The sequence below is a fragment of the Bubalus bubalis genome, chromosome 11 (assembly GCF_019923935.1).
Source record: "Bubalus bubalis isolate 160015118507 breed Murrah chromosome 11, NDDB_SH_1, whole genome shotgun sequence".
Lineage (NCBI taxonomy): Eukaryota > Metazoa > Chordata > Mammalia > Artiodactyla > Bovidae > Bubalus > Bubalus bubalis.
The window spans coordinates 79,234,570-79,306,658 of record NC_059167.1 but is presented as its reverse complement, the minus strand read 5'-3'; the positions used below and the strand labels follow the sequence as shown (position 1 = coordinate 79,306,658).

Below are 72,089 nucleotides of genomic sequence, written 5' to 3'. Positions count from 1 at the left end.
TCTGGAAGGAAAGTAGAAAACCCCTTAATGGAAAAAGTTTCCTCAGCGCCAAGACAGGACGTGGTTAGAGCCCCATCTGCAGTTTGAGTCCTGGGAACAGGTTCCCTCTGTGCACTGTGCCTCACAGCACAGAGGTAGGTGGTCGAGTCACTGTGCTGAGAAGCTGCAATGTATAAAGCACTGTGTCTTGATGATTTATCCAACGAGACTGTAATTCTTCCACTGGCTTGCTCTTTCTGATTCGCCTGAACTGACAGTAGAGGTGTGAGCCCTTTCCCGGGATCCTGCCGGAACCACTGAAGGAAGAACAGAGCGCTGTCAGTGTAACGGCAGTTGAGAACCACGCTGTCTGCCTCTCGCACGTTCAGAGCTTCAGGACTCTGACTCACGTCCTGTTTACTGCTCACCCCTGTTCAGAAAGAGAAAACAGAGACAGGCTGGTTAGTAGCGGATTATTCTTTGGAAACTAATTTTAAATTTACTTTTTTGCTCTCCACAGGAACTCCCAGAAACCATGCAGGTACAACTCCCAGACTTTCTGTCTTCCCTGGGGAGGAATATCCGGGAGTTGCCCATTTCCAAATCCCTCTAACTCACAGTCTAGTTGTAACCAAAGGATGAGCAGGCTCAGGGATTTGTCCATTCCTTCTGTTATGAGAACTGAATTCTTGTGTCTGTAAAATGTTCAAGGACTCACAGGATAAAAGATCTACTTTGCTGCCTCTTGTGTTCAAAACTTTCTACAGGAAACACAGTGTCAGCCCAGCCAATCAGAGCAAGTCACACAGGCATGGAGGAGGCCGGTGCCAGAAGTCCATCTGCCAAGAGTGGGAGGTTGCAATGGAAACACCATCATCTCAGGACCAAGCCCAGCCTTGCCAGAGAAATGCTTATCTCTTTCCCTCCTCCTAGGGAAAACAATTCTTAACATAGCAGATGTGTAGAATGTGGCTAAGTATGTACCTAGAGGGGCTTCTCTGATGGCTCAAACAGTAAAGAATCTGCCTGCAATGCAGGAGACGGAAGTTCGATCCCTGGGTGGGGAATATCCCCTGGAGAAAGGAATGACAACCCACTCCAGTATTCTTGCCTGGAAAATTCCATGGACAAAGGAGCCTGGTGGGCTACAGTGCATGGGGTTGCAAAGACTCAGACACTAATGGGTAACCAATACACACAGGTACCTAGAGAGAAATGTAAGCGTAGGTACGGGGAGGGAGGAGGGAGGAGGGAGGAGGGAGGAGGGCGGAGGGCGGAGGGCGGAGGGAGGAGGGAGGAGGGAGGAGGGAGGAGGGAGGAGGGAGGAGGGAGGGGGGTTCGGGATGGGGAACAAGTGTATACCTGTGGCGGATTCATGTTGATGTATGGCAAAACCAATACAATATTGTAAAGTAATTAACCTCCAATTAAAATAAATAAATTTATATTTTAAAAAAGAAAAAAATTACACAGTAAAAAAAAAAAATTTGCAATTTGAAGTAGAAAAAAAAGAAAAGAAGAAATCGTAGGTTTTACTGCACAGTTGCAGCTGAACTCTTCAGATTCCTGTAACTGCTCCCTCCTCTTGCCACTTCAGTTCTTAAGAATTGTTTTCTTTAATTCACACTTTCTTGAAAATCCCTTTCTATCATTTCTCAGCCATCAAGTTGCAAAAAGAGTTAAGAATCATAATATTCACATTCAATGCGTGTGATAAATCAGGAAATGGGCACTTTCACATCCTATAACTGAAGCACAATAAACTGTGGAAAATTCTGAAAGAGATGCAATACCAGACCACCTGACCTGCCTCTTGAGAAACCTGTATGCAGGTCAGGAAGCAACAGTTAGAACTGGACATGGAACAACAGACTGGTTCCAAATAGGAAAAGGAGTACATCAAGGCTGCATATTGTCACCCTGCTTATTTAACTTATGTACAGAGTATATCATGAGAAACACTGGGCTAGAGGAAGCACAAGCTGGAATCAAGATTGCAGGGAGAAATCTCAATAACCTCAGATATGCAGATGACACCATCCTTATGGCAGAAAGTGGAGAAGAGCTAAAGAGTCTCTTGATGAAAGTGAAAGAATAGAGTGAAAAAGTTGGCTTAAAGCTCAACATTCAGAAAATGAAGATCATGGCATCTGGTCCCATCATTTCATGCGAAATAGATGGGGGAACAGTGGAAGCAGTGTCAGACTTTATTTTGGGGGTCTCCAAAATCACTGCAGATGGTGACTGCAGCCATGAAATTAAAAGACGCTTACTCCTTGGAAGGAAAGTTATGACCAACCTAGACAGCATATTAAAAAGCAGAGACATTGCCAACAAAGGTCCATCTAGTCAAGGCTATGGTTTTTCCTTTAGTCATGTATGGATGTGAGTGTTGGACTATAAAGAAAGCTGAATGCAGAAGAACTGATGCTTTTGAACTGTGGTGTTGGTGAAGACCCTTGAGAGTCCCTTGGACTGTGAGGAGATCCAACCAGTCCATCCTAAGGGAGATCAGTCCTGGGTGTTCATTGGAGGGACTGGTGTTGAAACTGAAACTCCAATACTTTGGCCACCTGATGCAAAGAGCTGACTCATTTGAAAAGACCCTGATGCTGGGAAAGATCGAGGGCAGGAAGAGAAGGGGACAACAGAGGATGAGATGGTTGGATGGCATCACCAACACAATGGACATGCGTTTGGGTGGACTCTGGTAATGGACAGGGAGCCCTGGCATACTGCGGTTCATGGGGTTGCAAAGAGTTGGACGTGACTGAGCAACTGAACTGAACTGAACTGAAGTATAAGCTAAATAAGATTCATAGGTGCTATTTACATATCATTGGCCAGAAATTTCACTTGTCTGAGAATTTTTTAACAAATAGCCTAATAAATACATGAAATTGCATATTGTATGCAGCAAGGATATTTAAATATCCTTCAATACAAATATTCAATATGTTATGATAGATCTGTATTATCCTGTACAGTTGTCAAAAGAGTAAGTAGACTTATTTCTGACTTGCAAAGATTTTCTGGACTTTTTCAAGCTGGTTATTTACATTTTAAATTAATTCTTGTTGGAGTATAGCTGATTTACAATGTTATGTTACTTTCTGCTGTATAGCAGAAATACTTTCAAACTGTTTAACTCTGGAGTTTTTTGTTTGTTTGTTTTTTTTTTAATTCTCATTTTATGTTGCCTGCAGCATTTATCTCAGAAATCCCTTCATCTTTAAACATGTTTAAGGCTCAGTTTCCTTACCTGAGGATAGATTAATATTACTTTGTGGGTTTTAGATTACAGAAGGAGTATCTAAAGTGCTGAGCAATGGACTTGGCATATGGTAGTGGTTCAATAAATGATAATAAAGACTCTGATGTTGAAGATGAGAATGACAAAAAGACAGGTAGAAATAAGAATCTCATGATAATTTTCTGATCTATTCCACTGAAGACATTGGGCAGACTATAAAGCTATAAACCCAAAACATTAAAACTGAACAAAACCAGATGGTATGGATGAGAATACCTGTGTCTCTCTCCTTGAATCAGGAAGCTTCCACTTCTTATTCCCTTCTTTGTAAACCTCCCCTCTTCTTCTACCCACAAAGGAGGAGTGAGGAGGGCTGATTCTGTCATTCAGAGTCCATTTATGAGTAGGAGATTGAAAAAAAAGTGAAAATGCTAGTCGCTCATTCATGTCAACTCTTTGCAACCCCATGGCCAGCATCCTGCCAGGTTCCTCTGTCCATGGAATTCTCCAAACAAGCATACTAGAGTGAGTAGCCAATCCCTTCTCCAGGGGATCTTCTTGACCCAGGGATTGAACCCGTGTCTCCTGTACTGCAGGATTCTTTACCATATGAGCCACCAGAGAAGCCCAGGAGATCAGTTCTCAGTCTAACTTAAAATATAGGACTCCAGAGTCCACTTATTCTGCTTATAGCTCCTGCATTTTGAAGTCATTGCCTACCTGTGATAATGCATTTCTATAGAGGGCTAATTTAGTGCCCTGGGAATGGCTGCCTCTTCTTTCTATTTCAGCCCAGATGCCTGAGAAGTAACTCAAGAGAAGTAACTCTTGGCCAATTTGAGGTATGTCCTATCTTTCCACCTCATCCTTATAGGAATTCTGAGCTTGCTATTCTGAATTTGGAAGAAAGTAAGAAACTCTACTTAGGCATGAACCTCAGACCCACCTTTCCTAGATGTAATCAGAGGAGCAGTGATGTTAGGTCCTGGAGGAAATTAGGTCCAGGGGTCAGCTAAAAGTCCTTCTTCACTTTCTGTTTGTATTAAGCCTATATATACAGCATCTTCAGGAATCTTCCCAGTGGTGAGCAGGGCAGGATTTGGCCATTCTTAGGTCCCTGACAATATCCCCATAGGATACTAAATCCCCATTTCAAATGGAAATATTTTAGTTGAATAATAATGAATATATGACATATCAAAACATGTAAGATGCAGCAAAAGCAGTACAGAAAGTCCCTGACTTATGGTTTTCCAACTTTACAATGGTACAAAAATAATATGGATTCAGTAGAAACTGCACTTCTAATTTTGAACTTTGATCTTTTCATGGGCTAGTATGATGCTGTCTTTTAATGCTGAACATCAGCAGCAACTTGCAGCTCCCAGTCAGTGACTCGATCGCAAAGGTAAACAACCAATACACAACCATTCTGAACCTAGACAGCCACTCAGCTTTTCATCTTCAGCACAGTGCCAAATAAATTATACATGGTAGTCAGCATCAAATTATAAGATAGGCTTTCTATTAGATAATTTTGCCCAACTGTTGGCTAATATAAGTGTTCTGAACATGGGCTGAGTTATGATGTTCAGAGTTCAGGTGTATTAAATGAACTTTTGACTAAAGATATTATCAGCTTATGATCAGTTTTTAGCACATAACACCATTGTAAGTCAAGGAATACTTGTAATTAGAGACAAATTTATGAATTTAAATTATATTTGTCAGGAAAGAAGAAATGTTGAGAATTAATAGGCAAAGTTGCAACTCAAAGAACTAGAAAAAGTAGCAAGTTAAAATAAAAGAAAGTAAAGGTAGCAAATAATAAAACATAAGCAGAAAATAACACAGTTTATCAACCATCATAAGAGAAAAATAAATATATAAAGAACCCTTTATCTGTTAAACTAACTGAATCCATAATTTAAGGATTATTAAGTTTCTCCCATAAGGCTATGCTTACATGGCCTCACTATAGTGAACTTTCTGAAAATTATTTCTAAATTAATTATAAATTAAAAACCCTACACACATTCGTCTATAGGTAGAAAAGAAGCCATAAATTGCAAGTTACCTAACGACTCATTACAATCTTGATACCAAAATCTGACATTAACATGGAAAAGAAAAAGTTGAATACTAGTATCATTCAGGAAAATGGGGGGAAAGTGCTCAATAAAATAATAGCAAATCAATGTTTCATTTTGTAAAAAGGACAAAACAACATTCCAAAGAGCACTTAACTCTAGAAATGAAAGTTGGTTTCACATTTAAAAATCAATGTAGATAAATAAAGAATATTTATCAAAAACTCTATAATTAATAGTCACAGTGAAATAGTGAATGCTTTACCTCTGAGTTTGAGAATAAGAATTCTAGTCAACATTTTATAGGTGATCTTAGCCAGTTAAGTAGGACTTGCTACATCATTTGTGGGGTGCAGTTAAAATGAAAATGCAGAAAGCCAAGTGGGCTGGGGAGTCATCTCGTAGGACCACTGCCCAGACCCCAGACCTACTGAAGAGCTTTCAGTCAGTGAACACACAGAGGTGCTGGGTGAGTGGTCCCTGGAGAGGACACGGAAGCTCTACAGTTCCACTCACAAACCTGACCCTACACGCCTCTGCCATCTGGATACTCACCTGTATCCTTTATCATAGCCTTTGATAATAAACAGGTGAAAGTAAGTGGAATATTTCTCCTCGTTCTGTGAGTCACTCTAGTGAATTAATTGAGCCCAGGGTTTTGTTTTGTTTTGTCTTATCTTGTTTTGGGAATCTTCTATCTACAGTCTTTTGTTCAGAAGCACAGTTGATCCCTTGGGCTTGTGACTGTCATGCTTTTTTCAAGTAGAAAGTGTCAGAACTGACTAGAATGACAGGATACTCGGGTGGGATTGCAGAGAATTGCTTGGTGTGGGAAAAGCACATTTGTTGACCAGAAATGTTTTGTGCCGAGTAGTAAAGGACTCATAGGAAAGAAGGACATAATATGGCAGAACTGGGTTTTTCCCTACACAAGAAGGAAAAAAATCTGTTTGTTTGTTTGTTTTCCTCACACACAGCTTTTTTCACAATAGCACAAAACTGTAATCAATCCAAACAACCCAAATATCTACTTCTGGGAGGATGGATAATTAAATTGTTAGATATTCATATAGAGGAACTCTACACATCAATTAAAAAAAGAACAAATAAGACATAAACAAAGTGACACTAATGAATTGCAAAGATATTATTTTGAGTGAAGAAAACCAGATATAATATATACTCTGCATGTAGATATTAACAAGTGTAAAATTTCATTGAGTTCTAAGCTTCAGTTTTGTACACTCTATTATATGTGTTGTACCTCAGTTACAGAGAGAGAGGAGAAAGCCAAGCATCATTCTGAATGTTGAGATAAATGTCAGTGTCATCACCTGAGAATAAAAAGTGGTTCCTCTGGGGAGGCAAAAATAGACTATGTGGAAGAGTGAGAAAAAAAGACAGTGCTATTTGATTTTGTAAATAATTGAGAGTGTTATTTTGATTAAAAAAAGAAATTTTATTTTTAAAAAGGATGAGAAAGTGAGAATCTCAGATGAGACGAGGTTGAAAAATAATCATTGGCTTTATCACCACCAAAGCCACTGGTTTAAGTGACAGCTTCTCTCGGACTAATGCTTACAGAAGTCAGGGTCAAGGAGGGGAGGACTGGACTTGAAGAAATGGAGACAGTAAGTCTATACAGTCAACTAATTTGGTTGTTAAGGAGACTAGAAATGTAGTAATAGGGCTGGTGGAGATATGACCTTCGAGAATGTATTAAAATGGGAAAGATTCTCTTACAGACATGTGGCCAGATTATTATAAGAGAATGCCAAAACATTTATTTCAGGGAAGAAGGTACATTCCTGTGGCATCTTTTCAAGGGGCCCAAGACTGGAAACCAAGACTCCATACCACCACTCTCCCTTTCGAATCTACACGAGGGAAGCTCTGGGCTGTTTAAAAGAGCAGACTGATCCATGGACACACAGGGGGGACTGTCTAGGATCCTGGACAGAATGCCCAGTAATCTCTGCTGTCTGGCTGCGTCACAAGAGTTCGTTCTCCACAGGACCATTTGGGAAGAGGCTCTGGGTGCTCAGGAGGAAGGAAAACAGCAAAGACACCCTTATTCTAGAGCTCCAGCTTCAGGGTTTGGGTACAGTCTGCAGGTGCCTGGGGAGCATTGTGTTTCCACAGTGCAGAGGTAAGTGGCTGAGTCTTTGGGTTTGGGGGCTTCGATGTGCAGAGAACTTCCCTTCTTTAACAAGGTGGCTCTCAGTCTTTCTTTCTGCTTCTCATCCCCAACTGAGTGAAGAAGGAAGAGGAGTTCCGGGCCCTTTCCGGGATCTTGTCTGTACCACTGTAGCCCTTTAAAACTGCTGGCAGTGTAGCTGCAGTTGAGAATGAGACCATTCCCCTCCTGGATTCTCAGGGTCTGAGGACTCTGCTCCACTTGGTCTTCACCACTCAACCCTGTTCAGGAAAACAAAATCAGAAACAATACAAAGCTTTCAGTTCAGCAGTACTTAAAAATTCCAACACAAGCCTGGGATGAGCAGTGTCTAAACTCCTCTCTCTCTCCTCCCCATCTTTGGGAAAATGTGCCCATAGGGTCTCATCTCTTAACCTGCAACTTATATCCAAGCTGAAGCCACAAGACTATGAATGCACATTCCAGCATGTTCTCCATCCTGCCATCTCACTCTTGATGCAACCTTAATGATTCCAAATCTTCTCCCCTGAGGAGCTGCTCCTGTGTCTTAGTTCTCTAATGCACAGGAGAGCCTTTCTGTTCCAGGCTCAGCCAATCACGAGCAAATCCTCTAGTAGCTGTCATGCTTTTGACTTTTAAGGCACTGGAAAAATGAAAGGAATGGAATCACTGCCACTTGGTGGTCACAAACACAAACATCTCACAGGACCAACTATGCCACCCACAAAGACAAATATTGAGGGAAGGACATCTTTTATGTTGGTGACCACAGTACATAGGAGGTCTAATGCAGTAATCAGAAAAGCCTTCTCTGCCTGCAATTTTAATCATGTCATTGTTCCTTGAATGTACTTTAAAGCTAAACTGCTACCAAGGGTTATAGGAGTTGAGCCCAAGCATCAGTGTAATGGGGCTTACCAGGTGGCACTACTGGTAAAGAACCCATCTGCCAGTGCAAGAGATGCAAGAGACATGGGTCCAATCCCTGGGTCGGGAAGGTCCCCTGGAGGAGGGCATGGCAGTCCACTTCCATATTCTTGCCTGGAGAATCCCATGGACAGAGGAGCTTGGCAGGCTACAGTCAATGGGGTCACACAGAGTCGGACACGACTGAAGGGACTCAGTAGCAGTGGCATTGGTGTAATGGATTGTGTTTCCCTCTACAGTACACAAGAATCTCAGCAGGTGAGACCTTAAAAAGACTAGAGTGCTGAGAGAAGCAGAGGGATAGAATAGTTGTGCATCTGACTGGAAACCTCTTTGACAGATAATTGGGAATATAAGTTAAGAAATCCATTTCTTCAAATAATTTTATGCCTGGCTTCAGGGACCAAGCATAACTAAAACTCAGGGTCAAGAACTCGATAGATCTTAGGAGGACAGAACAGGCGACCATGGCAGAGGGAAAGAAGAGGTCTCCAATGTAAACATCAGACAGGTCAGAAAGTCACAGGGCAGAGTGGGTAGCAGAAGATAAGTACAGCAAAACTAGCATTGCTTAATGTGCCTGGTTCTATGACACCCCATTAGATTTTGTCACTGAACGTGTGTCTATGCTGTGGAGTTGACCACCATTTATAGGAGCTTCTTAAGACTTGTCTGAATGGCACGCTCTGCCCCAACCCCATTAGCTTCAATGCGGAAAAAGAGCATCAGCTCTCAGCTGCACTGTTTTGATGTCACCTTATCCTTTACCCACTCAGTGACAAGAAAGAATAAGCAGCACAGAAGTTCTTACACTAACAGTGTTTGGAGTTTGTTGTTCTTGGACTTTTTATTTGAAAATTTGGTAATTTCTCAGTAATTTAAAAGTCACTGAACTAACATATCCATTTTAGCATCCTTTGATTTAATTCATTTTAACCACACTTAGCAAGCTCTCTTACAATCATATTTAGAAGGCAGCTTTTCTTTGCTTCTGAATGTGTATCTCAGAAAGAAGATGAGAAGGATAACTGCAAGATAAATGCGGGAGCTCTTTGTAGAACAGACACTAAATGAATCCAGGAGCTGGATGAGGGATGTGTAATGAAGCTCAAGAGATGATTTACAGTTGCAAACTTTATGAAAATTGCATGTCATTTTTAAAATACTTTTAATTTGAAATCACTATAGATTCATGGAAGTTTCCAAAAATGTACAAGGAGGCTCTGTGTACTCTTTACCCGGTCTCCTCCATGGTATCTACACCAAGACGTTAACATTAGTAAAATCCACAGGTTTCAATTTTTAGATTTCCCCAGTTTTGCATGTAGTTGTGTGTGTGTGTGTGTGTGTGTAGCTCTATTCAATTTTACACATCTACAGATTCATGTATTCATGTATATCACATGTATAGGTTCATCACCACAATCAAGATGCACAACTGTTTCATCATAACAAGGTTTCCCTAGGCCATGCACACCTTTGTAGCCACACTGACCCCCTTCCCTAATCATTCACCCCAGACAATCACTAATCTGTTCTTCATCCATACAATTTTGTTGTTTAGTAATGTGGTAGAGTGGCCTCCCTGGTGGCTCAATGGTAAAAGAATCTGCCTGCCAAGGCGGGAAATGCAGGCTTACTCCTTGGGTCAGGAAGAGCCTCTGGAGAAGGAAATGGCAACCCACTCCAGTGTACTTGCCTAGGAAATCTCTTGGAGAGAGGAGCCTGGCGGGAGTCCATGGGATTGCAAAGAGTCAGGCATGACTTATCGACTAACCACCACCAATGCCCTAGAAATGGAACTATATAGAAGTAACCAATGAGATTTTTTTTCACTTAGCATAAGTAGTAAAATCATGAGATCTAACCAAGTTACTGTATGTGTCCAACTTGTTGGTCTTCTTATTTCTGAATAGTATTCCATGGTATAGATGCGCCACAGTTTGCTTAGCCGGTAACCCCTGAGGGACACTGGGTTTTTTCCACATTTCAGCTGCTGTGAATAAAGCTGTTATGAATATTCAGGCGTGAGTTTTTATGTGAATAAAATCTTTTATTTATTTAGAATAAGTGTCCAAATGTGTGATTGCATGTTTAGTTTCATGAGAAACTGCCAAGCTATTTTCCAGAATGCCCGTATCATTTTATATCTTCATCAGCAATTTGTGAATGATTGAGTTTTTCCCACATGTTTGCCAGAATTTAGTGTTATCACTATTTTTTATTTTAGCCCCACTGAGATTTGTGTAGTGATATTTCACTGTGGCTTTAATATGCATTTCTCTGATGGCTAATATTGTTGGACATCTTTCAGGTGCTGATTTGCAATCTGCATATCCCCTCTTTGGTGATACACCTGTTCGAATCCATTGCCTGTTTTCTTCCCTCATAGCTCGGTTGGTAAAGAATACACCTGCAATACGGGAGACCTAGGTTCGATCCCTGGGTTGGGAAGATCTACTGGAGAAGGGAAAGGCTACCCACTCCAGTATTCTGGCCTGGAGAATTCCATGGACTGTGTAGTCCAAGGGGTCGCAAAGAGTCAGACACGACTGAGCGACTTTCACTTTCACCCCCAGTTCTGTAACTTATCTTTTCATATTTTAACAGGGTCTTTTACAGAGGAAAGGTTTTTAATTTTGATTCAGTTTGGTGTGTGCATGTGTGTGTGAGTGTATCATGCTTTCAGTGTCAAATCTAAGATTTACTTAGCTGCAAGCCTGAAGTTTTTATCTTATGTTATTTTTTAAGAGTTGCACAGCTTTATATGTTAAATTTAAGCCCATGATCCATTTTGAGTTAACTTTTATAATGTATATATTGTTTAATATTTTTAAAGGGGCTGTGTCATCATCTTTGTTTCAGCCTTTACCTATTTGCTGTTATCAAGTAACTAGTTCAAAGCAACATAACCAAAATGTGGACTGAAGACTTCTCATAGGAGAGTGGAAAAAAATTTGTTCTTTGAGCCTGTGACTTTCCCTTTTTATACTTACTGTGATTTCTCTACCTAAAGAGTAAAGTTAAAACTGTAGTAAAAAGCCAAGCACTTCTGGATTCATAGCCTCTGAAATCCTCTCTCATGTATTATAGGGCAATGCTTTCTAGTATAGATTCAGAAAATGGTTACATCTATCTTATGATTGAAGATAACTGTAATCTCTTCTAAGATTCACATTTCTTTAACTTTAAAGTTCTCTGAGAAAAATGCCTCTCAGTCTTTAAGTCATCAAACTGAGCTAAAGTCAGAATCTCCTTTATTGTCTATAACTTCTTTCCTATAATTGAGCATGTGTTTCTTGAAGAAGATCTTTAATCTTTAAAAATTGTTCAAAGAATGAAAATTCCCTCTTTCTGTTATTACTTTTTGAGAAAATTACAGGCTTCCATGGACCTTGTTTTCACAGACAGCATTCCAAGGTCAAACAGCTCATTCTCCAAGGATGTAGTGATTCTTCTTTCTACTGTACCAGGGGCAGAGTCTTTTAAATACCATTTTTTAATACAAATATTGCAATTGAGGATAACACTTTCTAAAAATTTTCTTACGGGTCATGAATCCAGGAGTTTAAAATTGTTCTTGATCAAAATAAGTCAGCCCTTGAAAACAGAAACTAGAAAAACAGACAAGGCATTTTTCTTGTCTTAGGCTAGGACTCCCAGTTGTAGGAGTATTTATCCCTAAACTAGGTCTTTAGATTTGAAAGAAAAAATATACAAAGTGGCAGCAAAAGTCATGGCAATGGTAAAGGTAAATAGAAACAGATAGTTTGACACCATCCAGTTGTACTCATGGGCAATATCTAGTGTATGGAGAACACCTGTAATACAAGGTCATTTCCTTTGAACCCTAGAAACTAGGATGGAAAGGGAAAGTATTGGGACTCAAAGGGAACTAAGGTAGCTATGACTTTCTTTCAGTCTGGACCACTGCTCCCTCCTTGCCCACTATCATCCTTAGCTTAATAGGATTCATATCTTTAGCCACAGTAATATTTGAGGCTAAAATTCACAGATTAAAAAGTCTAGAGATGAAAGCAGAAAAGAGATAATACAGGGGTACATTAACATTGGCTGAAACCTAGGAGAATCACTGATAAGAGGGACTTCCAAGTTTACAAGAGAACAAGTCTATATACCTTACTATAGACTCACTCAGGTGATTAAGATGGCTCTGTCTATGCCAACAGGAGGGAGACCATTTAATTCAATTGCAAGCCTGAAAATAGTACCATATGAAGAAAATCTGTTCAAACAGAAAGGGAACTTATGACACATATAAACAGAATTATTCTTAAGGTGATGAGAAATGAACTACAAGAAATAATAGATCTGCAATTACCTAACAGCATCCAAAGGGTAGAAGCTCTACATCTGTTGATTTTATGAATTAATTATTCTTCAGTCAACCAATATTTAATGTGTAACCACTATGTGCTATGTACTGTGTAATGGACAATGCATTCATGTTTCCTGACCCTATGGAGCTCACGGTTATAGTCATAACAGAGACATTACTTTGCCAACAAAAGTCCATATAGTCAAAGCTATGATTTATCCAGTAGTCATGTATGGATGTGAGAGTTGGACCATAAAGAAGGCTGAGTGCCGAAGGACTGATGCTTTTGAAGTGTGGTGTTAGAGAAGACTCTTGAGAGTACCTTGGACTGCAAGGAGATCAAACCAGTCCATCCTGAAGGAAATCAGTCCTGAATATTCATTGGAAGGATTGATGCTGAAGCTGAAGCTCCAATACTTTGGCCACCTGATGCGAAGAACTAACTCATTGGAAAAGACCCTGATGCTGGGAAAGATTGAAGGAGAAGGGGATGACAGAGGATGATGGTTGGATGGCATCACTGAGTCAATGGACATGAGTTTGAGCAAGCTCTGGGAGATAGTGAAGGACAGGGAAGCCTGGTGTTCTGCAATCCATTGGGTTGCAAAGAGTTGGACATGACTGAGCTACTGAAAAATACAATACATAGTTATAGATATAGATGTAGATACATAAAAGCATATTAATTGCAACATCCCTTTTGTTTTGGGCTTTGAATACAGCCTGCAATCCATGAGAACACATGGAGAGAGACCACAATACAAGCTTGAAGACACTTGCAAAACATTTATAAGCCCACTTTTTAACTTTCCTTAGCCTATTCTGCACAATAATGATATATGAGAAAACTGATAATTCACTAAAGAGTTAGAATAAATAGGGACTTCACAGGTGGTGCAGTGGCTAAGAGGCTGAACTCCCAATGCTAGGGACCTGGGTTTGACCCCAAACAGAGAATTAGATCCCATGTGCTGCAACTAAGAGCTGGCACAGCCAAATAAATTTTTAAAATATTAAAAATAAAAGAGAAAAAAGTGAAGCTGTGGTGGTACGTGTTTTTTCAATCTTCCTCAAGTTCGAGGAGATTCAAAGGATTGACTCAGAGAGTTTGAAATATTCCCCTGGAGTGTGGAGGATTTTGAAGCTCACGTTAGGTTGCAATGATAACTTCTCTCACTTTACTGTGGTAAAGAATCTGACTGCCAATGCAGGCGATGCGAGTTCAATCCCTGGGTTGGGAAAATTCCCTGGAGAAAGAAATTGCGACCCACTCCAGTATTCTTGCCTGGGAAATCCCATGGACAGAGGAGCCTGGAGGGCTACAGTCCATGGGATTGCAGAGTCAATTCTAGGATACATTTTTCTTCTTTCATGTGTTTGATTTATTCCTTGAAACTGCTTACATCTATTTTCTTCATTAAAAGTTGATCTCTAGATAACTTTACTTCCTTCTTTTCAACACGTTTTACAAAATTCAACACTTAACTAGTTAATTACTTGATGACTTGGCTATGTAAGTCTATTGTCTCTCTCTCTCATCTCTCTCCTTCACACACATGCACGTCACACACACACACACACACACACACACTTATACTTTCTTTTCTGGAAAGTTGCTCTTTATTGGGATCATTGTTATTTGTACAATAGGGATAGAAAATCCTTACACAAGGAAGAGTGTCTTCCTTTTTGGAATTACAGATGAAAGCAAACCCACTAGGTTAATTCCCACCTAATATCACCCAATAGTGCAGAGACAGAACTCTTTAGGATGTTATGTGACAGCTACTCTGCACATCCGTGGTGCGGGCATCTAAAACTGAAGTTAATTGGAGTTAATTGGGACTAAAGTATAAAGCAAAGCCTTCGTATAAAAGAATTTTGTGAAACAAGGAAAATATGACTGTTTAGTAATTGCAGAGTGAAAATGCTCTATTCTCCAGGGTCACAGAAATGAGCAGGGAGCCACATCAGAAAGATTTAATGGTAAACTCCTATTAAACTCCTGGGAGTCACCAAGAAAACCACCAAATACCTTTGTGTTTATTCCAGTATTGTTTACTACAATGAGTAAAACAATCTAAAAAGCTAGTAAAATGGAATTAGCCCAAAAGTATGATAAAATCACACATTGGAATATCACCATTAGAATGTGTGATGTTGACCTCTAAATAATGTTGTGAAATAATTATTTCACAATATACTGTCAGGTAAAAATTCAGACTAGAAATATCCTAGAAGGTATGAATCTCTAATAGAGTTTTTTTGACTAGTAAAATTGGTGAGTTATTTTGTTTTTAGCATTCCTTCTTTGCATATTCTATTTTCTACATTAAACATACATAACTTTGTAATCACACACAGGGAATGTGACCAGGTGATGAGGTTAGTTCTGAGCAAACTGTAGGGTTTCATTTCTCCTTGGGGTGAAAATCTGTGGTAACAGTTACTCTATGCACATCATTCCAAGTCATTCACGGCACAGGTGAGGCAGGGCACAGGGAGGGTCCAAGAAGTGTCCTTTCAGAGATATTTCAGATCCACAATGATGGCCAGACTTAGCAATGCATAAGTATTTGTGCAGTGAACCTAAGACTCTGACAACTCAGATGCAGATTTAATCAAATACTATTGAATTTTTTAAAGCCAGATTTCATACTTTAATAAAATCACTATTTAAAAGTTTTAAAAAAATTTGGCAAACGATCTTCTACAATATAAAGAATTGAAGATAAAAGTATTTTTGATGAATGACACTTTGAAATATGCACTCTGAGCTAAAGATAGCATTTTCCTTACAGTGAGGTTTTCACTTCTAACCCCCCTACCTTTTCCTGACCTTACCGAGAATCTCACTAAGGTGTTCATAGCTGGGGGACTCCACAGGTTGATATCTGAGGTTTCTGTGGGGCTTCCTCAGGCAGCGGCATCACTGTGGTCTCTCAGAGCACAGAAATACACGGCTGAGTCCTCGAGCTGTGAGTCTGAGATGGTGAGGCTGATGGAACTCGTTGCTTTCTGGAAGTTCAAAAAATACTGATCTTTTGTTGTATTCAGCTCATTATAAGAGTCCTGATGAATAAGGAAAATAATTTCCCCACTTGGTGGTTGCTTGTACCAGAATAAATAATAAGTATAGCTATTAGCTTCATATGCACAGTTCAAGGTTACATCCTCCTTCTCCAGCACAGAAATTTCTGACTGATTTTGAGTTACTTTCTGGGCCATGATGGATCCTAGAGAGAAGAAAAAAAAAATTATATATATATATATATATATATATATAGGCTGATTCTCCTGGTGGAACTCAGAGGGCTTCAAGGAACAAACAGAGGATTAACAGTTCTTTCTAATTCCTCTGCCAGTTAACCAACTCTCCTAAACCCCAACAGACAATAATAACCTGCCCTACCTCTACACATGGGAGCTGAGCAGAGCTGAGGCTGTTTGCGGTCATCCTTACCAGCCTTACCAAGGCAGACAGAGGCTATGACAACTCTGAGCAGGCCAGGGAACCCCATGCTGGACGGTCTTCCTCTGAGTGAAATGCTCTGTGTTCTCTCTCAAATTCGGGTCGAGATGCCTGACCTGTGCCTGCCAGGGCACATGCACGGTGACTGAGCTGTGAGATGCTTCTGCATCAGAACAGGAAATGTAACTGGCTGAGATCAGTTTGTCTGTGTCATGCCATAGCTTGTGGATGTGGTTGGTGATTGTAACCTGCCTATTTAGACTTGAAAGTCACTTGGTCATATCTGACTCTTTGTGACTCCATGGACTATAGCCCACCAGGCTCTTCTGTCCATGGGATTCTCCAGGCAAGAATATTGGAGTGGGTTGCCATGCTGTAATTAAATTAACAACAGTTACATCAGGGCTGCATGCACATTCAGTCAATGCATCTAGGATAGACATACGTTTTGTGACAAAAACAATTTATTATGATTATGGTGAGCTCTGAGAACAAAGAGTCATCCATTTTTGTATAGCTCCTTTTTGGGGGGAGGGATCTGCAGCCCAAATCTACAGTGAAATAAGCTCGCAAGCTTTTCTTTCATACAGGAAGATAAAACTGTTTACTCTCAATCATCATAGCTTTTCTTCCTACAATCCAAGGCATGGGTTTCTGGGGAAATTTACACTGGATAAAGGTCCTGGTCTGTTTAATGCAATCATAGCAAGTTTTTGGGTGGACAAAATTTGTCCAGCTTTATGTGTCTAACAGTAATCAATAATGTGTGCTAAAATAATCTTGCTTTTAAATATCCACCCTATAGTCAAAATGAAGACAAGCTCACCAGACCATGCATTCTTATTTCCTTATATCAGAAATGTAGCCCTAGAGGCTGAGTGCCACGACTCCTGAGCCCATGCGCTGCCACTACTGAAGCCCGTGTGCCTGGAGCCTGTGCTCTGCAACGAGAAGCCACCACACTGAGAAGCCCATGCACTGCAGTGAAGAGTGACCTCCACTCACTGCAACTGGAGAGAGCCCAAGTTCAGGAACAAAGACCCAGCTGAAGCAAAAATAAAATAAACAAATAAATAAAAGAAACATAGCCACTCAAAAGTCACAAATGCTTTTTCATCCCACGGCTGCAGCAGCTCCAGTTCAAAGGCTTTCACTGAAAACAGCCCCTCAATAGCGTTACGTCTCAGCCACATGCAGACTGGTATGTGATTTGCTTGGTACCTCTGTGTTGGTTCATGATTATGATTCAGGTGATGCAGCTTTTAATCATCTATTTCTTTTCTCTAAATGAATTATTAATTCTGTGGCATCTAATACCCATCTTACATTATGAGAAAAATAGATTTTTTTTAAAAAGTCAGTCTAGAGAAGAGAGCAATCTTTCTGGCTGAACAGGGGTGCTTCTGGGGATTGGAGCTTGGGTCTTCTTTAAGACTGACATCCACTGTATTATCCCTGCAGAGCAATTCCCAACCTCCTGGGTTTCTAGGATTAGACCTGAGCTTGATTGGTTTTCCTGAAAAACTCTAAATGTAAACTAAACTCTGATCAAGGAGAGAATATACCTCTTCCTGACTTCAGCCTCCTGCTCCCCTTGGGTTTGTGCTCAGCTCCCCCGCAGCCCTCTCTCACTGTGTCACTCAGAGCACAGTAGTACACGGCCGAGTCTGATGCTTGCACTGCCCGTTTCTGCAGGTGGAAGGAGCTGTCACTCCTAACAAGAGTGGCCTGAAAACCTTCATGCTCTACCTTCTTGTCTGCTGTTAAGCCCTTCAGGAGGAGTTGAGGAGCTTTGTTGAGACGCTGGACATACCAGAAAAGATAGAAATCTGAATACTTGGTCTGGTAAGTGCAGTTCAGGGTCATAAAAGCCCCCTCTGAGACAATCACTGGGCCTTCTGTCTGGTTCACTGAGTCACCATTGGTCCCTCCTACAAGAGAATCACTTTGTTATAGTAGAAATGTATAGGAGGAGTTTTCAGCCAGAGAAGAAAAATAAAACTTACCTGTTATCATAGGAAAATGAAAAATCATTTTAGGATAAAATGCTACTTACCAAGTATTAAGCAGATTATGAGAACTGAGTGAGTGGCAGAAAACATTCTGGCAACAGTCCTCTTTTCCTAGAAACATCAAATCTAACAAAGTTAGTCTCTGGCTGGATGTTACAGAAGCTCCTCACTCAGAAACCGGGAACCCCTTTCTGCACAGCAGCAGTCATCTGTCTTGTGGCTACAGAGTAGGCAAGTCAAACCAGCTCCTGAATACAAAAAGGAATCGCATCTGAAGGAAGCCCCGCCCTCTGGTGGTGATCTTAAAGATTACACCACAGTCATATCTGACCTCAGTTCAGTTCAGTCGCTCAGTCGTGTCCAATTCTCTGCGACCCCATGGACAGCAGCAGGCCAGGCTTCCTTGTCCAACACCAGCTCCCGGAGCTTGCTCAAAGCCATGTCCATTGAATCGTGATGCCATCCAACCATCTCATCTTCTGTCGTCCCCTTCTCCTCCTGCCTTCAATCTTTCCCAGCATCAGGGTCTTTTCCAATAAGTCGGCTTTTCGCATCAGGTGTCCAAAGTATTGCAGCTTCAACTTCAGCATCAGTCCTTCCAGTGAATATTCAGAACTGATTTCTTTTAGGACTGACTGGTTTGATCTCCTTGCAGTCCAAGGGGCTCTCAAGAGCCAAGGGGCTCTCTTTTGAAGACCACAGTTCAAAAGCATCAATTTTTTGGCGTTTGGCTTTCTTTTTGGTCCAACTCTCACGTCCATACATAACTACAGGAAAAACCATAGGTTTGACTATATGGACCTTTGTCAGCAAAGTAATGTCTCTGCTTTTTAATATTCTGTCTAGGTTGGTCATAGTTTTTCTTCCAAGGAGCAAGTGTCTTTTAATTTCAGGCCTGCCGTCACCATTCGCAGTGATTTTGAAGCCCCAGAAAATAAAGTCTGTCACTGTTTCCATTGTTTCCCCATCTATTTGCCATGAAGTGATGGGACGGGATGCCATGATCTTAGTTTTTGAATACTTAGTTTAAAGCCAGCTTTTTCACTGTCCTCATCCTGACCTGCTCCTGACCTAGTCCTCCTGCTGATAGTTTGTGGGGTACACACAGGAGACTTGGGCAGGACTCTAAGAGGAGAGCCCTAAACACAAACATGCTTTGGGAAACGTTCCATTATTACATCCATTATTTTCTGTGTGGTATGGTATCCCTAGATTTGCAAATAATGCCAGTTAACACTTTTTAGGAGGAATAGTCAGAGGGTTTCTTCTTTACATATGTCTCCATGATTCCCATGGGTAAGGAAAGGCCCCCTCTGCATGGAAAGCACTCCCTCCTCTCCCTAGACCTTCACCTGAATTCACTCTATTCATCCCCAAGACACAGCCCACATGCTTCTGGAATGTTGGAATGTTGCATAATGTTGGAAACATTATCTCAGTCAGGTCTCAAATAACGTGCAGCTGAGTGAGCAGTAACTACCCCTGTGCCATGTGCTCTGCTCAGCTGCTCAGTCGTGTCTGACTCTTGTGGCCCTAGAGACTATAGCCTGCCAGGCTCCTCTGTCCATGGGCTTTCCAGGCAAGAATACTAGAGTGGCTTGCCATGCCCTCCTCCAGGGGATCTTCCCAACACGGGGATTGAGCCAGAGTCTCCTGCATCTCCTGCATTGCAGGTGGACTTTTACACATCTGAGCCACCAGATCATTTAAGGCAGAGCTCATCTAATGTGTGGTTGAATGAGCAGGTTATTACCCCTACCCATCATAAAATGTCATATTTGTAAAATGAAAAAATAAATTGCTGTTACTTCTTTTTACTGATAAAGATAGAGTTGACCTTCCAACTAGAAAACTGGAAAAAATATATGAAACAAGTTGTGGATCTTGGACATCAGGTGGCACAGAGATAAGGAAAACAGGTGAGATGAACCAGGACATGGCCCAGCTCTCTTCATGGAGGGAGCTTCTAGGCACCAGTGCATGAGGGATTTAACAAAAATGGCCCAACTGTCTCACTGTGAGATGGAATAATATTTGGGGGATCCTGAGGAACCTAGAAATTTGTGGACCAGTGTACCAGAGAGGAGGGATGTGGGCAAAAGAGAGAGAGGGAGAGAGATGAGGGCAAAGAGGTGGGGGAAGGAGTCACTGTGAATCTTGGACTGAGTACTGTTCTCTAAAAAAAGAACACTCCATGAGTTTGGGTAACCTCCCTGAAGGGGCCTCCTTTGGGGCCCTGGACCCTACTTGTATGACAAGCCACCTTCCACCTCTAGCCTCATGAGACCTTACTTAGGTAACCTGGTTCTTGAAACGTCTTTTTACCTCTTGTTACATTCTTGCTTTAATTCAACTAAGTATCTTTTTTAGAATGTCAGGTTTAGATGGTTAGTATGTTAGCAGGGCACTCTTCATTCCTAAGGCATGTGTGTGGTATTGATCTGTCTTCTGTTTGTTTCTTTGTTTCCTTAGGGATTCAGGAATCTCTATGGAAAGAACTGTTGGCTCAGTGTCTGTCAGCCTGTTTGCATAGTTTCTTGTGCAATTATTTGTGCCAGTGAAGCGAACCCAGCAGAAGATTTAATGGGGTCATTTCATAGCTTGTTCTTTTCTCCAGTATAGGGTTTATTTTATGCAAAGTCTGACTATATTATGGTGAGTATTGCTGCCATTGTTCTTTGCTGACATAAACCATTTTAAGGCATGGGAACGTGTGGCTGCAGACAGCTGTGAGGTTGCCTTACACGGGCTCTCAGGGCAGCGTTGTCAATCCAGTAATAAAATCCAGTAACAATGGCTGTGACTAAGTCAGTTAAACTCAAGAAAAGTCTTCTTCAAATGTGACTTTTTCACCTACAGAGATTTTTTTACCAGTTAAAATGAATTTTTTTAGTTCTTACCAAAGCTGGGATCATTTTTAATGCACATTTATTTGTTGAGCTGTTCTTTTTGTTTGTTTTTTGTCTGTGCCGGGTCTTAGTTTAGGCTTGTGGGATCTAGTTCCCTGACCAGGGATTGAACCTGGGCCTCCTGCAATGTGAGTGCAGAGTCCTACTCACTGAACCAACCTTCCACCTAAAATTAGAATCTTGGGTTGAAGTTATCATGCTGGCAGGACTCTCTGGCTCAGCAGATCACCTAGATTCTCTTAAAGTCTCGTGCATTTTCAGGAATCCCTAGCTTCCAGCATTCATTCTGGAAATTTACAGGGTTGTCGCAATGTGGAAACCAAAATCAGATACAATTCCTATCTCAAATTCCTTTCAGTTGATTGAGAAGCAGGTAAGCAAAAGAAAAAAAAAAAAATCCTATGCCCTGTCTGTATTCCCACTAGCCTGGACCCCAATACGTGAAATGAGGAATCAGACTGGAAGTAGAGAGCTGATGCAGTTACCACCATGGGAATAAAACCTGCTAGAATACTTTTTTTTTTTTTTCCCCACCATTAAGATTTATTTTTGTTCTTTCATCTGCCTTTCCATTTCTGTGGCCTCTTTATTAAGATGTGAACCCCCAGTGCTCAGGTGGCCAGCACCCAGTGTGCAGGACTCTAGGATGTCAGGGAGGAAGGCAGTGCTTACCCTCAGGTGGGTGTCCAGATTCACCCTAAGTGATGATGGTGACTACATCTGTCAAGACCATAAAACTACTATAACTATTAAACTCTGCATTTAAGTAGTTGTGTCTATAAATTGGGTTTCCCCAGTAGCTCAGCAGTAAAGAATCTGCCTGCCAATTGAGGAGATGAGGGTTCAATCCCTGGGTCAGGAAGATCCCCTGGAGGAGAAAACAGCAACCCACTCCAGTATTCTGCCTGGAAAATTCCATGGACAGAGGAGCCTGGCAGGCTACAGTCCACAGGATTGCAAAGAGTCAGATGCCACTCAGCTACTGAGCACCAGACACAATACACACATGCCTATAAATTATGAAATGGCAATGATTAGTATCCTGGCCACATCTCACAGACTGCCCAGCAGTAAACATACATATCTTCCCACCTGCTGTACCCACCACTGTCCTTCCAGAAAGTCTGCTCTCAGAAGTTGCAGACAGGAGTTCAACCTGAAAAGATGCAGGGACTCTCTGTGCAATGGGCACGATTGTAGCAGAGATGCAGAGAGTGACCAAAGTGGCTCCGCATTCCTGCTCATGAGCAGAGGAGTGTGGAGATGTTCCTGCTTGGTGAGTGGGTGGTAATTTCTCCTAGTCTCTTGAGCAGGTGAAAAGCCCACTCCACTGCCAAGATAGCTTATTGTAAGAGTACATAAATACTTCTCCCACGTGTCTGAAATACGATGAATTAATTTTCCCTGCTTTTTCTGTTGTTCAGTCCCTAGATCATGTCTGACTCTTTACGACACCAGGAACTGCAGCACATCAGGCTTCCCTGTCCTTCACTATCTCTCAGAGTTTGCTCAAACTCATATCCATTGAGTCAGTGATGCCATCCAACCATCTTATCCTCTGTCACCTTCTTCTGCCCTTGCCCTCAATCTTTCCCATCATCAGTGTCTTCTGCAGTGAATCGGTTCTTTGCAATCAGGTGGCCAAAGAATTGGAGCTTCAGTTTCAGTATTCTAGCAGGTTTTATTCCACTGGTGGTGACTGCATCAGAATTCCAGATTCAAGATTGCCGCTTAGCCTTCTTTATGGTCCAACTCTCACATCCAACTCTCACATCCAACTCTCACATACATGATTACTGGGCAAACTATAGCTCTGACTACAGGGACCTTTGTCGGTAAAGTAATGTCTCTGCTTTTTAATACACTGTCTAGGTTTGTCACGTCTTTTCTTCCAAGGATCAAGCATCTTTTAATTTCATGGCTGCAATCGCCATCTGCAGTGACTTTGGAACCCAAGAAAATAAAATCTGTCATTGTTTCCACTTTTTCCCCATCTATTTGCCATAAAGTGATGGGACCAGATGCCACAATCTGTTTTTTGAATGTTGAGTTTTAATCCAGCTTTTTCATTCTCCCCTTTCACCCTCATCAAGAGGCTCTTCAGTTTCTCTTCGATTTCTGCCATTAGAGTGGTACCATCTGCATATCTGAGATTGTTAATATTTCTCCTGGCAAACTTGATTCCAGCTTGTGAATCATCCAGCCCAGCATTTTGCATGGTGCAGGGAGATCCAACCAGTCCATTCTGAAGGAGATCAGCCCTGGGATTTCTTTGGAAGGAATGGTGCTAAAGCTGAAATTCCAGTACTTTGGCCACCTCATGTGAAGAGTAGAGTCATTGGAAAAGACTCTGATGCTGGGAGGGATTGGGGGCAGGAGGAGAAGGGGACAACAGAAGATGAGATGGCCGATGGCATCACTGACTCAATGGACGTGAGTCTGAGTGAACTCCGGGAGTTGGTGATGGACAGGGAGGCCTGGCATGCTGCGATTCATGGGGTCGAAAAGAGTCAGACACGACTGAGCGACTGAACTGAACTGAACTCTGTATATAAGTTAAATAAGCAGGGTGACAATATACAGCCTTGAAGTACTCTTTTTCCAAATTTGAACCAGTCCATTGTTCCATGTCCTGTACTAACTCTTGCTTCTTGTCCTGCATACAGGTTTCTTTGGTATTCCCATCTCTTTAAGAATTCTCCACTGTTTGTTGTGATCCATGCAGTCAAAGGCTCTAGCATAGTCAATGAAACAAAAGTAGATTTTTTTTTTAATTCCCTTGCTTTTTTCTGTGATCCAGCCGGTGTTGGTAATTTGATCTCTGGTTCCTCTGCCTTTTCTAAACTCGGCTTGTACATCTGAAGTTCTTGGTTCACATACTGCTGAAGCATAGCTTGAAGGATTTTGAGCATAATCTTGCTAGCATGTGAAATGAGTGCAATTGTATGGTAATTTGAACATTCTTTGGCATTCATTTCTCTGAGATGAGGTTACTAGCAAAGAAAATATCCTGTACCCAGTTTGAATACAAACAATCCACACAACACCTGCGATATTTACAGAGTGGGCTGCTCTGATCCACAGGGCCCTTGACAGAGGAATATCTTCTCAGAAGGTCTCCTCCTGGAACTTACTTAAGCAGCAGCATTTCTGGAGCAACCAGAATGGATGGAAAAGTCAAGGAAAGAGAGAATAAAGCTCCAGTCCCTGAAGATGGAGTGTCTGCAGGTGAAACTCAGAAGGATACACAATCTTGGCCTGAATTTTAAAAACCAGAGACTAGCTTCTAGGTCACACAGTCATCCATCAACAATGTGCCCTGGAATTTTCATTAACACATTGTGAAATATTTCAGCATATATAATCTGAATTGTCATTGAAGAGTTAATGTCACTTTAAGGGATTCTATCTGGGGGGATGTTGATGGGCTGAAAACAGGCATTTCTGGAGAAAAGCTCTTAGGTTCCTTTTTGCACTGTCCTGCTCCAGATTCTTCTCTGTAGGGCAACCCAAGAATTCCTTGGTCCTTGGCTCTGAGGAACAGACCTGGAAGTGCTTTGACAATACCTCTAGCATAGCCCAATGGAGAGAGAAACAACACCCCTTGCAGGGCTGCCCACAGCCAGAGCCCCATCTGCATTCTAGGTTTGTGCTCAGCTCCCCCACAGCCCTGTGTCACTGTGTCATTCAGAGCACAGTAGTACACAGCCGAGTCTGATGCTTGCACTGCCCGTTTCTGCAGGTGGAAGGAGCTGTTAGTCCTAACAAGAGTGGCCTGAAAACCTTCACTCTTTGGCTTCTGATCTGTCATCCAGCCCTTCAGGAGGAGTTGAGGAGCTTTGTTGAGATGCTGGACGTACCAGAAAAGATAGGGATCTGAATACGTGATCTGGTAAGTGCAGTTCAGGGTCATGGGAGCCCCCTCTGAGACAGTCACTGGGCCTTCTGTCTGGTTCACTGAGTCACCATTGGTCCCTCCTGGAAGAGAATCACTTTATTATCATAGAAATGTACAGGAGGAGAGCTTTCAGTCAGAGAAGAAAAATAACACTTACCTATAGTTATAAGAAAGTGAAAAATAATTAACATTTAGAATAAAATATTACTTACTGAATATTAAGATGATCAGAAGAACTGAGTGAGTGGCAGAATGCATGTTCTCAAAAGAAAACGATCCTTGTTCCCTGGAATACACCAGTCAAACAAATCTAGTCTCCATCTAGATGTTACAGAAGCTCTTCGCTCTAGTCTCCATCTGGATGTTAGAGAAGCTCCTCACTCAGAAACTGAGAGCCCCTTTCTGTACTGCAGCAATATTCTGTCTTGTGGCTACAAAGCAGGCAAGCGAAACCAGCTCCTGAGTACAATGAGGAACCGCATCTGAAGGAAGCCCCGCCCTCTGGTGGTGATCGTGAAAATTGCACCACAGTGCGATCTGACCTATTCCTCCTGATAATAGCTTGGGGGGTACCTACAGGAGACTGGGACAGGACCCTAAGAAGAGAGTCCTAAACATAAGCGTGCTTAGGGAAATATTATATTATTCCTTCCATAATTTTTTGCATGGTACAGGTATCTCTAACTTCGCAAGAAACACCAGTTACAATTTCTAGATGGAATAGTCAGAGGTTTCTTCCTTGCATATGCCTCCAAGATTCCCATGGGACAGAGAAGGACCCCTCTGTATGGAAAGTGTTTCCTCCTCTCCTCAAGTCACTACTCTGAAGTAGTTATATTCATGTTGACTCTGTCAACATGCCATGGAGAAAATTTTTTGTAAGGCAGGTGTCAAATAATTTGTAGTTAAATTATAAGGTTATTATCCTGATTTATCTTGGAATGACATATTTGTAAAACACAATAAAAGCAAAATATGTGACTTCTTTTTCACTGATAACGGTAGAGTTGATCTCCAATTTGAAAACTATTTTTGGACCTTGAACATCAGGTAGCACAGAGATAAGGAAAACAGATGAGATGAGCACTAACATTGCCCAGCTTACTTCATGGAGGCAACTTCCAGGCACCAGTGCATGAGGGATTTACCAAAAATAGTGCAGCTGTCTCACTGTGGGATTGAGACAGGATAGGAGAACGGAGATCCTGAAATACCTAAAAATTGTGGACCTCTGGACCAGAGAGGATGAATGTTAACAGAGAGAGAGAGAGAGAGAGAGAGAGAGAGAGAGAGAAGTACAAGGCAGGCAGGGGTTGGCGGTTGGCGGGGGGAGTGGGGGGGGAGTGGGGGATGAGTTAGACCATCCTTGGATGACAGCAACCTTACGCCTTTAGCCTCATGAGGGACAGGTGACCTTACTTAGGTAACCTGGTTTTTGAAACATCTTTTTACCTCTTGTCACATAGTTGTTTTAACTCGACTAAGTATTTTTTAGAATGTCAAGTTTAGATGCTTAATATGTTAGCCGGGCACTCTTCATTCCAGAGGCATGTGTACATGGTGTTCATCTCTCTTCTGTTTGTTTGTTTTATTAGAGATTCAGGAATCTCTATGGAAAGAACTGTTTGCTCAGTGTCTGCCAGCCCACTGGTCTGGTTTCCTGTGCAAAATATTTGCGCTAGTGAAGTGAACCCAGAAGAAGATTTAAGCGGTCACTTCATAGATGTTTTCTCTAGGGTTGGGTTTACCTTATGCAAAGTAAGACTGTATTAAGGTAAGAAGTCAAAACATTGTTCTTTGCTGACATAAACCATTCTAAGGCATGGCAACGCTGTGGCTACAAACAGCTTGGAGGTTGCCTGACACAGGCTCTCAGGGCAGTGCTGTCAACCCAGGAACAATGCTGTGACTTTTAGTTGAATTAAGTCCGCTTTGTTTATTTTTGTTTTTATTTCCAATACTCTAGGAGGTGGGTCAAAGAGGATCATGCTGTGATGTATGTCAAAGAGTGTACGCCTATGTTTCCTCTAAGAGTTCTATGGATTCTGGCCTTCATTTAAGTCGTTAATCCATTTTGAGTTTATTTTGTGTTCGGTGTTGGGAAGGGTTCTAGTGTCATCTTTTTACCTGTAGCTTTCCAGTTATCTTCCAATTAAAAAATAAATGTTTCTAAATGGCAATGACCAAGTTAGTTGAACACAAGAGCAATCTTCTTCAAATGACACCTATTAATGGACATAAAATTTCTCAACAGTCAAACTGACCTGTTTTTCTAAAATTAGGGTATTTTTTTAATGCATGACTGTTTGCTGAGCTGTTCTGTTTTGTTTTTGTTTTTGGCTGTGCGGGTCTTAATTTTGGCTTGTGAGATCTAGTTCCCTGATCAAGGATCAAACTCAGGCCCCCAACATTGTGAGCACAGAGTCCTATCCCCTGGACCAAAGTTCCCCCTAAAATTAAGGTCTTGCGTCAAGTGATCATGCTGGCAGGAACTCCGGCTCAGCAGATCACCAAGGTTCTCTTAAACTTTTGTGCATGTTCAGGAATCCCTAGGATCCAGCATTAATTCTGGAAACTTACAGAGTTGCCTACAATGTGGAAACCAAAACCAGACATGATTCCTATCTCAAACTACTTTCAGTTGACTGAGGAGCAGGTTAAAAAGAAAAAAAATCCTCTGCCCTGTCTGTAGTCCTACTAGCCTAGACCTAGAGATGTGGAATGTGGGATCAGACCAGAAGCTGACACAGTTACATCCAGGGGAATCAAACCTGCTTGGATACTTTCCTTTCACTGTTCAGATTTCATTTTGTTTTTTCATCTCCCTCTCCCTTCCTATGCCCTGTTTATCGAAGTCCCAGTGCTCAGATGTCCAACATCCAGTGTGCCAGACTCTAGTTTGTTTGGAGGAAATCTGTGTTTACCTTCAGGTGGGTGTTCAGACATGCCTCCTGTTAAATAAGGATGGGGACTACATCCTCCAGGAATATTTAAACCATTATAAGTATTAAATTCTGCATTTTTATAGTTATGCCTATAAATTTTAAAATGACAATGATTCAGTGTTTATGCCACATCTCCTAGACTACCCAGAAATAAAACATATGTCTCTTTTCTCCTTCTGTGTTCCCCATTGTCCTTACAGAAAATCTGGTCCTGAATTTGTAGAAAAGAGTTCAGCCTGCAGAGATGCAGAGGGTAAACTCTGTGCAATGGGCCCAATTGTAGTGGAGATGCAGAGCACTTACCCAAGTGGCTCCATATTCCTGCTCACGAGCAGAGGAGTGGGGAGATGTTCCTGCTTTGGGAGGGGTTTATAGTTTTTCCTAGTTTCTTGGAGCACGTGAAAAACTCACTCCACTCCAACGGCAGTCTGCCTTCAAACTGGGTACAGGATGAGAATATCTGCTTTGCCAGTGATCTCATCATCTCAGGGAAAATTAATTAATCAATCATTTCAGACATATTGAAAAAGTGTTTATATACTCTTAAAACAATAACAGGAAAAAAATCTCTCCTTAACTTACACAGAGATTTTGTATCTCAAAAGTTATCCAATAGCAGTATATTTTTTCAGGTGAAAAATGCCATTTCTTCATTATCTTTTATCTTGACATGTGGAACTTTGCTGAAAGTTCATTAACTGTGTGCAAGGCTGAAACCAAATCAGTTTGAAGGAGGCAGTGAATATTGATCATGTCTTAGAGCATTTTCCCATTGATCTGTCAACAAATATGGGAAAATACATGTTCAGTTATATAGTCAGGGGAATTAAAGTGGCCCTGCCTGGCGCTGAGAAGGGCACTTTATGTTGAGCATAAGTCACCTGCTCTTCTCTGTCAGGACTGGGAGCTTGTCTGGACAGGCTGCTGAGAATGGGAACACTGACCACAGGGCTACCAAACCCTGTAGACAGCATTTCTAGCAGTGCCAACATGGCCCTGGCTTTTCACTGAGCTTTGGTTCCTTTCTTGAAAAATAAGGACAGGGAGAAGCTAAGATGTCAGAGGAATAGGACGGGGAGATCACTTTCTCCCCCACAAATTCATCAAAAGAACATTTAAATGCTGAGTAAATTCTACAAAACAACTTCTGAATGCTAGCAGAGGACATCAGGAACCCAGAAAAGCAGCCCATTGTGTTAGAAAGGAGGTAGGAAAAAATATAAAAGACAAAAAAAGAGACAAAAGAAGGAGGGATGGAGCTCCGTCCCAGGAAGGGAGTCTTAAAAAGAGAGAAGTTTCCAAACACCAGGAAACACTCTCACTGCCGAGTCTGTGCTAAGCCTTGGAAGCACAGAGAGCAACATAACAGGGAGGAAAAATAAATAAACAATTAAAACCCACAGAATACAAGCCCAATGGCAACTCCCCCAGTGGAGAAGCAGCGCAGATGCCTGCACCCACCACTAGCAAGCAGGGGCTGGGCAGGGAGGCACGGGCTGCATCGCTTAGAGTAAGGACCTGGCCTGAATGCCCCGAGCGCTATCTGAGCAAACTAACTTGGGCTAGCAAACCAGACTGTGGGATAACTACCATGCGAAAAGCCAGCCCTAACCTAAGACACCACCAGGCCCATGCACAGAACAAAGGACTGAACAGACATAGCCGGCTGCAGACCATCCCCCTCCAGTGACAGGCAGCCAGAGCCAGAAGAGGGCAATCTCAGCCCCAGAGAGACATTATCTAAAAAACTGTAAGCAGGCTTCTTTGCTAACTAAGACTTCTTGGGGTTCTGGACAGTCAACATCCTCCTGAGAAGGTGCGCCGGTTGTACACCCAGAAAACCGAGCAGTGGGGAGGCGATAAGTCACAGCGACCACACTCACCAAACACCTCATCACCTGAACTGCTCAGACCTGGGAAGGGCACAAAATGGAGGCCCAACGGAGTCTGCGCCTCTGAGGACTACTCGAGTGCCTGAACCTGAGTTGCTTAGACCTGGGAGGTGCATGCAGCCCAGGGCTGGCCTTGGACGGTTCCTGGTGGAGCAACCTAGAACCTGAGCAGTGTGGGTGGGGAGGGTACACGCACTGTGAGCAGGGGCAGGCCAAGGGTGGCTGAGGCACTGCAAGCACACACCAGTGTTATTTGTTTGCAGTGTCCCTCCCTCCCCACAGTGCGACTGAACAAGTGAGCCTAAAAAAAAAAGTGTCCACCACCGCCCGCTTTGTGTCAGGGCGGAAATCAGACACTGAAGAGACCAGCAAACAGAGGAAGCTAAAACAGAGGGAACCACCTTGGAAGCAACAGGTGCAATAGATTAAAACCCTGTCATTAATACCGACTGCATAGGAAGGGGCCTATAGATCTTGAGAAATGTAAGCCGGACCAAGGAACTAGCCGAAAATGAACTGACCCCACAATACCCACAACAACACCGGAGAAAGTCCTAGATATATTTTTACTATTTTTACAATCATTCTTTCTTTCTTTCTTTTAATTTTTAAGTCCTCTATTACTCCTTTAATTTTCACTTTTATAACCTACTATTACTTTGCAAAAAAAAGACCCTAACTTTTTTTAAAAGCAAACCATATATATATTTTATAATTTTTGTTACTTTGTTTTTTTCCTCTTTCTTTTATTTTATTATTTTTTCTTTTCTTTAACATTATATTTTTGAAATTCCAAACTCTATTCTAGATTTTTAATTTTTGCTTTTTGGTATTTGTTATCAATTTTGTACCTTTAAGAACCCAATCTTCAGTACCCATTTTTACTTGGGAGCGAGATTACTGGCTTGATTGCTCTCTCCCGCTTTGGACTCTCTTTTTTCTCCACCAGGTCGCCTGTGTCTCCTCCCTAACACCTCTCTGCTCTACCCAACTCTGTGAATTTCTGTGTGTGCCAGACACTGGAGAACACTTAGGGAACTGATTACTGGCTGGATCTGTCTCTCTCCTTTTCATTCCCCCCTTTTACCCTCCTGGCCACCTCTGTCTCCTTCCTCCCTCTTCTCTTCTCTGTATAACTCCGTGAACATCTCTGAGCAGTCCAGTTGTGGAGTAAACATAAGGACGTAATTACTGGCTAGCCTGCTCTCTCCTCTATTGACTCCACCTCACCTCATTCGGGTCACCTCTAACTCCCTCCTCCCTCTTCTCTTTTCCATGTAACTCTGTGAACCTCTCTGGGTGTCCCTCACTGTGGAGAAACTTTTCATCTTTAACCTAGATGTTTTATAAATGGTGCTGTATAGAAGGAGAAGTTTTGAGACTACTGTAAAAATAAGACTGAAAACTGGAAGAAGGAGGCTTAAGTCCAAACCCTGACTTCAGGGAACTCCTGACTCCAGGGAATGTTAATTGACAGGAGCTCATCAAACGCCTCCATACCTACACTGAAACTAAGCACCACACATGGGCCAACAAGTTCCAGAGCAATACATACCAAGCAAATTCTCCAGCAACAAAGGAACACAGCCTTGAGCTCCAATATACAGGCTGCCCAAAGTTACTACAAAACCATAGACATCTCATAGCTCATAACTGGACACTTCATTGCACTCCAGAGAGAAGAAATCCAGCTCCACCCACCAGAACACTGACATAAGCTTCCCTAACCAAGAAACCTTGACAAGCCACCTGTACAAACCCACACACAGTGAGGAAACTCCACAATAAAGAGAACTCCACAAACTGCCAGAATACAGAAAGGACACCCCAAACTCAGCAATATAAAAAAGATGAAGAGACAGAGGAATACCCAGCAGGTAAAGGAACAGGATAAATGCCCAACAAACCAAACAAAAGAGGAAGAGATACGGAATCTACCTGATAAAGAATTCTGAATAATGATAGTGAAAATGATCCAAAATCTTAAAATCAAAATGGAATCACAGAAATAGCCTGGAGACAAGGATTGAGAAGATGCAAGAAAGGTTTAACAAGGACCTAGAAGAAATAAAAGAGAGTCAATATATAATGAATAATGCAATAAATGAGATCAAAAACACTCTGGAGGCAACAAATAGTAGAATAACAGAGGCAGAAGACAGGATTAGTGAATTAGAAGATAGAATGGTAGAAATAAATGAATCAGAGAGGAAAAAAGAAAAATAAATTAAAAGAAATGAGGACAATCTCAGAGACCTCCAGGACAATATTAAATGCTCCAACATTCGAATCATAGGAGTCCCAGAAGAAGACAAAAAGAAAGATCATGAGAAAATATTTGAGGAGATAATAGTTGAAAACTTCCCTAAAATGGGGAAGGAAATAATCACCCAAGTCCAAGAAACCCAGAGAGTCCCAAACAGGATAAATCCAAGGCGAAACACCCCAAGACATATATTAATCAAATTAACAAAGATCAAACACAAAGAACAAATATTAAAAGCAGCAAGGGAAAAACAACAAGTGTCACACAAGGGAATACCCATAAGGATAACAGCTGATCTTTCAATAGAAACTCTTCAAGCCAGGAGGGAATGGCAAGACATACTTAAAATGATGAAAGAAAATAACCTACAGCCCAGATTACTGTACCCAGCAAGGATCTCATTCAAATATGAAGGAGAAATCAAAAGCTTTACAGACAAGCAAAAGCTGAGAGAATTCAGCACCACCAAACTAGCTCTCCAACAAATACTAAAGGATATTCTCTAGACAGGAAACACAAAAAGGGTGTATAAACTCGAACCCCAAACAATAAAGTAAATGGCAACGGGATCATACATATCAATAATTACCTTAAACGTAAATGGGTTGAATGCCCCAACCAAAAGACAAAGACTGCCTGAATTGACACAAAAACAAGACCCCTATATATGTTGTCTACAAGAGACCCACCTCAAAACAGGGGACACATACAGACTGAAAGTGAAGGGCTGGAAAAAGATTTTCCATGCAAATAGATACCAAAAGAAAGCAGGAGTAGCAATACTCATATCAGATAAAATAGACTTTAAAACAAAGGCTGTTAAAAGAGACAGAGAAGGTCACTACATAATGATCAAAGGATCAATCCAAGAAGAAGATATAACAATTAGAAATATATATGCTCCCAACATAGGAACACTGCAATATGTAAGACAAATGCCAACAAGTATGAAAGGGGAAATTAACAATAACACAATAATAGTGGGAGACTTTAATACCCCACTCACACCTATGGATAGATCAACTAAACAGAAAATTAACAAGGAAACACAAACTTTAAATGATGCAATAGACCAGTTAGACCTAATTGATATCTATAAGACATTTCACCCCAAAACAATGAATTTCACCTTTTTCTCAAGCACACATGGAACCTTCTCCAGGATAGATCACATCCTGGGCCATAAAGCTAGCCTTGGTAAATTAAAAAAAAAAAAAAATGAAATCATTCCAAGCATCTTTATCTTGGACCACAATGCAGTAAGATTAGATCCAATTACAGGAGAAAAACTATCAAAAATTCCAATATATGGAGGCTGAACAACAGGCTACTGAATAACCAACAAATCACAGAAGAAATCAAAAAAGAAATCAAAATTTGCATAGAAACGAATGAAAATGAAAACAAAACAACCCAAAACCTGTGGGATACTGTAAAAGCAGTCCTAAGGGGAAAGTTCATAGCAATACAGGCATATCTCAAGCAACAATAAAAAAAAGTCAAATAAATAACTAACTCTACACCTAAAGCAACTAGAATAGGAAGAAATGAAGAACCCCAGGATTAGTAGAAGGAAAGAAATCTTAAAAATTGGGGCAGAAATAAATGCAAAAGAAACAAAAGAGACCATAGCAAAAATCAACAAAGCCAAAAGCTGGTTCTTTGTAAGGATAAATAAAATTGACAAACCATTAGCCAGACTCATCAAGAAACAAAGGGAGGAAAATCAAATCAATAAAATTAGAAATGAAAATGGAGAGATCACAACAGACAACACAGAAATACAAAAGATCATAAGAGACTACTACCAGCAATTATATGCTAATAAAACGGACAACATGGAAGAAATGGACAAATTCTTAGAAAAGTAGAACTTTCCAAAACTGGACCAGGAAGAAGTAGAAAATCTTAACAGACCCATCACAAGTACAGAAACTGAATCTGTGATTCAGATTCTGAAACTATAATCAGAAATCTTCCAGCAAACAAAAGCCCAGGTCCAGACAGCTTCACAGCTGAATTCTGCCAAAAATTTAGAGAAGAGCTAACACCTATCCTACTCAAACTCTTCCAGAAAATTGCAGAGGAAGGTAAACTTCCAAACTCATTCTATGAGGCCACCATCACCCTAATACCAAAACTTGACAAAGATCCCACAAAAAAAGAAAACTACAGGACAATATCACTGATGAACGTAGATGCAAAAATCCTTAACAAAATTCTAGCAATCAGAATCCAACAACACATTAAAAAGATCATACACCAACACCAAGTGGGCTTTATCCCAGGGATGCAAGGATTCTTCAATATCCGCAAATCAATCAATGTAATACACCACATTAACAAATTGAAAAATAAAAGCCATATGATTATCTCAATAGATGCAGAGAAAGCCTTTGACAAAATTCAACATCCATTTATGATAAAAAACTTTCCAGAAAACAGGAATAGAAGGAACATACCTCAACACAATAAAAGCTATATATGACAAACCCACAGCAAACATTATCCTCAATGGTGAAAAATTGAAAGCATTTCCTCTAAAGTCAGGAACAAGACAAGGGTGCTCACTTTCACCATTACTATTCAACATAGATTTGAAAGTTTTGGCCACAGCAATCAGAGCAGAAAAAGAAATAAAAGGAATCCAAATTGGAAAAGAAGAAGTAAAACTCTCACTGTTTGCAGATAACATGGTCCTCTACATAGAAAACCCTAGAGACTCCACCAGAAAATTACTAGAACTAATCAATGACTATAGTAAAGTTGCAGGATATAAAATCAACACACGGAAATCACTTGCATTCCTATACAGTAGTAATGAGAAAACAGAAAGAGAAATTAAGGAAACAATTCCATTCACCATTGCAATGAAAAGAATGAAATACTTAGGAATATATCTACCTAAAGAAACAGAAGACCTATATATAGAAAACTATAAAACACTGATGAAAGAAATCAAAGAGGACACTAAAAGATGGAGAAATATACCATGTTCATGGATCGAAAGAATCAATATAGTGAAAATGAGTGTACTACCCAAAGCAATCTATAGATTCAATGCAATCCCTATCAAGCTACCAACGATATTCTTCACAGAGCTAGAACAAATAATTTCACAATTTGTATGGAAATACAAAAAAACCCTCAAATAGCCAAAGCAATCTTGAGAAAGAAGAATGGAACTGGAGGAATCAATCTTCCTGACTTCAGGCTCTACTACAAAGCCACAGTCATCAAGACAGTGTGGTACTGGCACAAAGACAGAAATATAGATCAATGGAACAAAATAGAAAGCCCAGAGATAAATCCACGCACATATGGAAACCTTATCTTTGACAAAGGAGGCAAGAATATACAATGGAGAAAAGACAATCTCTTTAACAAGTGGTGCTGGGAAAACTGGTCAACCACTTGTAAAAGAATGAAACTAGAACAATTTCTAACACCATACACAAAAATAAACTCAAAATGGATTAAAGATCTAAATGTAAGACCAGAAATTATAAAACTCCTAGAGGAGAACATATGCAAAACACTCTCTGACATACATCACAGCAGGATCCTCTATGACCCACCTCCCAAAATATTGGAAATAAAAGCAAAAATAAACAAATGGGATCTAATTAAAATTAAAAGCTTCTGCACAAGAAAGGAAACTGTAAGCAAGGTGAAAAGACAGACTTCAGAATTGGAGAAAATAATAACAAATGAAGCAACTGACTAAGAATTCATTTCCAAAATATACAAGCAACTCATGCATCTCAATTCCAGAAAAATAAATGACCCAATCAAAAAATGGGCCAAAGAAGTAAATAGACATTTCTCTAAAGAAGACATACAGATGGCTAACAAACATATGAAAAGATGCTCAACATCACTCATTATCAGATCAGATCAGTGGTTCAGTCATGTCCGACTCTTTGTGACCACATGAATCACAGCATGCCAGGCCTCCCTGTCCATGACTAACTCCTGGAGTTCACGCAGACTCACGTCCATCCAGTCAGTGATGACTCCATCCATCTCATCCTCTGTCGTCCCCTTCTCCTCCTGCGCCCAATCCCTCCCAGCAGCAGAGTCATTTCCAATAAGTCAACTCTTCGCATGAGGTGGCCAAAGTACTGGAGTTTCAGCTTTAGCATCATTCCTTCCAAAGAAATCCCAGGGCTGATCTCCTTCAGAATGATTGGATAGATCTCCTTGAAGTCCAAGGGACTCTCAAGAGTCTTCTCCAACACCACAGTTCAAAAGCATCAATTCTTCGGGGCTCAGCCCTCTTCACAGTCCAACTCTCACATCCATGCATGACCACAGGGAAAACCATAGCCTTGACTAGACCAACCTTTGTTGGCAAAGTAATGTCTCTGCTTTTGCTATCTAGGTTGGTCATAACTTTCCTTCCAAGGAGTAAGCGTCTTTTAATTTTCTGGCTGCAGTTACCATCTGTAGTGATTTTGAAGCCCAGAAAAATAAAGTCTGACACTGTTTCCACTGTTTCCCCATCTATTTCCCATGAAGTGGTGGGACCGGATGCCATGATCTTCATTTTCTGAATATTGAGCTTTAAGCCAACTTTTTCACTTTCACTTTCATCAAGAGGCTTTTTAGTTCCTCTTCACTTTCTGCCATAAAGGTGGTGTCATCTGCATATCTGAGGTTATTGATATTTCTCCCGGCAATCTTGATTCCAGTTTGTGTTTCTTCCAGTCCAGCATTTCTCATGATGTACTCTGCATATAAGTTAAATAAGCAGGGTGACAATATACAGTCTTGACGAACTCCTTTTCCTATTTGGAACCAGTCTGTTTTCCATGTCCAGTTCTAACTGTTGCTTCCTGACCTGCATACAAATTCCTCAAGAGGCAGGTCAGGTGGTCTGGTATTCCCATCTCTTTCAGAATTTTCCACATTTTATTGTGATCCACACAGTCAAAGGCTTTGGCATAGTCAATAAAGCAAAAATAGATGTTTTTCTGGAACTCTCTTGCTTTTTCTATGATCCAGCAGATGTTGGCAATTTGATCTCTGGTTCCTCTGCCTTTTCTAAAACCAGCTTGAACATCAGGAAGTTCACGGTTCATGTATTGCTGAAGCCTGGCTTGGAGAATTTTGAGCATTACTTTACTAGCCTGTGAGTTGAGTGCAATTGTGTGGTAGTTTGAGCATTCTTTGGCTTTGCCTTTCTTTGGGATTGGAATGAAAACGGCCCTTTTCCAGTCCTGTGACCACTGCTGAGTTTTCCAAATTTGCTGGCATATTGAGTGCAGCACTTTCACAACATCATATTTCAGGATTTGGAATAGTTCAACTGGAATTCCATCACCTCCACTAGCTTTGTTTTAGTGATATTTTCTAAGGCCCACTTGACTTCACATTCCAGGCTGTCTGGCTCTAGGTCAGCTTATGACCCAGCAATCCCACTGCTGGGCATACACACTGAGGAATCCAGAATCGAAAGATACATGTGTACCCCAATGTTCATTGCAGCACTGTTTATAATAGCCAGGACATGGAATCAACCTAGATGTCCATCAGCAGATGAATGGATAAGAAAGCGGTGGTACATATACACAATGGAATATTACTCAGCCATTAAAAGAATACATCTGAATCAGTTCTAATGAGGTGGATGAAGCTGGAGCCTATTATACAGAGTGAAGTAAGCCAGAAAGAATAACACCAATACAGTATACTAACTCATATATGTGGAATTTAGAAAGATGGTGACAATAACCCTGTATACGAGACAGCAAAAGAGATACTGATGTATAGAACAGTCTTTTGGACTTTGTGGGAGAGGGAGAGGGTGGGATGATTTGGGAGAATGACATTGAAACATGTATAATATCATATATGAAATGAGTCGCCAGTCCAGGTTCGATGCACTGATACCGGATGCTTGGGGCTGGTGCAGTGGGATGACCCAGAGGGATGGTATGGGTAGGGAGGAGGGAGGAGGGCTCAGGATGGGGAACACGTGTATACCTGTGGTGGATTCATGTTGATATATGGCAACACCAATACAATATTGTAAACTTAAAAAATTAAAATGAAATAAAAATAAAAATAAGGAGAAACTGTGTTATAAAAAAAATGACATGAATGAAAATCTGATGTAGGTACTGGTACAAACTCTGCCTTTTATATTAATAATGGTCATCAGTGAGTGATCCCTGCTGTATCAAGATGCCATAATATGTGCCTGTGCTTAAAATTTTATTCTATAAAACACACAGGCAGATGTGTTTCTATAGAATTTAATTTTATAATGATTTTAAACAGATAGAGATATATAGGTGGTTTTGATTCTTAAGTCCATGAAGTAGGTTCTATTATTGCCATTTTACATATGAAGAAACTGATGCACAGAGAGGCTAAGGAGTACCTCAAAAGTCATGCTGTGATGCAGATGACAGGGTTTGAATCCAGCTAATATCAATTCATCATTTTATTAAGGATGATATCAAATGTCCTTTATGCCTATGTTCCTGTACTGGACACCACTACAGCCCCCTGGAACATGAGTTCCATCAAAGCAGACATCACATCTGTCTTGCCAGCTACTGTTTCCACAATGCTTACCAGAAAAATAAGAATTAATGAATAAACTATACTGAAATTTCTCACACTGGGATCCATGCTGTGATGATAAAAATCACAGGGGAAAAAAACAGATATATTTCCATGAGATGTTAATTCAAATTTGTTTGCTTTGTGGATCAGCTTCTACATTATGAATAATAATTTAAAATTTTATTTTTGGCCTATTCATGTTGTGAATGGTAAATCTGCATAGATTTGAAACATAAAATGAGTCTATGTCAAAGGCATTTTGAAATCAAACATGACTTTTGATCTCTACCGCAGAGGATGTTGTGCTCTTAGATACTTTTGTAGAGCAGCTAGAAATACAGTTTTCAATGTGATGTCTGATTTTTAATTAATAACCATAACTACTAGCTTCATATACATAGTCCAAGGATGCAGCCTCCTTTTCCATCACAGAAATGGAAGGCTGGTCTTGAGTTACATCCTGGGTCATGCTGGATCCTGCAGGAAAGAGCCTTTACTTACAACCATGGTGGTATAGGGGATGAAGTGGCTTAGGACCTAATGCCCTGATTCCATTGCCCATTACCCCACCCTTTCAAGATGCATCAGGTAACAATGCTTTGCCCTCCCCACAGCCTTGGTACTGAGAGAGGGGCATGAGTCCCATGTGTGGCCACACTCACTAGACAGACAGAGGCTCTGCCTGCCCTCAGCGCACTGTCAACCAGCAAATGGGCAGCTCCTCCCTACAGTGACGCAGCCTCTGCTCCATTTCAGATCCATATCTGAATTCTGCACCCTGTGCTCAAGAGGTCCAGGCAGAGCTCCTGGGCTGTGTGATGCTTCTGCCCCACGCAGGAAACCGAGTCAGCAGCTGGAGGGCCGTTTGTCTGTGTCATGTCACATGCTTCCTTTACAGGAGGGAAATGCTAGACTTCTGCACATCAGTCAAATTAGAACACTATCAGACTAGAAATAAACAGTGGTAAAACTGAATCATGTTCGGTTCATTCTCCTTTGGATCAGAGAATCAAAAGTAACAATGCGGTTTCGACTCTAACAGAAAGGCAGAAATTTTCGCTTCATCTTTGTTCCTGCCTCCTATGGAATCTGGTAAAAGTTACCTGCGAAATATTTTGTTGTCTATGAACGATTTCATATCTTGCCTCTGCGTCACAAAATCTGTCTAGTGTGTGCCATGTTAAATAGCAGTAGGGGGAAAATACATGTATATGTGATCACAATTTACATGTGTGTATCTGTATAAACAAAAGTAAATTCAGAAAATTTTAGTCAGTGCCTAAATATAAGAACTCCTATTGAAACTCAATACATGTATTTCTGAATCACCCCCAGCTCTTCCAAACCACACCCATTAATTGTGGTGGAAATTGGGATAGGGAAAACCCTAAAAATACACAAATCCAGAGCCAAAGCATTATCAAAAGCAATAGAAATCCTGTTAGAAATGCCAGCTCAGTTCAATCTCCATTGACATCTGTTCCCTGCATCATAGTCTTAAAACTCTTTGCCATCTTAAATATTGGGAGTTATGTCTCACTGCTGTAGACATAGGTCCATGAGAACATGTAAGACCAAGATCATCAATATTTTAAATATTATTGTTCTACATAAGGGCTTTCCCTGGTGGCTCAGCTCGTAAAGAATCCACCTGCAATGTGGAAGACCTGGGTTTGATCCCTGGGTTGAGAAGGTCCCCTGGAGAAGGGAATGACTACCCACTCCGGTATTCTGACCTGGAGAATTCTTGATAAATCAATCTGCTTAATGCTAGAGAGGAAGATGGACCAGCATTCACTTTACCCTCCCTCTCAGCTTCATCAGGTAGCTTTCACTTGAAAACCCTAGAAATTCTTGAAGCCACTAAAGCAAACACTAGATTTTAGGCTTTTTTATTGGGAGAAAATTGCCTTTGAAAGTTTCTGCTTTGATATGAATTACTAATGTGCTTAGAAAAATCAATGAAACTTCCTCATCATACCCGTATTTGTTGCTGTTTAGTCATTAAGTTGAGCCCGACTCTTTGCAACCCCATGAACTGTAAACCACCAGGATCCTCTGTCCATGGGATTTCCAAGGTAAGAATACTGGGGTGGGTTGCTATATCCTTCTCCAGGGGATCTGCTCGACCCAGGGATTGAACTCATCCTGAAGATCTTCTGCATTGGCAAGCGGATTCTTTACCACTGAGCCCCCGGGGAAGCCCAGACCCATATTTACTAATTGTCTAAAATAAGTATTTGCTTTAATAAGATATACAGTGTAGAAGAACAGAAAATTCTGTCTTACAGTCCCAATGAGGAGACATATTTGCCACACGAAGGGTTTTTTTAATTTGAAAAATATAATCCTCATTGCCATGGCAAAGACCTGTAATGTATATCCTCTTTAATATGGCTGCTGAGGCTCAGCTATAAGCCCTGAATAAGCAGGTTATTCAATCACAGAGAATCTGAGCAACATTATGTTCAAAGACATAAAAGATGATAACTGAAATTTTTTGGCTTCAGTGTTCAGGAACATATACAGACTCCTGTGATTGCCCACTGAACAAGGTACAGTTTTTATTACTGCATTAACTTATTTTTCATCAAATGAAAATTTCAAAAAGTATAAAATTCTAAGAAAGCAATGGTATTTAACAAGAAATAAACAGATTTCATGGTGGTTCTATCAATTAGCTTTTATGAATATTAGTTATGCATCAGAATGATTGACGTCCTACCCAAGCTCTGCTCCTAACTGGTTATGTAACCTTGATTAAGTTACTAAACAGCTCTACACTTCAATTTTGTCATTTGTAAATTGAAAGTTTCCTAGTATCTACCTGAAGAGGTGGAGAGGGATTTAAAAGCTTAACCCATGGCCCATAAACCTGTCAATGTTACATATTAGGGACAAACAGAGCTCAGTGAGTGAATAAAATGATTTGTGAAAGAAACATTATTTTAAGACACATATGGTGTCTTAAAGCAATACAATCCTAAAGCAGGTGACTTGGTCAGGTATACTCTATTCTCAAAACTTATTCATGTGGCTGAAATATATGAGTAGGTGCTCAAAAAGTGTTCCTGAATGAATGCAGGTATAGCTTGGAATGATTACATCCCATGTAAGCATTAAATCATAATTTTAAAGAGCATTTTCTCTTGTACTTACTCATTTTACATCCATAAGGAAATGTTAGTACCAAATAAAGCAAAATGAAATGAAACAAATATGAAAACACAAAAATTAAACCTCTAGCTGAAAGTGCATTCATTTAGAGCAAGAGCTCCTGCACATGAGTGCTCATACCAGCATTATTTATAAGAGCTAAAAAGTAGAAATAACCAAAATGTTTCCAAAACAATCATTCTTCAAGTGAATAATGGATAAAGAGAATTAAGTGACCATAAGGAGTAGTGAAGAGCTGATATGGAGACACGCCATAGAGAGAGTCCGCTAGGTGAAAGAAGACAGGTACAAACAGTCATATGAGATCTGATTCTATCTCTAGGAAACGTCCAGAACAGTCAAATCCATAGAGACAGAGAACAAAGGAATGGATGCCAGTGTTTGGGGGAAACGGGGAATGAGAGTGACTGCTAATGCGTACAAAGTTTCTTCCTGGGGTGGTGTTCTGGAATCAGATAGTGCTGTTGACTGCACAACTCTGTGAATATGCTAAAAACCACTCAATTGTATAGTTAAAAGCGTGAAGTTGATGATACATGAATTATCTTTATAAAGCTGTCATTTAAAAAGTGATAGAGCTGAAAATACTCATATTTGCCCGGAGCCGGCGAGAGACATTCCACTCATGACAAAGGTCATGAGGAAGGAGGCTCGGCATATGCAAAGGCGGGATCGAGCCTCGGGAGTGCCTCTGGATATTCTCGAGCATCTACCCCCCAAAAACCAGAGTCTGCCTACTTTATTGCCTTGTGCTCTCACCTCTGACTTTACTGGGGACTGTCCCCCACCACCATCTCGCTCTCTCTGTCAAAGAGTTAACTTACAGCTCCAATTAATAAAGTTCCTGGGCAATTAGGAGTGTTTAAATCCAAACCACTCAGATGGCTCTCTAACTCCCCTGACAAGTTTACCTGGACACCTACAGCTATGCATACGATTGTTTACAGTCTCCCAGCCTCGAGAGGCATGGGAAGCTTAAGATATTCAAATAGCTTAGAGCCTCTCAGAGAGTTAGAAACTGTCAGAATAAAACTAGTAAAAGATTTCATTGATGAGCCAATGCTTGCTGCCAAGTTTCCACATCCCCTGAATTGTATCCTTGAATGTGTATTAATTAATATAGTTGGTATGTAGAAAAAATAAGTAGTGGCCTTGGTGTTAGCAACTTTAGACCCTTAAGGTAATAAATTCTTTCCTTTGTAAACCCATTACACATCCGCCCTATAGGAATGTAATCTTATCTTCAGAAGATGGCGCCAAACCTTAAAATAATTACTCTTAGAGAAAATAAGTCTTTGTTGATAAGTCCTTGTCAAGAGTCATAAAATGTTAATAGGCCTTCTGGCCAGAAGATGATGTAAATCACCTAAACCATTTGTATATGATAAATTTGCAGGAAAGAAACCCTGGTTTTTGATAAGCATCAAAGACTGCTGACTTTGCATCCCCTATTATCCTCTATGTGTAACTTAGGGTATAAAAGCCCCTGTTGAAAATAAAGCTATGGGCCTTGCTCACCAACGCTTGGTCTCCCCATGTCATTCTTCCCCTCAACCTCCAGCTTAGTATCCCCCTGGAGCGTGGATATCCTCTGCGACCATTTATTTGCCTGGGCTTCTAAGACCCACTCGAGAAGGTGTCTAAGGTGGGGCACCTTCCGATATTCGAGAGGGTGCCTGCGGCCTCCGTGGTCAGAGCTAACCTGGTGTCACGGGTTATACTGATTTTCCGCATAAACCAAGCTACTCAGCTTCTTTTCTCCACTGAATTTTCCTACTGAGCTATCCTCATTCTATTATTCTTTATATCTCTGAATAAATAAATAAATAAATAGGTCGCCTACTCCGTCTCCCCTTCGAATACCCTGGATCAGCCGGGGCTGGACCTAGGCACATATTAATAACAGATCAAGTGCTGGGACAGAAAGAGTCCTGGGGGCTGCTAATCTGCCAATATGAGGACAAAATAAGATGGTTATAATGCTTTGATCTTAAAGAGGAGGGTAAAATTTATGAAGAGGGTTTCAGTTCAGTTCAGTTCAGTCACTCAGTCGTGTCCGATTCCCTGTGACCCCATGAACTGCAGCACACCAGGCCTCCCTGTCCATCACCAACTCCCGGAGTTCACTCAGACTCACGTGATTCGAGTCAGTGATGCCATCCAGCCATCTTATCCTCAGTCGTCCCCTTCTCTTCCTGCTCCCAATCCCTCCCAGCTTCAGAATCTTTTCCAATGAGACAACTCTTCGCATGAGGTGGCCAAAGTACTGGAGTTTCAGCTTCAGCATCATTCCTTCCAAAGAAATCCCAGGGATGATCTCCTTCAGAATGGACTGGTTGGATCTCCTTGCAGTCCAAGGGACTCTCAAGAGTCTTCTCCAACACCACAGTTCAAAAGCATCAATTCTTCGGTGCTCAGCTTTCTTCACAGTCCAACTCTCACATCCATGCATGACCACAGGAAAAACCATAGCCCTGACTAGACGAACCTTTGTTGGCAAAGCAATGTCTCTGCTTTTGAATATGCTATCTAGGTTGGTCATAACTTTTCTTCCAAGGAGTAAGCGTCTTTTAATTTTATGGCTGCAGTCACCATCTGTAGTGATTTTGGAGCCCCAAAAAATAAAGTCTGACACTGTTTCCACTGTTTCCCCATCTATTTCCCATGAAGTGATGGGACCGGATGCCATGATCTTTGTTTTCTGAATGTTGAGTTTTAAGCCAACTTTTTCACTCTCCTCTTTCACCTTCATCAAGAGGCTCTTTAGTTCCTCTTCACTTTCTGCCATAAGGGTGGTGTCATCTGCATATCTGACGTTATTGATATTTTTCATGGCAATCTTGATTCCAGCTTGTGCTTCTTCCAGCCCAGCATTTCTCGTGATGTACTCTGCATATAAGTTAAATAAGCAGGGTGACAATATACAGCCTTGACGAACTCCTTTTCCTATTTGGAACCAGTCTGTTTTCCATGTCCAGTTCTAACTGTTGTTTCCTGATGTGCATACAAATTTCTCAAGAGGTTGTTCAGGTAGTCTGGTATTCCCATCTCTTTCAGAGGGTTTTACCATTAAGCAAATTCAGCCTGTATTTCAGGATCCCTTAGTGTCCTGGGCCCAAGAAACTTGATTCTGCAATTTCATTTTCTTTTTCTAAAGAAGAGCCTCTGAAAGGCTCAGAAGGCTCAGGCTCTGCAAAACCTTCATCCGTACCTGTCAGTCCCACAGAATCATACAAGAGAGATAAAGCACGGTGAGGTTCAGAGACCTCCAGAATGCAGGACGAATTTCTCTTCGTGAGTTTCATTCATTGCAAGTTACAGTGAGAGCCACACATTTCTTTGTTTTTTGCTCCTCTGCTGTGAGAACATTGTGAATATGTCAGGAATTTAGAATCCCAGTCAACAAAAGTCCATGTGCCCTCTTTCAATAAGGACTGTTTGCTTGGTCACTTAATTTGACACATTTCAAAGTGATCAGAGGCCTCAATACAGCGATAAAGATAATATGTCAGGTTACATGATCATGTTTATGTCCAGAATTTCTCACAGCACGGATCCTCAAGACCAGAATCGGAATCATGACCTAGCATTCTGTAAAGAGCTGCCATGATGACAAGATGAGGGTGGAGCTCTGTCACCAACATAGAATCAAGACACCTCATGCGCAAAAGGTTCACTGACTAGACTGCTCTGGCCCACAGGACCCTTGACAGAAGGAATATCTTCTCAGGAATCCATCTTCATGGAACTCACAGCAGCAGCATTTCTTGAGCAACCATAAGAGTTGGAAAAGTCAAGGGAAGAGAGTGTAAAGGTCCCAGTCACTAAAGATGGAGTGTCTGCAGGTGAAACTCAGCAAGACACAAAATTCTGGTCTGAATTATAAAAATCTGACAATAGCTTCAGGGTCATACATTCATTAATGAATGAGGTGCCCTGGGAGTTTTCATCAACAGGTTGTGACATATTTCAGCATATATCAACTGAACTGTCATTGAACAGAGTTAATGTCACTTCCAGGAATTCTGTGCCATCTGGAGAAATGTGACTGGGCTAAAAACAGGCATTTCTGGAGAAGACATTTTAGATTCCTCTTTTCACTGTCCTTCACAGATTCCTCTCTGTAGACCAATCCAAGAATTGCAGGGTTCTTGGCACTGAACTTCAGAGCTGGAAATACTTTGAAAATGTCTCTGGCATAACACAGTGGCTTCCCAGGTGGCTCAGTGGTAAAGAATCTGCCTGCCAAACAGGAGACATTGGTACCATTCCTGGGTGGGGATAATTCCCAGGAGAAAGAAATGGCAACCCACTCCAGTCTTCTTGCCTGGGAAATCCCATGGACAGAAGAGCCCACTACAGTCATAGGGTCGCAAAAGAGTCGGAGATGACTTAGTACATAAACAACAACACAGCTAGCATAAAACACCTAAGACAGAAACAACAACCCCCCTGCAGGGCTGCCCATAGCCAGAGCCCCATCTGCACTCGGGGTTTGTGCTCAGCTGCCCCACAGCCCTCTCTCATTGTGTCACTCAGAGCACAGTAGTACACAGCCGAGTCTGATGCTTGCACTGCCTGTTTCTGCAGGTGGAAGGAGCTGTCACTCCTATCAAGAGTGGCCTGAAAACCTTTACTCTTTGGGTTCTGGTCTGATATCGAGCCCTTCAGTAGGAGTTGAGGAGCTTTGTTGAGATGCTGGATATACCAGAAAAGATAGAGATCAAAATCAGCAGTCTGGTATGTGCAGTTCAGGGTCATGAAAGCCCCCTCTGAGACAGTCACTGGGCCCTCTTTCTGGTTCACTGAGTCACCATTGGTCCCTCCTGGAAGAGAATCACTTTGTTATAGTAGAAATGTACAGGAGGAGAGTTTTCAGCCAGAGAAGAAAAATAAAACTTACCTATAATCATAGGAAAATGAAAAATCATTAACATTTAGGATAAAATGATACTTACTGAATGTTAAGATGATCAAAAGAACTGAGTAAGTGGCAGAACGCATGTTCGCAAAAGAAAACAATCCTTGTTCTCTGGAATACACAAATCTAATAAATCTAGTCTCCATCTGAATGTTACAGAAGCTCCTCGCTCAGAAACTGAGAGCCCCTTTCTGTACTGCAGCAATATTCTGTCTTGTGGCTACAAAGCAGGCAAGTGAAACCAGCTCCTGAATACAGTGAGGAACCGCATCTGAAGGAAGCCCCTCCCTCTGGTGGTGATCGTGAAAATTGCACCACAGTGCGGTCTGACCTATTCCTCCTGATAATAGCTTGTGGGGTACATACAGGAGAATGGGACAGGACCCCAAGAACAGAGTCCTAAACATAAGCGTGCTTAGGGAAATATTCTATTATTGCTTCCATAATTTTTTGCATGGTACAGGTTTCTCTAGCTTCACAAGAAACCCCAGTTACAATTTCTAGATGGAATAGTCAGATTTCTTCCTTCCATGTGTCTCCAAGATTCCCATGAGTCAGAGAAGGATCTCCCTGAATGGAAAGTGCTCCCTCCTCTCCTCAAGTTCTTTACCTGAACTAGCTCTGTTCATCCCCAAGACACAGTCAACATGCCATGGAGGAAACCTTATCTACGGCAGGTCTCAAATAATGTGTGGTTGAATGATAAGGTTATTATTACATACCCTACCATCATAAAATGACATATTTGTGAAAATACCCTCAAAAAATAAAAAAATAAGTTACTGCTACTTATTTTTCACAGTTAAAGGTAGAGTTCATCTTACAACTAGAAAACTGGACAAAATATATAAAACAAATGTTGGACCTTGTAGATCAGGTAGCACAGAGATAAGGAAGACAGATGAGATGAGCACTGACATTGCCCAGCTTACTTCATGGGGGCAGCTTCCAGGCACCAGTGCATGAGGGATTTACCAAAACTGTCCCAGTGTGGGATTGAGATGGAACCTAGAAATCTGTGGACCACTGTACAAGAAAGGAGGGATGTGGACAAAAAGAGAGAAAGGGAGAGACAAGGGCAAGGCGGTACCATGAGGAGGGAGGAGATCCACGGTGAATCCTGGGCTGAGTGATAATCTGCAATAAAAGAGAGAAACCTCAGTGAGTTTGGTAAACCTCCCTGGAAAGATCTCCTTTGGGGCCCCTGGACCATACTTGGATGATAGCACTTGTGACATTCTTGTTGTAATTCAACTAAGTATTTTTTTTTAGAAAGTCAGGTTCAGATGCTTAATATATTAACCAGGCTTGCTTCATTTCAAAGGCATGTGTGTGGTGTTTATCAGGCTCCTGTTTATTTATTTTATTAGAGATTCAGTAATCGCAGTGGAAACAGCTGTCTGCTCAGCGTCTATCAGCCTGTTTGTCTAGGTTCCTGTGCAATTATTTTTGCAAGTGAAGTGAACCCAGCAGAAGATATAACAAAGTCATTTCATAGCTGCTTCTTTTTCTAGGATTTACTTTATGGAAAGTATGGTTGTATTATGGTAAGAAGTCAAAACATTGTTCTTTACTGACATAAACCATTTTAAGGCATGAAGACTCTGTGGCTGCAGGCAGGTGTGAGGTTGCCTTACACGGTTTTTCAGGGCAGTGCTATCAATCCAGTAACAATGGCTATGACTTAGTTGAATTGACTAAGAACAATTTCAAGAACAATCTTCAGATGTACCTTTCCACCTACAGAGATTTTCTCACCAGTTAAAATGAACTCCTACTAAAATTAGAGCTATTTTTTTAATGCACAGCTGTTTGCTGAGTTGTCATTTGTTTTGTTTATGGCTGCCCTAGGTCTTAGCTTCAGCTTGTGAGATTTAGTTCTCTAACCAGGGACTGAACTTGGGACCCCTGCACTGGGAGTGCAGAGTCCTATCCCCTGGACCAAAATTCCCCCTAAAATTAGGGTCTTGAGTCAAGTTATTGTGCTGGTAGGACTCTCTGGCTCAGCAGATCACCTAGGTACTCTTAAACTTTTGTGCATGTTCAGGAATCCCTAGGCTCCAGCATTCATGCTGGAGATTTAAAGAGTTCTCTGCTGCTGCTACTGCTAAGTCGCTTCAGTCGTGTCCGACTCTGTGCGACCCCATAGACAGCAGCCCACCAGGCTCCGCCATCCCTGGGATTCTCCAGGCAAGAACACTGGAGTGGGTTGCCATTTCCTTCTCCTACAACATATAAACTGAAAACCAGACATACTTCCTATCTGAAATTGCTTTCAGTTGACTGAGTAGCAGATAAGCAAAAAAAAAAAAAAAAAAAAAAAAAGAATCCTCTGCCCTGACTGTAGGTCCCACTAGCCTGGACCCAGAGATGTGGAATGAGAGATCAGACCAGAAGTAGAGGGCTGATACAGTTACCACCAGGGAAATAAACCCTGCTTGAATACTTTTTTTCCACTGTAAGATTATTTTTTGTTTTTTTTTTCATCTCCCTCTCCCTTTCTCTGGTGTGTTTATCAAGATTTTGAACCCCCAGTGTTCAGATGGCCAACACCCAGGGTGCAGGACTCTAGGATGTTAGGGAGGAAGTCTGCACTGACCTTCAGGTAGGTGTCCTGACATCCACCCTCTTAAATGAGGATGGGACTACATCCTCCAGGACCATTACACATGTATACCTGTGGCGGATTCATTTTCATATTTGGCAAAACTAATACAATTATGTAAAGTTTAAAAATAAAATAAAATTTAAAAAAAAGAAAAAAAAAGAAAACTATTCTACTATTAAACTCTGTATTTTGATTGCTGTGTTTATAAATTATGAGATGACAAATAATCAGTGTCTAGGCCACATCTCCCTGACTGTCTGGCAGTAAAACATATCTCTTTTCACACCTTCTGTGTCCCCCACTGTCTGTCCAGAAAGTCTGGTCCCCAAAGGTGCGGACAGGAGTTTAACCTGCAGAGATGCAGAGGGGATGCTCTGTGCAATGGGCATGATTGTTGCAGAGATGCAGAGCCCAAGTGGTTCCACATCCCCTGCTCATGAGCAGAGGAGTGGGGAGATGTTCCTGCCTTGGGAGTGGGTGATAATTTCTCCTAGTTTCTTGGAGCAAGTGAAAAGCTCACTCCACTCCAAAGATAGCTTATTGTAAGAGTACATAAACACTTTTTCCATGTATCAGAAATATGACTGACTGATTAATAAATTTCCCCTGAGGTGACATTATTATTGGCAAAGAGAATAGCCTGTGCCCTGTTTGAATACAAACAATACACATCATGCCTGCAATATTTACCAACTGGACTGCTCTGACCCACAGGGCCATTGACAGAAGGATTATCTTGTCAGAAAACTCTCCTCGTGGAACTTATCTAGGTAGCAGCATTGCTGCAGCAGCCATAGGGATGAAAAAGTCAAGGAAGAGAGAATAAAGCTCCTAGTCACTGAAGATGGAGTGTCTGCAGGTGTATCTCAGCAAGACATACAATCCTAGTCTGAATTATTAAAACCAGAGACTACCTTCCAGATCACACAGTCATCCATTAACAATGTTCCCGGGAGTTTTCATTAACAGGTTGTGAAATATTTCAGCATATATCAACTGAATTGTCACCGAAAAGTTAATGACACTTCAAGGGATTCTATGTCTTTAGGGGGAATGTGAATGGGCTGAAAACAGGCATTTGTGGAGAAAAGCGCTTAGGTTCCTCTTTACACTGTCCCGCCCCAGATTCCTCCCTGTAGGGCAATCTAAGAATTCCAAGGTTCTTAGCTCTGAGCTTCAGAGCTGAAAGTACTTTGACAATGCCTCTAGCACAGAACTCTGGAGAGCTGCCCACAGCCTGACCCCATCTGTGCCCTTGGGTTTGTGTTCAGCTCCCCCTGCGGCCTCTCTCACTGTGTCGCTCAGAGCGCAGTAGTACACAGCTGAGTCTGATGTTTGCATGGAGGATTTCTGCAGGTGGAAGGAGCTGTCACTCGAGATATGAGTGGCTTCAAAACCTCTGCTGGCCACCTTCTGGTTTAATGAGCTTTTCAGGAGCAGCTCAAGTTCTTTGTTTTGGTACTGGACATACCAGAGAAGAAAATCTGAATAGCTGGACTGGTAAGTACACTTCAGAGTCAGAGATGCCTTCTCGGGGAGGGTAACAACACCTTCTGTCTGGGTCACCGAGTCTCCACTGGTGCCTCCTTAAACACACACACACACACACACAGAGTAAGACTTTGTTAAGTTGGCTAAGGAAGAGGGACCATCTCCCGCTTGATAGAGGTTACATGACATCCTAAAACCAAGGAATAGAACATCTTAGAAATTTTAAATAAATGTTACTCACGCATTATCAACAAGATCACAAGTCCTAAGCACAAAGCAGATGGCATAGCTGGCTCAGAAGCAGTGGGAGGATGAGTTTGGGGATACATGAAAGTTGAAAAAACTATTCCTCTAGTTTATTGATCTTTTGTTGAAATCTTTAAGAAAATCTTGGTTCATGTGCTATGCAAGACGAACTCCCCTACAAGATCATGCTGTAGGCTGAGCAAGAGAAAGGTTCTCAGAAATGAAAGATGAATTTATATCAAACCACCAACGAAAGGGAGCAGCGCCCTCTGTCGTTCTCCTTCTGTTCCTGCAGTCTGCTGTACATCTTTTGGTATTTACCCTGAAAATGAGCTCAAGCTGTAGGCATAGAAGGGAAATAGGTACCTCGGGTGAGCGCAGGGCTCAAGGAAGGAAGCATCAAATAATTTCTGCAGACTTCGCAATGGTGTCCGAGGCTGAGACAGTCGGTGATTCCTCTGTCTTTAAGATGCAGAGAAATACAGTTCCCTTAAGGCTTTCCAGGCCCAGCATCTATTGTCTGATCACATTGAGCAATAAACTCATTTAGGCAACTTAAGTTATAGTGTGAGTGTGAAAAAAGATTGAACTGAGATCTCTTCTTGTCATCTCCTTAACTGGTCCCCTAGAACCAGGGGATGAGCTGTCTCTGCTTAGAATGTTCTTCCTTTCTGCCCAGAATCTTTGCCTGCTGCTGAGTCACTTCAGTCGTGTCCGACTCTGTGCGACCCCATAGACAGCAGCCCACCAGGCTGCCCCATCCCTGGGATTCTCCAGGCAAGAACACTGGAGTGGGTTGCCATTTCCTTCTCCAATGCATGAAAGTGAAAAACGAAAGTGAAGTCACTGAGGTCCAACCCTCAGCGACCCCATGGACTGCAGCCTTCCAGGCTCCTCCATTCATGGTTTTTCCAGGCAAGAGTACTGGAGTAGGGTGCCATGCCTAGGCAACTTTTTATTCCTTCTTTAAGAAACAATTTACATGCCAACTCCTTATGAAAGTGCTGATCCAGTCCTTCAGGCTGAGTTAGGACCCACCTCTCTTCTCACCGTACCTTGTATGCACATATATCACTGTCATTTCTACACCATTTTGGAATCATTTGTGTGTTGTTTTTCAAACTAGGTTTGATGCACCTGAGATCAGGAACTTCATCTTATTGATCTCAGTGGCCAACTTATCAAAATACACAGAACACTAGTTCAGAGCAAATGGTTTAAAAATATTTGAAAAATGAATGAATAAGTGAATGAGTGGACATGTCTGGGTGTACAATGATCTGTTTATGAAGTATGATCTCTACGAGAAATATTTCTCAGGCCTGCGGTATGGTGAGCTTCTTCCAGAGGCAAGCCTAGGGTCTGAACACAGAAGCATTAGGTATTTCTCAAAACTAAGGCACAGTTCTTCATATAAGAGACCACTCTCATACTGACTATTTTAAAAATATTATAGCACCTTTATTCATACAAAACTTAGGTTAAGTGTAAACATCTTCGGTTCACAGTTCTTAATCACCAAAGTGAAAGTCGCTTAGTCGTGTCTGACTCTTTGCGACCCCATGAACTATGTCGGGCTCTCCAGGCCAGAATACTGGAGTGGGTAGCTTTTCCCTTCTCCACGGATTTTCCCAACCCAGGGGTCAAACCCAGATCTCCCACATTACAGACGGATTCTTTATCAGTTGAGCCACAAGCAAAGCTCTAGAATATGGAGTGGTAACCTATCCCTTCTCCAGCAGATCTTCCCGATCTAGAAATAGAACCAGAGTCTCCTGCATTGCAGGTGGATTCTTTACCAACTGAGCTATCAAGGAAGCTCATGCATATAAAATACAAAATTAATAAAATTCATATTAAAACATTAATGTGAGAAGTGATATTTTACTGAAACTAAAGAGGTGGTGAAATCTCATTAGAAGAAAGCTATAGAGTGTGTCATTCAATAATTCACCTAATTAAGATGATTTGGAGCTTAATGCACTATTGTCTGCTGCTGCTGCTTCTGCTTAAGTCTCTTCAGTCGTGTCTGACTCTGTGAGACCCCATAGATGGCAGCCTACCAGGCTCCCCTCCCCCCTCCCTCCGTCCCTGGGATTCTCCAGGCAAGAACACTGGAGTGATTTGCCATTTCCTTCTCCAATGCATGAAAGTGAAAAGTGAAAGTGAAGACGCTCAGTTGTGTCCGACTCTTAGCAACTCCATGGGCCGCAGCCTACCAGTCTCCTCCATCCATGGGATTAGCCAGGCAAGAGTACTGGAGTGGGTTGCCATTGCCTTCTCCGCACTATTGTCTGAATTACTGTAATTAGTGATTTCCAGTATTTTTACTTCTATTCAAAAATATCTATTTAAGTCAGCATTATATAACTCTATTATTGAACACAGCATCAAAAATTCAGCACTGAAAAAAATATTGTGGATTTACTGCTACTCTTTTTTCTATTGAATTGCATGTTGATACATTCAAACTTTTTAAATGTTTAAAAAATATTCTTAAAACTTTTATCCATTTAAAGACCTATGATGCTTTTATTTGTAAAGTGTCATTATTCCATTTGTCTTTAATTAGAAGATGGGGAGTATCCTAAATTGGCCCACATATGATTAGAAATATTAGAAATATGATAGAAATTATTTAATTTGTTGTCATCAAACAAAAAATCCAAATCGAAAAATTCTAATGTAATTCCTACGCCCTGTAGGTTGGCAGACTTTTTTGTCTATAAAGGGTCAAATAGTAAATAGTTTAGGTTTTGAAGTCATACGGTCTCTGCTACAACTATGCTGGTATAGCACAAGGCATCCATGGTCAATGCATAAATAAATGAGCACGGCTGTCTTCCAATAAAACTTTATTTATAAACATAAGTATCAAGCTACTTTGCCCTGTGGCTATCCTTTGCCAATCCCCACTATACTCCAAGAATTTATCCATAAACCTCTGAAGATTACTTCTTTCACTAAATATTAGCATAGCTTTTTGAGGAGGCTTAAAATAAAGAACACATTAATGGATAGAAAAGAAGAAGGAAATTGAATGATGCTAATGCCAAAGATACTTCCTGGGTGGCTCAGTGGTAAAGAATCCACCTGCCAATGTAGGAGATGTGGATCCGATCCCTGGGTCAGGAAGATCCCCTGGAGGAGGAAACGACAACCCACTCCAGTATTCTCACCTGGAAATCAAATGGGGAGAGGAGGCTTGCAGGCTACAGTCCACGAGGTCACGAAGAGTCGGACACGACTTAGCAACTAAACAACAACAGCAAATGCCTAAGACACATTGATGCTGAGTTTTCAAGAATGAAAAACCACAGGTATGTACGCTATCATCAAGGAGATCACAGAGTAGGATTAAAAATAGACCTTAAACAAATAATGAAAGAAATAAAAATAAATTACAAACCTGAAAATGCAGAGGTCTATAATTCTAAAAATACCCACAAAGCTTTCCTTAGCTACTGACTCTTGGACAAGTATACAAGAATGAGTAGGCATTTACTATTTTTTTTTAACTCTTTTGAAGCAAGGAAAAGAATTTTAGGAAAAGAAAAAAATAAGAAAATCACCTAAAATTTCTATGAATGGGTTATATAAGAGGAAAATAGTGCCTTTGACAAAATTAGTATTGTTGAAGAGAGAGGGAGAGATAGAGACAGAGAGATTAGGAACACATAATGAAATGAAGTTGGAGAGGCAGCTCTTCTTTGTCCTAAGAGTAAATGGGGATCCAGGCGACTGACATGCTAACATCTGCACTCTGGCAAAATCGCTCTCACTATGGAAAAAGGACTACATGGAAGAGTGGCGGGGTGTGTCAAGTGTTGAGCAAGAGACTGAGATGGATTTTTTAATGAGGATTGTGGAGGTGAATTGGGTTGTGGGAATTGAGACATCTTCTAGAGGACTTTTAGGAAGCAAAGTCAACAAAACTGGGAAGTAGACTGAATACAGTATCTCAAAAATGAATATCACTAAACAAACAAACAAACAAAAAAACTACATGAGTCTTGCTGCTGTTGCTGCTGCTGCTGCTAAGTCACTTCAGTCGTGTCCGACTCTGTGCAACCTCATACACAGCAGCCCACCAACCTCCCCAGTCCCTGGGATTCTCAAGGCAAGAACACTGGAGTGGGTTGCCATTTCCTTCTCCAATGCATGAAAGTGAAGAGTGAAAGTGAAGTTACTCAATCGTGTCCGACTCTTAGCAACCCCATGGACTGCAGCCTACCAGGCTCCTGCGTCCATGGGATTTTCCAGGCGAGAGTACTGGAGTTGGGTGCCATTGCCTTCTCCAATATAGCCTAAATTGAGAGTACAGAAGAAACTGCTATTTGCCTATAGAATGCTCATTTTCTACTACTTCTAATAGAACTACAATTTTTTTAATTTTTATTTTATTGGAGTGTAGTTGCTTGCCAATGTTATGTTAGTTTGAAGTGTACAGCAAAGTGATTCAGTTATACATAAACATGTATCTATTCTTTTTCAAATCTTTTCCCACTTAGGTTATTACAGAATACTGAGCAGATTTCCCTGTGCACTACAGTGGGTCCTTGTTGAATATATACTTTATTTTTTTATTTTTAATTGGAGGATAATTACTTTATACTCTAGCGATGGTTTCTGCCATACATCAACATGAATCAGCCACAGGCATATACATGTCCCCTCCTTCTTAAACCTCACTTCCACCCCCTTCCCCATTCCACCCCTCTAGGGTGTTACAGAGCACCGGCTTTGAGTTCCCTGTATCATACAGCAAATTCCCACTGGCTATCTATTTTACATATAGTAATGTATATATTTCAGTACTACTCTCTCAAGTCTTCCCACCCTCTCCCTTCCTCACTGTGACCAAAAGTCTCTTCTTTATGTATGTGTCTTGTTTGCTGCCCTGCAAATAGGTTCATCATCACCATCTTTCTAGATTCCATATGGATGCATTAATACATGATATTTGTCTTTTTCATTCTGGCTTTCTTCACCCTGTGCAATAGGTTTTAAGTTCATCCACCTCATTAGAACTGACTCAAATGTGCTCCTTTTTATAAAGGAGCTACCCCACGTCTGAGGTCAGGCACGTCGGCCCAGAGTGCCAGGCTGCGATGGTGCAGGAACGGCCAAGAGGAGCTACCCCGTGTCCGAGGTCAGGGGCGTGACGGTCAAGAGTGCCAGGCTGCGATGGCACAGGAACGGCTGAGAGAAGCTACCCCACAACCAAGGAGCGGTGGCTGTGCAGGTACAGGAAAGCCGAGAGGAGCTACTCCACATTCAACATCAGGAGGGATGGCAGTGAGGAAATACCACTCATCCAAGGTAAGGAGCAGTGGATGAGCTTAGCTGGAGCAGCCATGAAGAAATTCCCCACATCCAAGGTAAGATAAACCCAAGTAAGATGGTAGGTGTTGTGAGAAGGCATCAGAGGGCAGACACACTGAAACCATAATCACAGAAAACTAGTCAATCTAATCACACAGACCACATCCTTGTCTAACTCAATGAAACTAAGCCATGCCGTGTAGGGCCACCCAAGACAGGTGGGTCATGGTGGAGAGGTTTGACAGAATGTGGTCCACTGGAGAAGGGAATGGCAAACAACTTCAGTATTCTTTCCTTGGGAACCCCATGAACAGTATGAAAAGGCAAAATGATAGGATACTGAAAGAGGAGCTCCCCAGGTTGGTAGGTGCCCAATATGCTACTGGATCAGTGGAGAAATAACTCCAGAAAGAATGAAGGGATGGAGCCAAAACAAAAACAATACCCAGTCGTGGATGTGACTGGTGATAGAAGCAAGGTCTGATGCTGTAAAGAGCAATATTGCATAGGACCCTGGAATGTTAAGTCCATGAATCAAGGCACATTGGAAGTGGTCAAACGGGAGATGGCAAAGGTGAACGTCAACATTCTAGGAATCAGCGAACTAAAATGGACTGTAATGGGTGAATTTAACTCAGATGACCATTATATCTACTACTGTGGGCAGGAATACCTTAGAAGAAATGGAGTAGCCATCATGGTCAACAAGAGTCTGAAATGCAATACTTGGATGCAATCTAAAAAACTACAGAATGACCTCTGTTTGTTTCCAAGGCAAACCATTCAATATCACAGTAATCCAAGTCTATGCCCCAACCAGTAATGTTGAAGAAGCTGAAGTTAAATGGTTCTATGAAGACCTACAAGACCTTTTAGAACTAGCAGCCAAAAAAGATGTTCTTTTCATTATACGGGACTGGAATGCAAAAGTAGGAAGTCAAGAAACACCTGGAGTAACAGGCAAACTTGGCCTTGGAATACAGAATGAAGCAGGGCAAAGGCTAATAGAGTTTTGCCAAGAAAATGCACTGGTCATAGCAAACAATCTCTTCCAACAACACAAGAGAAGACTCTATACATGGACATCACCAGATGGTCAACACCGAAATCAGATTGATTATATTCTTTGCAGCCAAAGATGGAGAAGCTCTATAAAGTCAGCAAAAACAAGACCAGGAGCTGACTGTGGCTCAGATCATGAACTCCTTATTGCCAAATTCAGACTTAAATTGAAGAAAGGAGGGAAAACCACTGGACCATTCAGGTATGACCTAAATCAAATCCCTTATGAATATACAGTGGAAATGAGAAATAGATTTAAGGGTCTAGATCTGATAGATAGAGTGCCTGATGAACTATGGACGGGGGTTTGTGACATTGTACAGGAGACAGAAATCAAGACCATCCCCATGGAAAACAAAAAAGCAAAATGGTTGTCTGAGGAGGCCTTACAAATCGCTGTGAAAAGAAGAGGAGCAAAAAGCAAAGGAGAAAAGGAAAGATATAAACATCTGAATGCAGAGTTCCAAAGAATAGCAAGAAGAGATAAGAAAGCCTTCCTCAGTGATCAATTCAAAGAAATAGAGGAAACAACAGAATGGGAAAGACTAGAGAACTCTTCAAGAAAATTAGAGATACCAAGGGAATATTTCATGCAAAGATGGGCTCGATAAAGGATAGAAATTGTATGGACCTAATAGAAGCAGAAGATCTTAAGAAGAGGGGGCAAGAATACACAGAAGAACTGTACAAAAAATATCTTCATGACCCAGATAATCATGATGGTGTGATCACTGACCTAGAGCCAGACATCCTGGAATGTGAAGTCAAGTGGGGCTTAGAAAGCATCACTACGAACAAAGCTAGTGGAGGTGATAGAATTCCAGTTGAGCTATTCCAAATCCTGAAAGATGATGCTGTGAAAGTGTTGCACTCAATATGCCAGCAAACTTGGAAAACTCAGCAGTGGCCACAGGACTGGAAAAGGTCAGTTTTCATTCCAATCCCAAAGAAAGGCAATGCCAAAGAATGCTCAAACTGTCACACAATTGCACTCATCTCACATGCTTATAAAGTAATGCTCAAAATTCTCCAAGCCAGGCTTCAACAATACATGAACCATGAACATCCAGATGTTCAAGCTGGTTTTAGAAAAGGCAGAGGAACCAGAGATCAAATTGCCAACATCCTCTGGATCATCGAAAAAGCAAGAGAGTTCCAGAAAAACATCTATTTCTGCTTTATTGACTATGCCAAAGCCTTTAACTGTGCGGATCACAATATACCGTGGAAAATTCTGACAGATATGGGAATACCAGACCACCTGACCTGCCTCTTGAGAAACCTATATGCAGACCAGGAAGCAACAGTTAGAAGTGGACATGGAAAACAGACTGGTTCCAAATAGGAAAAGGAGTTCATCAAGGCTGTATATTGTCACCCTGCTTATTTAACTTCTATGCAGAGTACATCATGAGAAACTCTGGACTGGAAGAAACACAAGCTGGAATCAAGATTGCCGTGAGAAATATCAATAACCTCATATATGCAGATGACACTACCCTTATGGCAGAAAGTGAAGAGGAACTAAAGAGCCTCTTGATGAAAGTGAAAGTGGAGAGTGAAAAAGTTGGCTTAAAGCTCAATATTCAGAAAACTAAGATCATAGCATCTGGTCCTATCACTTCATGGGAAATAACAGATGGGGAAACAGTGGATACAGTGTCAGACTTTATTTTTGGGGGCTCCAAAATCACTGCAGATGGTGATTGCAGCCATGAAAATAAAAGACGCTTACTCCTTGGAAGCAAAGTTATGACCAACCTAGATAGCATATTCAAAAGCAGAGACATTAGTTTGCCAACAAAGGTCTGTCTAGTCAAGGCTATGGTTTTTCCTGAGGTGATGTATGGATGTGGGAGTTGGACTGTGAAGAAAGCTGAGTGCTGAAGAATCGATGCTTTTGAACTGTGGTGTTGGAGAAGACTCTTGAGAGTCCCTTCGACTGCAAGGAGATCCAACCAGTCCATTCTAAAGGAGATCGGTCTTGGGTGTTCTTTGGAAGGAATGATGCTAAGGCTGAAACTCCAGTGCCTTGGCCACCTCATGCGAAGTGTTGACTCATTGGAAAATACTCTGATGCTGGGAAGGAGGGATTTGGAGCAGGAGTAGAAGGGGACGACAGAGAATGAGATGGCTGGATGACATCGCCCACTCAATGGACGTGACTTTGTGTGAACTCCAGGAGTTGGTGATGGACAGGGAGGCCTGACATGCTGCAGTTCATGGGTCACAAAGAGTCGGACATGACTGAGCAACTGAAATGACTGAATACTCCATTGTGCATATGTACCAAAATTTCTTTATCCATTCATCTGTCAATGGATGTCTAGGTTGCTTCCTTGTCCTAGCTATTGTAAATAGTGCTTCAATAAACTGGGGTACATGTGTCTTTTTCAATTACGATAGAACCACATTTTTGTTGTGAGTGACAACATGCTGGATTGAAAAGATCCTGATATCCCAAACTAGAAAGCATATTGAAAAGAAGAGACATTACTTTGCCAACAAGGTCTGTATAGTCAAACCTATGATATTTCCAGTAGCCATGTATGGATGTGAGAGTTGAACCATGAAGAAAGCTGAGTGCTGAAGAATCGATGCTTTTGAACTGTGGTGTTGGAGAAGACTCTTGAGAGTCCTTTGGACTGCAAGGAGATCCAACCATTCCATTCTAAAGGAGATTGGTCTTGGGTGTTCTTTGGAAGGAATGATGCTAAGGCTGAAACTCCAGTCCTTTGGCCACCTCATGCGAAGTGTTGACTCATTGGAAAAGACTCTGATGCTGGGAGGGATTGGGGGCAGGAGGAGAAGGGGGCAACAGAGGATGAGATGACTGGACGGCATCACTGACTCGATGGACTTGAGTCTGAGTGAACTCCGGGAGTTGGTGATGAACAGGGAGGCCTGGTGTGCTGTGATTCATGGGGTCACAAAGAGTCGGACACTACTGAGCAACTGAACTGAACTGAACTGAGAGTGCCCCCTAGTGGTCCAAATTTGTTGGGTCAACTAGCTCATTGGCAGCCACTAGCCCTCCATTCTCTCCTGAGGACCATCTACAAATTATTAGGAACAAAAGACCTGTCGGCTTGGATGGGGATTTTTAAGTATACTTATTCCTTCTTCAAAATGTCATTTAATGGAAACTCCTATCTTAAACTATTTTGTCAAATTGCATCTTCAAAGTTGAACGTAATTTTTCCAATCTATTTCAAAATAAGTCCACAACAAATTATCAAAGGTTTTCTATGAGTGAGATCTTTTTCTAAGTCTTTAAACCTTAAAAACTGAATTCAGCTCTGTATACTTACAAGACGTTGCAGTATAATAGGAAAGACAAGGACATGTGTGTATGTGTGTGTGTTCATATGCAAAGTGGCACATGAAATAGTACAACATGAATCCAGAAATAAGGAGACATTTCTTATAACAGAGAACAGTCAGACAAAAAATTAATGAGAACAAAATTGCTTTGTCTTTTTCCTAGAAATGATAGAAAGGAATGTTATCAGAGGTAATGTAGAGATATTGGGTTGGGAGCAGACTAAAGACTAGAGACACTTTCTAGACGAAAATAAGAGTAGGAGATGACAGACAGGTGGAAGTAATTTGGGAGATATGAGGTAAAGTGTTCTATTATACTATGCATTTCAAAATTTTAAAGGACATATGAATATATTATTAACCTATCTCTCCTCTCTATATGTAATAGTATACAGTTTGCAACTTGAGTTATGGAACCCAGTTGTACATCCTGATGACCTATTGATGCTAACACCATGCCTCATAATAATTAAGTCCCCTGTATACGAACCTTCAAGTTTCAAACTTTCAAAGATGCAATATACATTCTTATGTCCAGTCACTTAAGTCAGTTCACATATCTGGTATAATTTTTAAGGTACTGTAATTTTATTTTGTTTTCTTAATTTTTGTACTTGTCTTTTATGTATTATTTGTGTGAAAAGTATTTTTATTAAATAAACATTATTAATTAATTAATTAATATTAAATAAATATAATAAATAAATATAAATATAACAAATAAACATTAAGTAAATATAGTAAATAAATTAATATATTAAATATCATAAATAAATATTAATAAATAAATATTAAATACCATTTAATAAAATATAATATAATTATTATATAAATATTTGTGTGAAAAGTATTTGTGTAAAAACCTATTACAGTACAGTACTATATAATCAATTGCTTAGTTGGACAAAGCTAGCTTTGTTGGACTTAAAAACAAATTAGAGTTGTGTACACGCTCTCAGAATGGAACTCATTTGTATGTAGGGAGCTTAATGTAGAATAGATTTTCAATACAGCTTTTGAATTCATTTTCTGAGTAACACTTTGTATTTCTTTTTTCCAACTATTACCACCCTCAAGTGCCACAATAATGTTTCAAGCTTGTCTCCTGAGCAGAGGCCAGAATGAAGTGAAAGAATAAGCTAGGTGGCTACCTGGAGGAAAAGCACTCAAGGTACAGAAAGAAGAGCTGCAGAGACCCCAGGGCAGGAAAGCAATCGCCATGTCAGAGCAACATCAAATATGGTGAAGGTGGAGAGAGTAAGGAGGAGACAGTGACTGATGTCAGAGAGGGGGCAGGGAACCAGATGGAGTAGTCTTACAGGTTGTAGTAAGAATCTGCTTTTCATCTCAGTGAGATGAAAAACCACTGGAGAGTTGTGAGCACAGAAGCCACATGATCTGAATTATGTTCTCAAAAACTCACTCCACTGGGTGGAGACCAGACTGAAGAGGGGCAAGAAGGAAAGAAGAGAGATCAGGTAGGATTATTATTGCCACCCCAGGCAAGACATGAGAGTGGCTTTGATCAGGTAAGAGCAGAGTTGGAAGTGAAAAGTGGTCAATTCTGGGCCTGCTTTGAAGAAAGAGCTAATTGACTTTCCTATCAGATTAAATGACGATATGAGAAAAATTGAGGAGATAAGGGCAACTTCAAGGTTTCTGACCAAGGTGATTAGAGACTCATAGACAGAGCTGCCTTTTTCCTAAACAAGGAAGAATTCACAAAAAGCAGCTGGGAGGTATGGAGGGTGAAGTAGCTGGAGTGGTGGAAATCAGGAGATCACCTAGAGATATACCAAGAAGATACCCCAATGGGGATGTCAGATAGATCATTTAATATACAAGTTCAGAAATCAGAGGAGTCAGGTGGGTTTCAGATATAAATGCTGATATTTAAATAGTTTTTAAAGCCAAGAGACAGGATACAATTGGCTGGAAATAAATTGTTGGTAGAAAGTAAAGAGTTCTAAGAATAAATTCTTGAGGGATTCCAATGTTTAGAGATCAAGGGGATGAAGGAAAACCCCTCAAAGGAGACTAAGAAGGAGCAACTGATAACAGGAAGAGAACCAAGAAAGTGCTCAGACTCCAAATCTAAATAAAGAATTTCAAGAAGGGAGCATTCTATAATCTCAAATGTCATCATTATTTGCTATGAAATTCATATGTTGAAACTCTAATTCCCCAATGTCATTGCATTTGAAGGTGGGGTCTTTGAGAGGCAATTAGGGTGGAGCCCTCGCTGTGGGATTTGTGCCTTTATAAGAGATGCAAGACAGGCTGATTCTCTCTCTACTCTCCGTGTGAAGCTACAAAGAGAAGTGAGCAGTCTGTAAACCAGAGAAGGGATCTCACCAGAAACTCACCATGCTGGCACCCTGACCTCAGACTTCCAGCCTCCAGAATGGTGAGAAGCAAATAAATCCATGTTGTTTATAATCCACCTGGTCTATTGTACTTTGGACCAAACAAAGACACTGCTTCAAGTAGTTAAAAATACTAGCTGGAACAATAAATGCATGTAAACACAAATATAAATAGGCAAATTTTCCTATTAAGATACAGAGACAATCTGAATAATATTCAAATCTTCTGTAGGAGACATAAAAATAATGCAATGAAGTGACAGAAATGTTAAAAGTCTGTGATTGGGCTCCCTGCTGGACTCAGGTGATTCAGTGAGCATCACACTCAAAAAAGGAAGGATGGATATGAGTGTCATAGCAGATATGGGATGGGGAGAGATTATTGCTTTGTTTGGTGCTAAATGGGAAAGAGTAAATTAGATCAGGGACTTTAACATCAGAATGGAACATGTAATGTTAATTATTTAATCAATGCAAATTAATAAAAAACAACAATTTTCTTTGTCAGTCAGAAAGTCTAAATATGACTCCATCCAGGTGAACAACTTTGATATTTGTTAAAGCCATAAAAAAAAAATGACTTGGGCACCACATGTTTATATGCACAAAGGGAAAATCCCATTCCAGTTGTCAATTGTCAGAACAGACAGGTATACGGTGCCAAATTAAGGGGACCTCACACTAAGGAGAATGTCAACAGAGGAGTATCTGCAGAGAAACCTGAGCTACATTCTAACAGTAAGAAAATATAGCACATGTACAAATGATTCTGGAAAGAATTGTGAGAAAAAGAAGAGCACACTTACATAAACTCAATAAAGAGGGAAGGAGTGAAGCCAGGAGAGCAGGAACGAGAATAACTTCTGTAGGTACAGAGGACACAGCGGTAAATTGACACAGACACTCAACACAGCAAAGCAATTAGCATCCCATGCAGGTAGGAGAGAGCGTCCCATGCAGGTAGGAGAGAGCGTCGGTCATTCAAGGAGCACTCCTTCTGTGGTCTAATAATAAGATACAACTGTAAAGGGGAAAGACTTCCCTACCCAACTTATTTTAGCATAGAGAACACTGAAACCTAATGCTGAAAAAATTAAGCAGAGAAATTCTCCACTGAAATGAAAGTCTGGTCAGCTGGGGTCCTTTTGACAAGGTCAAAACAACTTCCTTCTTTCTGAGCACGCCGTTGACTTGTACCAGTTTGAAATCAGTTCTCCATTGTGCTTCTATTTACTTCTTGATCCTGTTGATAGATTTTCTTTCACATGTAAGACCAAATCATATGGTCAGTTTGAAAGTTGATATGAAACTAAAAAATAAAAAAAGGGACCTAATTAAAATTAAAAGCTTTTGCACAACAAAGGAAACTATAAGCAAGGTGGAAAGACAGCCTTCAGAATGGGAGAAAATAATAGCAAATGAAGCAACTGACAAACAACTAATCTCAAAAATATACAAGCAACTCCTGCAGCTCAATTCCAGAAAAATAAATGACCCAATCAAAATATGGGCCAAAGAAATAAATAGACATTTCTCGAAAGAAGACATACAGATGGCGAAAAAACACATGAAAAGATGCTCAACACCACTGATTATCAGAGAAATGCAAATGAAAACCACCATGAGGTATGATTTCATGCCAGTCAGAATGGCTGCTATTCAAAAGTCTACAAGAAATAAATTCTGGAGAAGGTGTGGAGAAAGGGGAACCCTCTTACACTGTTGGTGGGAATGCAAAGTAGTACAGCCACTATGGAGAACACTGCAGAGATTCCTTAAAAAACTGGAAATAGAACTGCCATATGACCCAGCAATCCCACTGCTGGGCATACACACTGAGGAAACCAGAATTGAAAGAGACACATGTACCCCAGTGTTCACTGCAGCACTGTGTATAATAGCCAGGACATGGAAGCAACCTAGATGTCCATCAGCAGACGAATGGGTAAGAAAGTTCAGTTCAGTCACTCAGTTGTGTCCGAGTCTTTGTGACCCCATGAATCACAGCACGCCAGGCCTCCCTGTCCATCACCAACTCCCGGAGTTCACTCAGACTTATGTCCATCGAGTCAGTGATGCCATCCAGCCATCTCATCCTCAGTCGTCCCCTTTTCCTCCTGCCCTCAATCCCTCCCAGCATCAGGGTCTTTTCCAATGAGTCAACTCTTCGCATGAGGTGGGCAAAGTACTGGAGTTTCAGCTTTAGCATCATTCCTTCCAAAGAAATCCCAGGGCTGATCTCCTTCAGAATGGACTGGTTGGATCTCCTTGCAGTCCAAGGGACTCTCAAGAGTCTTCTCCAACACCACAGTTCAAAAGCATCAATTCTTCGGTGCTCAGCTTTCTTCACAGTCCAACTCTCACATCCATACAGGACCACAGGAAAAACCATAGCCTTGACTAGACGAACCTTTGTTGGCAAAGTAATGTCTCTGCTTTTCAATATGCTGTCTAGGTTGGTCATAACTTTCCTTCCAAGGAGTAAGCATCTTTTAATTTCATGGCTGCAATCACCATCTGCAGTGATTTTGGAGCCGCATAAAATAAAGTCTGACACTGTTTCCCCATCTATTTGCCATGAAGTGATGGGACTGGATGCCATGATCTTTGTTTTCTGAATGTTGAGTTTTAAGCCAACTTTTTCACTCTCCTCTTTCACCTTCATCAAGAGGCTCTTTAGTTCCTCTTCACTTTCTGCCATAAGGGTGGTGTTATCTGCATATCTGAGGTTATTGTGATTTCTCTTGGCAATCTTGACTCCAGCTTGTGCTTCTTCCAGTCCAGCATTTCTCATAATGTACTCTGCATAGAAGTTAAATAAACAGGGTGACAATATACAGCCTTGACGTACTCCTTTTCCTAATTGGAACCAGTCTGTTTTTCCATGTTCAGTTCTAACTGTTGCTTCCTGACCTGCATACAGATTTCTCAAGAGGCAGGTCAGGTGGTCTGGTGTATAATAGCCAGGCCATCTCTTTCAGAATTTTCCACAGTTTATTGTGATCCACACAGTTAAAGGCTTTGGCATAGTCAATAAAGTACAAATAGATGTTTTTCTGGAACTCTCTTGCTGTTTCCATGATCCAGCGGATGCTGGCAATTTGATCTATGGTTCCTCTGATTTTTCTAAAACCAGCTTGAACATCAGGAAGTTCACGGTTCACATATTGCTGAAGCCTGACTTGGAGAATTTTGAGCATTACTTTACTAGCATGTGAGATGAGTGCAATTGTGTGATAGTTTGAGCATTCTTTGGCATTGCCTTTCTTTGGAATCAGAATGAAAACTGACGTTTTCCAGTCCTGTGGCCGCTGCTGAGTTTTCCAAATTTGCTGGCATATTGAGTGCAACACTTCCACAGCATCATCTTTCAGGATTTGAAATAGCTCAACTGGAACTCCATCACCTCCACTAGCTTTGTTCGTAGTGATGTTTTCTAAGGCCCACTTGACTTCACATTCCAGGATGTCTGGCTCTAGGTCAGTGATCACACCATCGTGATTATCTTGGTCTTGAAGATTTTTTTGTTCAATTCTTCCGTGTATTCTTGCCACCTCTTTTTGATATCTTCTGCTTCTGTTAGGTCCATACCATTTCTGTCCTTTATCGAGCCCATCTTTGCATGAAATGTTCCCTTGGTATCTCTAATTTCTTGAAGAGTTCTCTAGTCTTTCCCATTCTGTTGTTTTCCTCTATTTCTTTGCATTGATCGCTGAGGAAGGCTTTCTTATCTCTTCTTGCTATTCTTTGGAACTCTGCATTCAGATGCTTATGTCTTTCCTTTTATCTGTGGTACATATACACAACGGAATATTACTCAGCCATTAAATAGAATACATCTGAATCAGTGCTAATGAGTTGGATGAAACTGGAGCCTATTATACAGAGTGAAGTAAGCCAGAAAGACAAACACCAATACAGTATACTAATGCATATATATGGAATTTAGAAAGATGATAACAGTAACCCTGTATGTGAGACAGCAAAAGAGACACAGATGAACAGTTTTTTGGGCTCTGTGGGAGAGGGCGAGGGTGGGATGATTTGGGAGAATGGCACTGAAACATGTATATTATCATATGTGAAATGAATCGCCAGTCCAGGTTCGATGCAAGATACAGGGTGCTTGGGGCTGGTGCACTGGGATGACCCAGAGGGATGGGATGGGGAGGGAGGTGGGAGGGGGCATCAGGATGGGGAATACGTGTACACCTGTGGCAGATTCATGTCAATGTATGACAAAACCAATACAATATTGTAATTAGCCTCCAATTAAAATAAATAAATTTATATTAAAAAAGAAATTTTATAGGATTCAAAATATCTGATCAAACATATGTACTCTCCTCCTTTCCAACCAAACTTCCCACTGGGATAAAATTTACAAGTATAAGCAGGATGATACTAAATCCATAATGTGGAAAAAATAAAAAGTTGAAAGATATCAACAGTTCCCATAAGACAAAAAGTAGATGCGAGCATTCTGATGGGTGAGACAGAGAGGGAGAAAGCACAGCCCAGAATGAGCTATGAGAAGATTTTACTGGACATGCAAGTGAAGGAAACTTACTCCTTAGGAACCTTTAGAGATTCTGACTGAGAAAGAAAAAGTGTGATGGAGGGCAGGAGGGACAGCACATGGGGACAAACTGAAGGTCACTGTGTGGAATATTTATACTAGTCCCCCTGCTGCTGGACTTACATTTGAGACACATAGCAGGCTGGCCTGTATGTGGGCACCTGATGTTCACTAAGGTTGAAATAAAATACCTGGAGTGCTGATTTTTCCTGTGAATACTTAGCGTACTAAATGAAGTGCAGTCGCTCGGTCGTGTCCAAGTCTTTGCGACCCCATGGACTGTAGCCTAGCAGGCTCCTCTGTCCATGGGATTTTCCAGGCAATAGTGCTGGAGTGGATTGTTATTTCCTTCTCCAGGGGATCTTCCTGACCCAGGGGTCGAACCCAGGTCTCACGCATTGTAGACAGACGCTTTACCGTCTGAGCTACCAGGGAAGTAACAGAGCTAAGCCACCTTCAAACTGATATTAGGTGGAAAGGAGAGGAAGAAACAAGCTAATAATCAGTTCCCTGCTCTTTCATCCTAAAAAGAAGCCTGCCAAGTAACATGGTAAGTCCACATGGCCAGACTACTGGCCAAGAATCCCATTCAGGAAGAAACTTTGTGGAGAACAGGGACACAATGATGTAAGAAGTCCATCCCACTACCCAGTTCTTCATTCTTAAGTATAAACCAAGAACAAAGTAACACTAGACATTAATAAGTACAGATGGTATCTCTTTCCATACCTTGAAGCACCAAGTCATCAACTGTGAATATGAGAGTCATTATAACTGGAACCAAAGTTGTGGCAGAATGTCATGCTTTATGGTCTCGTATGGAAATGCATATTTGGAGAATGACCAAAGGATCTAAGAGAATAATATAATGGTTCCTTGGTCACTACTCTCAAAAAAATCTGGAGTCTTAGCTTTGAATAATAATTATTCATATTTTTAAAATTTTTCTCTCTTAAGTTCTTTACCATACATTATTTTAATTTTTCCAGATTGGTAAGAAATAGAAAGGGCTTCCTGGTGGCTCAGATGGTAAAGAATCCACCTGCAATTTGGGAGACTTGGGTTCAATCCCTTCAATTTAAGAGACCTTGGGAAGATCCCCTGGAGAATGGGAATGGTTACCCACTCCAGTACTCTGACCTAGAGAATTCCATGGACAGAGGAGCCTGGCAGGCTATAGTTCATGGGGTAGCAAAGAGTCGGACACAACTGAGCAGCTAACACTTTGACTTTTCACTTTTCCCATAAGATTCTGGCCTGGAGAAGCTCACATCGCAAAGAGTTGAACATGACTGAGTGACTCACTTTCACTTTCAAGAAATAGAGAAAGAAATTAACTTTTTAAATACAATAATTTTCAAGTCTACCATTCATTGAATGCACTCACATGACAATTGAGTTCCATGCTAGTAGTAGACACTGCTGGTGCTCAACCTAGACCCCCTTTTCCAGGCCAGTGGACCCAATTTCCAGCTGCTGCAAATGTTGGCAATGCTTGGCTCATAGCTGCCCTCTTTCCCAGAAAACTGATAAACATCACCATTCTCCAGTAATGTATACCCATGCTCCAATGAATGCCTTATTCTAAGGTCAGCTGTATGGCCCCCTTGACTCAAGGTGGGAGGGACCAATTCTGTGGGGGCATTTCATGCTCCAGAGACCCCCATGAAGTCAGGCTGGATCAAGAGTTCAGCTCAGCCACATTCATTTTTACCCTCTTGCCCTCCCCACTTAACTTGCTTTTCTCAAAATAAGATGGGTGTCAGAAATCCCAACTTTGGCTTTGTTAAGGAAGTCAACCTAAGACAATATGCTACCTCACTTAATCCTAAACCTATCCTGAAATATATATGAATATAGCCTGAAATCAAGTTACTCATTAGCAATAAAAGATAATCAGACCAGCACCACAAACCAGGTTCTTTCCAGTGGCACCAGAAGACACACAAGTGGAAAGAGAATTCGAGTATCTTGAGCTCAATACATTTCATGCTCTTTCTTATTGCCTTTCAAGTGCTTTTTCCATGATTTGGAAATATTTCTGAGTCATAAGTTTCCAGACTGAGAACTTGAAGCAAATTCCGATTAGATTACATCCTTCTTTGCATACTAAGTTGTTTCAGTTGTGTCTGATTCTGTGCGACCCCATGGGCTGTGGCCTTTTATACTTTTAGATCCTCTTGAGAAATTTGTATGCAGGTCAGGAAGTACCAATTAGAACTGGACATGGAACAACAGACTGGTTCCAAATAGGAAAAGAGTTCATCAAGGCTGTATATTGTCACTCTGTTTATTTAACTTATATGCAGAGTACATCACGAGAAACGCTGGACTGGAAGAAACACAAGCTGGAATCAAGATTGCTGGGAGAAATATCAATAACCTCAGATATGCAGATGACACCACCCTTATGGCAGAAAGTGAAGAGGAACTAAAAATCCTCTTGATGAAAGTGAAAGAGGAGAGTGAAAAAGTTGGCTTAAAGCTCAACATTCAGAAAATGAAGATCATGGCATCCGGTCCCATCACTTCATGGGCAATAGATGGGGAAACAGTGGAAACAGTGTCAGACTTTATTTTTCTGGGCTCCAAAATCACTACAGACGGTGACTGCAGCCATGAAATTAAAAGACACTTACTCCTTGGAAGGAAAGTTATGACCAGCCTATATAGCATATTGAAAAGCAGAGACATTACTTTGCCAACAAAGGCTATGATTTTTCCTGTGGTGATGTATGGATGTGAGAGTTGGACTGTGAAGACGTCTGAGTGCCGAATAATTGATGCTTTTGAACTGTGGTGTTGGAGAAGACTCTTGAGAGTCCCTTGGACTTCAAGGAGATCCAACCAGTCCATTCTGAAGGAGATCAGCCCTGGGATTTCTTTGGAAGGAATGATGCTAAAGCTGAAACTCCAGTACTTTGCCCACCTCATGCAAAGAGTTGACTCATTGGAAAAGACCCTGATGCTGGGAGGGATTGAGGGCAGGAGGAGAAGGGGACGACAGAGGATGAAATGGCTGGATGGCATCACTGACTCGATGGACATGAGTCTGAGTGAACTCCGGGAGTTGGTGATGGACAGGGAGGCCTGGCGTGCTGTGATTCATGGGGTCGCAAAGAGTCGGACACGATTGAGCGACTGATCTGATCTGATCTCAGTCAGTGACTATGTGCACAAAACTGAGTAAAAATCTTAATTAGTCATTTCCAGCTTTTCCCACTCTTTGGACTAAATAAGCAATGTCATGTCTAACAGACCACTACTTCAGCTTTATGATGACTATGACTTCTAATTTTTTTTTCCCTGGATCTATTTATTGTTGTTCAGTCACTCATTCATATCTGACCCTTTGCAACCCCATGGACTGTAGCATACCAGGCTTCCCTGTGCTTCACCATCTCCTGCACAAACTCATGTCTATTGAGTCTTGATGCCACCCAACCGTCTCGTCTTCTGTCATCCCTTTCTCCCCTGCCTTCAATCTTTCCCAGCATCAGGGTCTTCCAATGAGTCAACTCTTTGCATCAGGTGACCAAAGTGTTGAAGCTTCAGCGTCAGTCCTTCCAATGAATATTCAGGGTTAATTTCCTTTAGGATTGACTGGTTTAATCTCCTTGCAGTCCAAGGGACTCTCAAGAGTCTTCAACACCACAGTTCAAAAGCATCAATTGATTTCCATCAGATCACAAACATTTTCCCTGGACTTTGGCATAAGTTATAGGACAATTCCACAGTGCCAGTGTCAGGAGAGGGCGGATATTCATAACCTTGTTGGTATTCCCAGCTCTCTCACCAACATTTTCTAAAACATCCTCAATACCATATGGTCTTTGATAACTGATCCATGTAGGTCTTTCATCACCATAACATTGGTTACTCAGAGATCCTTCTCAGGAAATCTGTACCCCTACACCCTGCTGTGGGTGTGGGATATTCTATGGCTGTAGCTAATTCTCTCTACCATCCCCAGCCACATTCAAGTACACAGGAATCAATGCACTCTCCCACAAGTCTCGCACCTGGAACTTTGAGTTCTACTCAGCCTTTACTCAAAATGTTAACATAGACCTCTGATATAAATTCCTGCAATTGTCTAGGCTTTTTGTTTCAACAAGTTCTCACCTTCTGATGGTAGTCCTTCCATCCACCCATCGCATGCTTTCTTATTTAATCCACCAATGGAGTTGCAGTTGAAGATGGGTGAAGATGAGGTGGCAGATCTATAACTAAAATAATTCATGACTTACAACTTTTTCAAAATAGTTGTTTGA

General features: G+C 41.1%; 1 pseudogene and 4 gene segments (V, D, J or C); all 5 read right to left on the bottom strand.

Annotated features, from left to right (window-relative positions):
• LOC123328144 overlaps positions 1 to 723 on the bottom strand; it is an 802-nt gene extending 79 nt beyond the window's left edge. Inside the window, 2 exon segments of the V gene segment in view lie at positions 1 to 409; positions 598 to 723. The exon segment at positions 1 to 409 is cut by the window's left edge and continues 79 nt beyond it. Coding sequence covers positions 1 to 409; positions 598 to 643 — 455 coding nt within the window.
• Positions 724 to 17,679: 16,956 nt separating this feature from the next.
• Positions 17,680 to 18,669, bottom strand: LOC112577835. The segment is given in 2 exon segments: positions 17,680 to 18,149; positions 18,275 to 18,669. Coding segments are annotated over 2 exon segments (429 nt in total).
• A 5,377-nt stretch (positions 18,670 to 24,046) lies between these two features.
• Positions 24,047 to 26,279, bottom strand: LOC102414235. The segment is given in 2 exon segments: positions 24,047 to 25,117; positions 25,250 to 26,279. Coding segments are annotated over 2 exon segments (651 nt in total).
• An 18,643-nt stretch (positions 26,280 to 44,922) lies between these two features.
• Positions 44,923 to 47,272, bottom strand: LOC123328137. The segment is given in 2 exon segments: positions 44,923 to 46,719; positions 46,852 to 47,272. Coding segments are annotated over 2 exon segments (543 nt in total).
• A 3,355-nt stretch (positions 47,273 to 50,627) lies between these two features.
• On the bottom strand, positions 50,628 to 51,347 carry LOC123464738 (annotated as a pseudogene).
• Between the last annotated feature and the right edge of the window lie 20,742 nt (positions 51,348 to 72,089).